Source organism: Hemitrygon akajei, chromosome 5 (assembly GCF_048418815.1).
Source record: "Hemitrygon akajei chromosome 5, sHemAka1.3, whole genome shotgun sequence".
Classification (NCBI taxonomy): domain Eukaryota; kingdom Metazoa; phylum Chordata; class Chondrichthyes; order Myliobatiformes; family Dasyatidae; genus Hemitrygon; species Hemitrygon akajei.
In genome coordinates, this window is record NC_133128.1 from 83,045,069 (window position 1) to 83,117,157 (window position 72,089).

Genomic DNA, 72,089 nt, shown 5'->3' on the forward strand with positions numbered 1-72,089 from the left:
TAGTAGGAAAGCCTGGCTAATCCAGACACAATGGGCCAGTCACCTTCTTCACATGCTGCATGCTGTATCTCTGAGCCTTTCCTCAATGAATGATAAGGGAGGTGATCTACACTGACCAATAGGTCTCTCCATGCATTATGATTGTTAGTGAATGGTGTGAGTAGCTTTATGGGGAAAAAACTCTCTTAGACCAAGGTCTGTTCTTTTATGCTTTTTGCCAAAGGAAACAAAGACCATTGGACATTGGTCCCCGAGTGTGTACATACTGGAGTGATTTTCATTCCAGACTGGAGTCAAAGGTTGAAAGGTTTGACCCCAGAGGGAAGCGTGGTGTTGTAAAGTATTGCAATTGTGATGAGGAGGCATAAAGGAGTGAGATAAATTGGCTGGTTGAGTTGTGTTGCAACAGCAACCTCAGCAAATTCAGTATGGACTTGAGGAAGGGGGAGTCATGAACACCAACTCATTATACCTTCCTCTTTGCACAATTTGTAATTTTATAGCATTTCCTATATTTTCTGAGTCCAGTCTGTACTGGGATTAGCTCAGCATTGATGAGGATTATTTATGGCTGTCATGGGTTGCAGAGGAAGGCCACAGGCTTTTAAGATTTTCAATCCCATAGGGATGCTACAGTTCTCCTCAAATGATCTGGTCAAGTCAGACGGTAGTGTCCTACCAGGTCAGACCGAGTCCTAGTGTGAGGTTCAGACAATTTAAACGCTGGCTTGTCCGTAGGCTTCTCTCTCCGTGACTCTTAGGCTGTGAGACTGCCATCGGCTGCTGTGCTTCATGTCTGCGAACTTTTACTGGATTTGCTCCACTGTTATGATGAACTGAATACCGAGGCTTTGCGCCTTCTCTGGGGATTTGGATCTAAGGACTCAATTTGGTTCGGAATACTGTTGCTAAGAACACAAGAAACAGGAGCAGGAGTCGGCCATCTGGCCCGTCGAGCCTGCTCTGCCCTTTAATAAGATCATGGCTGTTCTGACCATGGACTCATCTCCCCTTACCTGCCTTTTCCCCATAACTTTTGATCCCCCTAACTATGCAAACACCTATCCAACCTTGTCTTAAATATATTTACTGAGGCAGCCTCCACTGCTTCATTGGGCAGAGAATTCCACAGATTCACCACTCTGGGAAAAGCAGTTCCTCCTCATCTCCGTCCTAAATCTACTCCCCCAAATCTTGAGGCTATGTTTCCTAGTTCTAGTCTCACCTACCAGCGGAAGCAACTTTCCTGCTGCTATCTTATCTACCCCTTTCATAATTTTATATGTTTCTATAAGATCTCCTTTCATTCTTCTGAATTCCAGCGAGTACAGTCCCAGACGACCCAATCTCTCCTCATAGTCTAACTCCCTTATCTCTGGAATCAACCTGGCGAACCTCCTCTGCAGTAGCATGCCAACATGACTGTGCTGCTGTCGTGGTTTCTCGTGCCCCACAAACGACCAGGAGACGCAGAAGATTCTTCAAGAAGTATTAAACTTTAATTTGCAATCAAAGCTGAGACAGTCATTGAGCTAGTCGCTGATTGCCCACCGTTCCTTGTACATAGCATTTTTTATAGCAATCTCCTGGTTTAGTTGTATTAGCATATCCAATCGGTCTACAGTTGCGTATCACAAGTACATCCGTCACTATTGTTTCTACCCATTGACTTAATCATGTTCTAATCTACATCTCTTAGCTACCTCTCATTAACACACCACTGTCTTCTACATTCTTAAGATTTCATTCTCCTACTAAATTGGATATATGCATAGCAAATATCAAGCTCAAAGCTGACTACATAGTTTTGGTTACACAGCAAACAATACAACTTTTATATTCCAATATCCCCCCTTTGGTCTCACACAGAGAAAGAAGACTAAGAGTCTGGGCACAAAAGCCCCAATAAACTCAAGCACTTATTCCCAAATCTCGGGTTAAACTATAATTTTCTGCGCCAAGACCTCAAAGTATTCTCTCCCTGTTACCCTGGGCCGCTGAGCCAAAAACCTGTCCCATTGTACCTGAGACAGGGAAAAAGACTCAGAAGCCCTTACAATCTACTCCCACACTGTCGTTTTGCTCTTGTTCATCCTGCAGGTGTTGTCGGCTGTAACGATACATTTTCGGTGTTTCTTTCTCCACTAAGCTTGCTTCAGTAATTGCCACGAGCATTGGAAATTGTTTGGTTGCAGCACGCACTACAAGAGATTTGAGACAAGGAAGAAAACAGCACAGCACAAGCGCACAGCTCAACAATACAATACTGACAGTTATTGCCATTTTAGTCAGCCATGCTCCCCATCCTCCGAGTCTACTTTCTAACCAGTCAAATAACTGATGTCCGAACCCTGCATTCTGTGCGCATACCTCGCACTGTGACAAGACAAAGTCCACTGAAGCCTGTAAATAAGGTGACCAAAAACCATCCTTCTTTATTTTCTTTATCACTTCCCCCCTTGCACAATGGTCCATCCCATGCGCTTCTGAAATCAGAATCGTCAGTAGAGGGGTGGGCGCTACCAACAAACCGTCTTCCATGCTCCACAAGCCTTCCAAGTTCTGCTTGGCCCCCCTTCGTCTCCACATTGTCTGTTCTGCCAAAGTTGCCTTACCTTGTATTTCAATTAGGTCCTGTACCACAGGTTCTGGAGCTAGGCTTACCTGGGGGGCAATGACAGCTGATGTACATCCAGACGCTTTTCTGGCTGCCTCGTCCGCAGCTTGATTTCCCTTTGTTATTACACCATTTCCCTTTTTATGTGCCTGGCATTTTACTATAGCCAATGCTTTAGGTTTCATTATGGCTTTTATTAAGTCTAGAATTCACTGACAATATTGTATGGGATCTCCACTGCTTTTTTAAAAACCTCTCTGTTTCCACACTGCCCCGAACAAATGGCATACTCCATGAGTATATGCCGAATCAGTATAGATGTCTACTTTCTCACCTTCCATCATTTCACACGCAGCTGTCAGGGCTTTGATTTCTGCTAGTTGGGCGGAACACGGTTGGGGACAGGACTCCATCCTAATAATCTTATAGCTCAACTGATCCTGCTGCACTACTGAGAACCCTGCATGATTTCCATCATAATCCCTATAACAAGAGCCATCTACGAACAGAATCTTTTTATAGTTTAACCCGAGATTTGGGAATAAGTGCTTGAGTTTATTGGGGCTTTTGTGCGCGGACTCTTAGTCTTCTTTCTCTGTGTGAGACCAAAGGGGGGATATATTGGAGTATAAAAGTTGTATTGTTTGCTGTGTAACCAAAACTATGTAGTCAGCTTTGAGCTTGATATTTTCCTATGCATGTATCCAATTTAGTAGGAGAATGAAATGAATCTTAAGAATGTAGAAGACAATGGTGTGTTAATGAGAGGTAGCTAAGAGATGTAGATTAGAACATGATTAAGTCAATGGGTAGAAACAATAGTGGTGGATGTTCTTGTGATAAGCAACTGTAGACCGATTGGATATGCTAATACAACTAAACCAGGAGATTGCTATAACAAATGCTATGTACAAGGATCGGTGGGCAATCAGCAACTAGCTCAATGTCTCAGCTTTGATTTGCAAATTAAAGTTTAATACTTCTTGAAGAATCTTCTGCGTCTCCTGGTCGTTTGTGGGGCACGAGAAACCACGACAAAATTGCCCAGGAGACTGGTGACTGGGATAATTGTATCGAACTGATCCTGTCTCCCACTGGAGCAGGGTAACCTGGTGCCTGCTGCTCGTGCCCTCTCATTCACCATGGTGATAACAGGATGGCATCCTGGGTCCACAAGGTGGCTCAGATGTAAAACTCTTGCTCTGCATCGAGGGAAAGGGCTGACAGTTGGTTTTGAAGACACCCTTTGTTCTCAGCTGCACTGTTTGCTACTGGAGACGAGGGTTGCTTCGCCTTGTGGCAGAGCCAAGAAGTCACGATAGGGGCCCAGGGAGATGGAGTGCGAGGGCTTAGAACGGAGGGGGGAAAATCTTGCAAGTGAGGGGAGGAACTAGAGGGCCTCCTACAGAAGGGAGGAAGGGGTTTGCTGGCCAAAGAGAAGCAACTGAAGGCATCTGATGCTGGGTTCCTGCTGGTTTTCTGCAGGGGAGGATGGGCGGCCTTTAAGCCATGGCTGCGACTGCCCATCGTGGCCAGACGTGTGTCCACCCCCATCTCTGCTGCACTGTTCACGTCCAGGGCAGCGACTGCAGAGTCAACGCCCGTCGGCTGATGGCGCTCACCCAGCGGCAAGAAAGATGAAGGGGAAACGGACCCAGTGAAGGTTGGCAGGCAGAACAGGGACTTGCTGCGCCGGGCTGCCCGGGGATACCCAGAGGTGCTACGGGACTGTCTGTTGTCTCCGTGGTCACCACCCCAGAGATCTTCTTGGGACTTCCCCTGGAAGCGGCCGAGCCCCCTTGCCAGACGGGGCCTGCAGTTGATCGGCTGACGCTGTGAGCATCTCTCAGGTGCACAGCCCACACACTGAGAGAGGAGTGTGCAGGAAGGAGCAAAGCGGCCACTCTTTACCCTGGTGAGCGGAGGAACTCCCTGCCCTCTCCACAAGTTTCCAGACAAATCCTGCACCTGTACAGAGACAGAGAGAGAAAATAGTAGCAGGTGTTACTCACCATCTTGAACCATTGAGTTACTCTGTGGCATTAACACCGGATCAAAATATCCTAACCACTGAGTGACCATCAAGGAAGGCAGTAAATACACACATTCTACCTGAAGGGTAGCAGTTTTATGCCATGACCCTTATTTGAGGAACTTTTTAAGAGAAAAGTGGATGAGTTTGGAATGAGGACCCAAGATTCAACCTTCAGCAGTTTACCTCTTCCACCTATCACGTCCCAGTTTGCGTTCTGTGGTGAAGTGGGAGGACCAGAAACTTCAGGTGCTGGAATCTGCAGTAACACTTTTCTGGAGGAACTCAATCATTTACATAAACATCTTAATGCTCAGAAGATTGAAGGACTACCTTGAAGAAACGTATTGTACACAGGAGAGCAGGTCTGTGATGAGCTGCCAAACAGGTTGCTGACTACTGAGTGGAGCTTGACGTAAAACGGAAGCATTTTGGATAGCAGTATGTTACAGCTGAGAGCTGATCTCTTACAACAAGGCCTTGTGCGTGACTCCCTGAAATAGTTCCATGTGGAGTGTGAGGAAGGGATTAAAAAAAAGAATTGCCCCAAAAATGTGAAAAGGTATGGCTCCAAATTAGCTAAAATTGCTGAAATGATGAAACAGATTTTCAAAGACTTAAAAGTAAAAAACAGTTAATTTAGGCTTTTCTAATTGTTTTTTAAAAACTAATATTGATGTTTCCAGCAGCCACTTTCCTCCATTGCAGTTACCAGTGGAACATTCCAGAACTTGGGCTCCCTCAGCTAACTCCACAAATCCCCTAACAGAGTTCAAGGCAGAGCACCGACATGAAATGCTAAGGTAGGTAATGTGCAGAAAAGCTGTCATTAACCCATGGACCATTACGCAGGGAGCAGTGTGGCAGTGAGTGTGAGAGACCAGGTTGAGGAGAGGGTAGCAGAATTGACTCAGGAGGCAGATGAAGGGCAAGTCACTGACATGATGGGGGTGGGAGGCTGATGGGTGTTTGCAGAGCTGTAGAAAAAAAATATCAGTTTAACCTTTTGTGCTTCTATGCAACCCGGAAAACAAAAATCAGTCAACATATTGTGTCCAAATCAGAATACCATAAAGTGGCTACATATGTGAGAATATGGAACGGAGAAACTGAAGTTCTGCAGGTAGGAAGTGGGGATGCAGGGAGGAAGGGATTTGGTGGACTAAACTTTGTTGTACTTTTAACAGACTCACAGATGATTCATTTCCAGCTGGGATGGCTTTTATTTGGGAAATAACACTCCTGGTTTCAAGCCAAACTTGACTCCACCCTGGATGAGCCACTGATGACTATCTTCGTCGTGCTCATTACAGCTGAATGTATCCCTAGATGTTTCATCACATGATCCCTGCTGGGCCTGTTCAGCTCACTTTCAAAGCCAGTTTAAAAAAAACTCTTTTTAATGCCCGGTTATTTTAGAAGGAAAAGCCATGACAATACCCAAGGTTACAACCCCAAGCAGGAAGAGCTTAATCTCCGACGATTAACACCAAGTTAAAAAGTACTTGTGCAGACTGTGGGCGTCTCAGACAGAGGGAGACAGACACACACAGACAAGCTGCTGCCTCACAGCCTCAGCCAGCAACTCGAGTCCAATCCTGACCTCAGTTGCTATCTGTATAGCCTTTACATGTACTTTCCGTGGCCACCCGAGTTTCCTATGGGGGCTCCAGTTTCCTTGCACATTGAAAAAGGTTAGCTTAAATTGCCTCTGGTGGGGAAAATCTAGGGGGGAATTGATGTGAATGGGGGAGGGGGAAAGATTAAAATGGGATGAGAGCAGGATTAGTGTAACTGATGGAGAGGCCATCAAATCTGTTTAATTCATGTCGTTGAGGGATTGACAGCATTCGGGTCACCAAACTGAACCTTTGCCCATAAAATGAGCCCACCCTGATAGCCCAGTGATTGTGCGTGGCAGTGGGACAGTAACGTGGCAAATGCCTGCATTGAGAAAACAGCCCCTCTGAGCAGGAGCTGCCCCTCATGTCTATGACGCTGATCCAGAGATGAGACAGTTTAAAAGATATTGAAACAGTGGGTAGGGAAGGTTGAGGGGTACAGGCCAAATGCAGGTAATGGGGCTAGCTGAGATGACCATTGTGGTCAGTATGGATGAATCAGGCTAAAGGGCCTGTTTTCATGCTGTAAAACTATCACTCTCCCAGAACTGGAAGTTTCAGTAACCATTTTATAAACTTTGGCATCAGAAAGCAAGAGTGCCTTAAACAAAAGTCCCTTCCTTTGGGAAAAAGATACTAAAGCTTGAAAACACAAACCACCAGGCTCAAGAACAGCTTTTATCTTGTTTTCCTAAGACTGCTGGATAAACCTTGTGCTGAATTGAATTGAATTTAAAGCCTATATCCTTCATATTCACGAGTAGTAAAAATCTTTGTTACGTCTCCATCTACATTTGCAATTTGTAATAAACAGTATGTACAACAGGACAGTCGCTATAACATAGAAATATAATTGTATCAGTGTGAATTAAGCAGTCTGGTGGCCTGGTGGAAGAAGCTGTCCCGGATCCTGTTGGTTCTGGCTTTTATGCTGCCGTACCATTTCCAAGATGTTGCAGCTGGAACAGTTTGTGGTTGGGGTGACTCTGGTCCCCCAAGATCCTTTAGGTCCTTTGTACACACCTGCCTCTGTAAATATCCTGAATAGTGGGAAGTTCACATCTACAGATGGGCTGGGCTGTCCACACTACTCTCTGCAGAGTCCTGCAATTGAGGGAAGTACAGTTCCCATACCAGGCAGTGATGCAGCCAGTCAGGATGGTCTCAATTGTGCCCCTTTAGAAAGTTCTTAGGATTTGAGGGCCCACACCAAACTTCTTCAGCCATCTGAGGTGAAAGATGAGAGTTTAAAAGACATTGAAACAATGGTTGGGAAGGCAGTGGTAGGAATGAAATCTTGGTTTCACAATCTATGCTCAGTGGCCACTTCAGTGGTGAGTGGTTATTTGAGTTACTGTTGCCTTCCTGTCAGCTTGACCTCTCTCTGCCAACAGAATTACCACTCACTGGATGTTATTGTTTTTCCTCGCTGGTCTCTGTAAATTCTGGAGACTTTGTGTGAAAAATCCCAGATCAACAACAATTTGAGATACTCAAACCATCCCATCTGGCACCAATCATTCCATGATCAAAGTCACATTTCTTCCTCATTCTGATGCTTGGTCGGAACAACTGAACCTCTTGACCAAGTCTGTATAATATGCATTGGGTTGCTGCCGTATGATTGGCTGATTAATGCAAATATCTAACGAGGAGGGCAGGGGTACCTAATAAAGTGGCCACCTAGTGTTCTTTGTCGTGGCCCCTGCACTGTATTTAGTTACACTATTCTGGATCCTGCTCTTTACTATCTCAGATTGCTTGGCCCGAACCGTCAGCTGCCCATTTTTTTTTCCAGCTGCTGCCTGACCTGCCGAGTTCCTCCGGACTCTTTGTGTCTTGGCAATATTTCCAGCCAGTAATTCTCTCCTGTGGGACCTGAAACAACCTCTATGGATGTCTTGCAAAACTAAATTGGTACATGCGACAATAATAAACCAAATATCAATAGCTTCCTCGCACAAAGGGGAAACTTTACCTGTAACAGGAGCTTGTTTCCGTCATAGTCTTCAGTTTGCCAGCGTCTCTCACTGATTGGGCAGCAGGGGTTGGGCAGGAGGGGCACCAGGCTGCCTATGTCGTCAACTCTGAACTCCAGCACAGCCGACTGTCTGGAAACGGGGCACCGTCCCTTCGGCAGTCTCTTCAGCGACAGCTGGATCTCAACATCCGAGCTGGAATAGACGGTGAACAACGTAGCGTCCGTCCTGCACTTCGATACTTTGCGCCTCAAGATCAGCTGGTACATCCTGACTGTGTCGGCAAAGTTGTCGAAGCTGCAGTAAAGGGAGAGGCGGACGACTTCTTTCTCATAGTGCACCTGCCTGGTGGCCCAGAGGATGGGGTGGTCAGCCAGGGTGAAAAAGTCCTGGTTGCTGGGCATGCAAGGGAGGGTCCTGTCCTTGATGCGCTCCGTGTGATGGTACTTCCAGGGAGGGCTCAGGAAGCACTCGTGCAGCCGCCAGACTTGCTCTCCACGCTCCTCATGGACAAAGACGATCACAGCCAGTGCTGGTTGGTCCGTGCCAGTCCCGCCCCTTGGCGGCAGTGAGGAGCCACGCTCAGAGGCAACGAAGAGCTGCAGGCCAGGGTTAATCCACGTCACTAGACTGTCAACAGCACTCTGCAGGGCTGCTGCCCCGCCTGGGTCGGTGATGATATGCACAGTGACCAGGAAGGGATCCAGCATGTCTTCCAAGTACAACCTGCCTGCACGTGGGGAAAGACATTTGTGTCAATATTACCACAGGTTACAGAGTGCACTGCAATTCACTGGTCAAGCCCATGTTGGAACTTGGAAGCAACTACTGAGCCATATCCCAGTTATTTGGTCTTCCTCAACATTTCCTTTGTCCCAATCATGTTCTGTTTGGAAAGTCATTACTAAATCAATTTTCACTACCCTTTCAGCAAGTATGTTACACCAGACTGCGGAGAATTCTTATTTAAAGAAAACTTAAACCCCTTATTGAATTATGTGAAAAAGACGCTTTCTAAATGGTCTCCTCTTTCTTTATCCCTAATTGGCTGAATTAATTCGATTAAAATGAAGATTCTTCCTAAATTTTTATATCTTTTTCAGGCTTTACCTATTTTTATTCCTAAGACCTACTTTGATTCTTTAGGTTCAATTTTAACATCTTATATTTGGAATAATAAACAAGCTTGTTTAAGTAAAGTTTACCTACAAAAAAAAAGAGATGTGTGGATTAGCCTTACCCAATTTTAGGTTTTACTATTGGGCTGCCAATATAAGGAATATTACTTTTTGGTCCTATTATATTTATCATAAAGATTGCCCATCATCATGGGTCTCCTTAGAAGTTAATTCTGTAAAAAATTCCTCTATCGTCTCTCTTCTTGGATCATGCTCTTCTTTTTCAGCAAATAAAACAACAGATTGTGGCGACCCAATTACTAGCACACTCGAACCGGCTGACAATTAGCCAGAGTGCAGACACAAAGGAAGAAAGCATGAGGGGGTTTCAGTACGTGCCTCTCGAGGCATCCGGTGGGGGAGACAGGCTTTAAAGCAAGGCTGTGAAGTTGAAATAAACTTTATCTTTGACTGCAGTTTACCGACTCCGTGTCGTTATTTTAGCGCTGCGTGTAGCACACCGCTACAATTGGTGACCCCGACGGTCCAAACGTTTTTGGACCGGAAATGAACGACGCCGCATTTGTTCATGCGGTTTCCTTGAAACTGCCAAGCTTCTGGACGCTACAACCTCACCTATGGTTTCAGCAAGCAGAAACCCAATTCCACGTTCGGCAGATAACCTCAGAGGACACCCGCTACTACTACGTGGTGAGCTCCCTCGACCAGGACACAGCGGCCCAGGTGGCGGAGTTTGTACAGATAACATAATTGTTAAGCAAAGTTTAAGGATCTGGTCTCAATTTAGAAAATTTTTTGGTTTAGTGAATTTTTCATTATCATCTCCCATTCTCCTTAATTATTTTTTTATCCCTTCCATGACTGACAAAGTTTTTAAGGATTGGGATGAGACCAGGATTAATTTTTAAGGATTAATTATTAGTGTTTTTGGGACCTGTTTATCTCAGGATCTGTTGTTTCATTTGACCAATTGTCAACTAAATTTGCACTGCCAAAAACACATTTTTATAGATACCTTCAAATTAGAGATTTCTTACATTCCCAATTAACTACTTTTCCTATAGGTCCTGATAAAAATTTACTGGACGATCTTTTAAATTTAAAACCTTTTGTTAATGGTTCTATTACCGGTATCTATAACTTGTTGATTGATTCTAGACAAGACTTTTTAGATAAAATAAAAAAAGCTTGGGAGGATGACCTAAATTGTCAGATTTCTGATGATAGATGGAATAAAATTCTTAAACGGGTTAATAAATCATCTTTCTGTGCTCGTCATTCTCTTCTACAATTTAAAGTGGTTCATAGAGCTTACATTTCTAAACAGAAGCTGTCCAGTTTTTACCTGAATGTTTCTCCACTTTGTAATAAATGCAACTCTGCTGATGCCTCTTTAATTCATATGTTTTGGTTTTGCCCTACAATTGAAAAGTTTTGGTGGGAAGTATTCCATACCTTCTCTCAACTTTTTAGGATCCAACTTGACCCAATTCCCCTTACTGCCTTGTTTGGTATTACTGCAAATGAAGATATAACTTTAAACACTCCTAACCTACAGGTTTTAGTTTTTACCTCTCTTTTAGCAAGAAGAGCAATCTCGCTTAAATGGAAGGAGTCTACCCCTCCTACACATCTTCAATGGCTACGTGATATTATGTCTTATTTAAATTTAGAGAAGATCCGCTGCTCAGTCTTAAATTCGAAACAATCTTTTTATGATATCTGGGGACCTTTCCTAAATTACTTTTCCAATTTATAAAGTTTAACAGTGCACAGACTTTTATGTATATTTCTATCTTCTCTTCTTAAGTGAATATGTTTTTATTCTAATTATCCATTGTCATCCATCAGCTTTTTTTTTGGTAGTTGGTAGGGGGTTGACTTTTTTATATAAAAAATTTCTTTTATGATGTATGACTTATCTTTAAATTTTTGATTACAGAGTGGTATACCTTTATGTGTTATGCTATAACATTTTGATCAATTTTATTACAATATATGAATGTACACAAGTTATGTTGAGTTGTGTCTATGTGTTGTACTCTGTAAATCCTGTTTTTTCTTCTGAATAAAAATATTGTAAAAAGAAAGAAAGTATTCTCCTCCAGCCCCCCTGTTGTTGGTTGATTGCTGTTTGTTGTTAATTTAAGTTTAGGGGCTCAATTCCAATCAGATCTACAACTACTGAACTGGGCAAATGCCCAGTCTAGGCTCCTTAAGCAGACATGTTGTTCTGAGCTCTGTCACAGTAGGAGATTATCAGATGGACAGAGACAAAGATTCAAGATTGTGTTCAAACTCTAACAAAGAAGTGCAGCCTCTCCTGGAAACATCTGAGCCATGTGGAGGAACATAGATTCATTGAGCCTTTCAGCCCTTCTTGTATGCCAAACAAGATGTTCACGTTTGGCCAACATCACTTTAAACCTTTTCTAGTCATGTACCTGTTCAAATGTATAGGAGCAGTATAGGAGGAAGCTAGAACAAAAGCTGCAGAAAAAAAGCATGAAGGAGGTGTGGGATGGGATGAAGATCATCACCGGATGCGGTGCAAAGTGGGGGGCAAACATAAGTGGAGATGTGGAGAAAGCGAATCAGCTGAACAACTTCTTCAATAGGTTCGACAGCACAATCTCATCCTCACCGCAGAACTCCACACCAGGCTTACTTCCCTCACAGGAGACCTTGCCCACGCCCAGGATTATGGCTGTACAGGTGGAAGGTCAACTGAGGAAGATCTGTACCAGCAAGGCGGCTGGACCGGATGGAGTTTCCCCACGATTACTGAGGGCCTGTGCGACTGAGCTGGGAGAACCACTACAGCGCATCTTCAACATGAGCCTGGAGCAGAGAAGAGTACCCAGACAGTGGAAAACATCCTGTATTGTCCCGGTACCGAAGAAACCACAACCAAAGGAGTTGAATGACTTCAGACCTGTTGCCTTGACGTCGCACGTGATGAAGACCATGGAGCGGCTGATAATACAGAATCTGAGGCCACAAACCAGGCACGCCCGGGATCCGCTTCAGTTTGCGTATAAGGAGAAGGTGGGAGTGGAGGATGCTATCACGTATTTGCTGCACAAATCCCTCTCTCACCTAGATGGGGTCAGTGGTGCTGTGAGGATTACATTCCTGGACTTCTCTAGTGCCTTTAACACCATCCAGCCCAAGATCTTAAGGCACAAACTAACGGAGATGGGAGTAGACTCTCACATGGTGGATTGGATAGTGGACTACTTGACAGAGAGACCTCAGTATGTGCGGTTGGGAGACTGTAGGTCTGACACGGTGGTCAGCAGCACAGGAGCGCCGCAGGGGACCGTGCTCTCTCCGGTCCTGTTCACCCTGTACACATCAGACTTCCAATATAACTCAGAGTCCTGCCATGTGCAGAAGTTCGCTGATGACATGGCCATAGTGGGGTGTGTCAGGAATGGACAGGAGGAGGAGTATAGGAAACTGATACAGGACTTTGTGATATGGTGCAACTCAAACTACCTGCGTCTCAATATCACCAAGACCAAGGAGATGGTGGTGGACTTTAGGAGACCTAGGCCTCATATGGAGCCAGTGATCATTAATGGAGAATGTGTGGAGCAGGTTAAGACCTACAAGTATCTGGGAGTACAGTTAGACGAGAAGCTAGACTGGACTGCCAACACAGATGCCTTGTGCAGGAAGGCACAGAGTCGACTGTACTTCCTTAGAAGGTTGGCGTCATTCAATGTCTGTAGTGAGATCAGTTGTGGAGAGCGCCCTCTTCTTTGTGGTGGCGTGTTGGGGAGGCAGCATTAAGAAGAGGGGCGCCTCATGTCTTAATAAGCTGGTAAGGAAGGCGGGCTCTGTCGTGGGCAAAGTACTGGAGAGCATAACATCGGTAGCTGAGCGAAGGGCGCTGAGTAGGCTACGGTCAATTATGGAAAACCCTGAACATCCTCTACATAGCACCATCCAGAGACAGAGAAGCAGTTTCAGCGACAGGTTGCTATCGATGCAATGCTCCTCAGACAGGATGAAGAGATCAATACTCCCCAATGCCATTAGGCTTTACAATTCAACCGCCAGGAGTAAGATATGTTAAAGTGCCGGGGTTGATTGTATTTAATGTATCTAAGTAAACTACTTAAGAACTTTTTAAAAGCTATTATTAATGCTTTTTGAGAGAGTGATTTAGATGCATATCATATTTTTACTGAGTAATTTATGTAATTAGTTTTGCTAAAACAAGTGTATGGGACATTGGAAAAAATGTTGAATTTCCCCATGGGGATGAATAAAGTATCTATCTATCTATCTATCTATATGTCATTCAAACATTGTAATTGTATGTACCTCTACTGCTTCCTTTGCCAGCACTTTCACATATTACTTATCACCTCAGTGTGTGGGAAAAAAAACTTTCCCTGTCAGGTTCTCTACCACTTTAAACCTGTGCCCTCTAGTTTTAGATTCCCCTAACCTGGGGAAAAAAACTGGGACCATCTACTCTATGACTGTCTTAATACTACAAGTTTGGGAACCACGAATCCAGTATGCACAGAAGCCCTGACCAAGTGGCAGAAGGCACAGATTGCCAACTGCCTTAGCCACCTCTTACCCCTAAATCTGGAGTTCCCACAACAGTCTCATCAATCAGGACCTATAGAACCAGAGTGAAACCATTTCCCTCTCTGTCCTGAGGGACGGCTGAAGGAAAAGGAGATGGTGATAATGGTTTCAAAATCTAGAAGCACAGGTCTGTAACTCTGCTCCAAGTCATCACTAAACTTCAAATCAGCTGCTGGACAGCTGTACACGCCAACAAAAGCCAGTACAACCCTAACTTTTCCAGTGAGATGCCTGATCGAGAATTCATTCACTGGAAGACCCACTTAACGTCAAAGCAAGCAGTGACCTTCAGCTTATCTTCAAAAAAAGTTATCCAGTTAAGCCCTGCACTTTCCCAACAACCAATATTTCTAAATGGATGCAAGAATAACTCTGTTGAATCATTGCTGCCACTGTTTACAGGTCACAGCACTTCACTAAATGGGGAAAAAATGTCATGCCACCCCAGATCTGTGTACTCCAGGGTCATTGTACTTCTGTACAACAGAAGTAGGCCACAGGGCTCATCATGTCTATGCCAGCTGTCGACTACACATCTATCAATCCATCTAACGTATTCTTTTATACTTGCCCCTCTTTAAAAGTTCAAAGAAAAAAATTTATTAACAGGTACATAACGTCACCACATACAACCCTGAGATTCTGTGTCTGCGGGCATACTTAGCAAATCTATGGAACAGTAACTAAACAGTAAACACTAGAAACTGTTAACTGTAAACAAATTGTGCAAATGCAGATATAAATAAATAGCAATAAATAACGAGCATGAAATAACAATATAACAAAGTCCTCAAATGAGTGTAGTTATCCCTTTTTCTTCAAGGCCCTGATGGTTGAGGGGTAGTAACTGTTCTTGAACCTGGTGGTGGGATCCCTGAGGCCCCAGTACCTCCTACTCGATGGCAGCAGTGAGAAAAGATCATGGCCTGGGTGGTGAGGATCTCTGATGATGGATGCTGCTTTTCTACGGCAATGTTTCATGTAGATGCGCTCAATAGTCGGAAGGGTTTTACCTATGACGTACTGGGCTGAATCCACTACCTTTTGTAGGATTTTCCACTCAAAGGCATTGGTGCTCCCTTACCAGGCTGTAATGCAGCCAGTGAGCACACTTCCCACCACACATCCATAGAAGTTCACCAAGGTTTTCGCTAACATGCCATACCTCCGTAGACTCCTGAGGAAGTATTGGTGCTGTTGTGCCTTTTGACAATAATATTTATATGATGGATCCAGGACAGGTCCTCTGAGATAGCGACTCACAGGTGTTTGAAGTTAAGACCTTCTCCACTCTGATCCTCCTGGCTCGTGGACCTCTGGATTCCTCTCCTGAAGTCTGCAATCAATTCCTTGCTCTTACTGACATTGAGTCAGAGGGAGGTTGTTCTTACACCACTCAGCCAAGTTTTCAACCTCCCTCCTGTATGATAATTCATCAACCCCTTTGATACAGCCCACAACAGTGGTTTCATCAACAACCTTGTACATGATGTTGGAGCCACCCAGGCACAGGTGTAAAGCGAGTAGAGCAGGGGGCAAAAGAGACATCGCGGCAGTGCTCCTGGAGATCCTCCCCTCTGTCCACAATTCCCATTCACTCACACTAGGAACAATTTACAATGGCAGTTAACTGAACAACCAGTTCACTTTTACAACGCGAGACAAAACTGGAGAAATCCATGGGGTCACAAGGAAGACATGAAAACGCCACAAAGATAAATAATAGCAGTGGAAATCAGAATCGAACCTGGGGTGCTGGAGCGGTGAGGCTGTTGCACTACTTGCCCTTCAGAAACTTCTCTACGAGTCATCTGACAAAATATATCTCAGGCTCATGAGCAACAAATAGAAATACTGGAGATTCTTCTACCAGGAGAGTGACCACCTTCTCCAGGACAACAGCCTTATCAGCAAAATACAAGACCCATAAATGAACTGAAATCTCATATGGTTCTAGAGATTGGAAAGACTGCTAATGGGGTATTCACTCTTTAGACAGGGAAGATCAAGTAAATCTAGGAAAATCAACCAGCCCACTGCAGGAAAAAGATTCTGAGCAACAGAGTACCTGATCTAGAAAGGCTCAATTGAATTCAACACAATTGGCATGATTTGTTTTCTCCCTCCCTGGAGGTGAAAAGTAGGATTGATGCTGAAAGCATCGTCGACACGTGCTATATGGACTTTAGGTCTCACGTGACACTTGATTATAGAAATAGAAACAAATGTGATCCAAGGCAAAGAGGAAAGAAGGTCCAAAATTAGTTCACTGGTGAAGATGAGCAGAATAGTTCTATTGACAGGGGTCTGTGCGCTCTACCTGGCTCACTGCTACCTCCTTTTCTTAACATGGCATTTACCAATGATTTGGATAAATATTTCAGCAATCTGCTGCTGGCAACACCAAAATTGGCAGTCAGGTAACAGAGGAAGAAAGTGCAGGGTACAGGAACATATCAGTGGATGGGTTAGAGGTCCACAGAAACGGCAGCTGCAGTTTAACCTCAAGGGTGACATAATGCATTTGGGGAAAGGAAATAATGAAAGTGAAGGGTAATTGAAGTATCAATGTTGGGATGCATCATTGATATCCTAAAGATAACACAGTAAATATGAAGTCTAAAGCAGCACGTCCTGGTAGAATGGAAAAGCAGGGAGGTCGTGCTCGAACTATCATGGAGCTTAACAGCACAGAAACATCACACCACTGATCTTCTACTGATCTTGCACATCTACAGTCACCCCATTTGCCATTAGGAATGCAGCCTGCTTTACCTTGCCTATTTAAATGCCCGTAGATGTAGTAGAAAACACATTTCCTATTAGAAGGTAGTTCCAGATGGATTAAGAGTCCAGCTGCCAGCAATAGACCCTGTGGCCCACTAAATTCACAACGACCATCAAGCGGCTACTTACTCCAATCCAATTTTATTCTCCCAACGTCTCCATCATTCCTCCCCCCCCACCCCCCAAGACTCCAACACCCACTTTCACACTGTGGGCAATTCACATTAGCTGGATAAATGCCGATCTACGTCTTTGGAATGTGGGTGGAGGTAGAACATGCAAACTCCACACAGGACTGAACCCGAGCCACGGGGAGATTGAGGCAGCACTGTGTCACTGACTCGAGTACAGTGTCACTAGTCCCTACTCTCACTCCTGAAAAGCTCAGCCCTCATTTTCAAACCAAGTTTGGACATCAACATCATACAAAGTGCCAACCAATGGCAACTCTTTCTAATACTTTAGATTTAGATGACAATTGGGTCAAAGGATCTAGTTCCCCTTCACATCCCCCCAAGATATAAATGGGATCTGATAAGGTAGCAAGAAAAAAAGTTATTTCTACAGCTTGAAAAATTTAAGCTGTGTGACTTTGTAAACTAGATCTAATTTCAATGCACAAGTGTCTTGTATTATCAATTGTCCCCAGGAGTCTCAGATACAAACATCTTTGTGACTGCGATTTTGTTGGCAGGGCTTCTTTAAGAAGGACTAAGCACATCCATCCCCACCAGCCCTTGGACTGAAAAAACAAACAACGGAGTTTAAAGCTCAATGCACAATGCAACTGCTAAAGCCAAGATCTTCCATACATACTATGAAAAGCATCCTTTGTCCGAGGCGAAGGCGGAGGGAGCGACCAGCAGCCAGGGCCACAGCCCAGAAAAACCACTCAGTAATGTTACCAGTAGGACCAGGAATTAACACTCAACAGCCCAAGCCTTTCAGACAAATGAAACAAATGTTAAAATTTCCTGTTTGTACTGATAATAAGATTCCCAGCCCCCATTGTATCAGGTGCATGTTACAACATTAGAAAAAAACCTTTTCGTTTTCCAGTTGCTCCCACAGATTAAATTACAAATCTCTAATGATCTATAGCTCAGATTTAAAATGATGTCATTGTCTCTGAAGATAAAAATAAATCACTGACGAAAGCTGTCTTTGGTGCACAACTAGGCACTCTATCACCTCGAAATCCGTAACCAGGACTGTGTGCAAATAGCATCCATGGTTTCCACTAATGTGGGACATTTGCCTTGTGGGGAAGTTCAGGCAGACTTCAAACCAAAAGTTTGCAAGTCAGCAGCATTGCATAGGAGAAGATTATGTTTTCATACATTTGTTATATACCGTATTAGCACGATAACCTTTGTTTAATTAGCATTTATGCTCCAGTAGAACATCTCAAAGATGTGTATGAGCCCACGATTGGTCTGGAGTTACGGCAGGCATTGCGGCCAGCAGGAAGGGACATAGGTTTTCGATTTGTAAGGACGTCAAAGGTCACAGAAAAAAGGCAGGAGAACGGAGTTGAGAGGGATACTATATTGGGATGGCACCGTAGTGTAGTGGTGAGCCCAACACTTCACAGTACAAGTGACCCAGGTTTAATTCCTGCTGCTGCCTGTAAGGAATTTGTACATTCGCCCAGTGACTGTGTGGGTTTCCTCCCATATCCAAAGACGTAGTGGTTGGTAGGTTAAGTGGTCATAGAAAATTTCTGTGATTAGGCTAAGATTAAATTGCTAGACAGCGTGGCTCGGAGGGTCGGGTCTATTCCATGCTGTATATCAATAAAGTATCAGCCATTATGGAATGGTGGATCAGACTCGATGGGCCAAATAGCCCAATTCTACTCCTGTTTATTATGGTCCATGGCATCCAAACAAGAGTGAGGCAGGGACACGTAGGAAGACCAACATTTAGCATCCAGATAGACAAAATTTTCAGAAGGCATTTGATAAGGTCCCACATAGGAGATTGATGGGTAAAATCAAAGCTCATGGCATTGGGGGGAAGACATTGACATGGATAGAAAACTGGTTGGCAGATAGAAAGCAAAGGGTAGCGGTGAATGGGTGTTTCTCGGAATGGCAGGTGGTGACTAGTGGGGTGCCACAGGGCTCGGTATTGGGTCCACAGCTGTTTACAATTTACATCAACGATTTGGATGAAGGCATTGAAAATAACATCAGCAAGTTTGCTGATGATACTAAGCTGGGTGGCAGTGTGACATGTGATGAGGATGTTAGGAGAATTCAGGGTGACTTGGATAGGCTGGGTGAGTGGGCAGATACTTGGCAGATGACGTTTAATGTGAATAAGTGTGAGGTTATCCACTTTGGGAGTAAGAACAGGAAGGCAGATTATTATCCGAATGGTGTAGAGTTAGGTAAGGGAGAAATACAAAGAGATCTCGGAGTCCTTGTTCATCAGTCACTGAAGGTGAATGAGCAAGTGCAGCAGGCAGTGAAGAAGGCTAATGGAATATTGGCCTTTATTACAAAGGGAATTGAGTACAAGAGCAAGGAAATCCTCTTGCATTTGTACAGAGCCCTGGTGAGACCACACCTGGAGTATTGTGTACAGTTTTGGTCTCCAGGGTTAAGGAAGGACATCCTGGCTGTAGAGGAAGTGCAGCACAGATGCACGAGGTTAATTCCTGGGATGTCTGGACTGTCTTACGTAGAGAGGTTAGAGAGACTGGGCTTGTACACGCTGGAATTAAGGAGATTGAGAGGGGATCTGATTGAAACATATAAGATTATTAAGGGATTGGACAAGATAGAGGCAGGAAATATGTTCCAGATGCTGGGAGAGTCCAGTACCAGAGGGCATGGTTTTAGAATAAGGGGTAGGTCATTTAGGACAGAGTTAAGGAAAAACTTCTTCTCCCAGAGAGTTGTGGGGGTCTGGAATGCACTGCCTTGGAAGGCAGTGAAGGCCAATTCTCTGAATGCTTTCAAGAAGGAGCTAGATAGGTATCTTATGGATAGGGGAATCAAGGGATATGGGGACAAGGCAGGAACCGGGTATTGATAGTAGTTGATCAGCCATGATCTCAAAATGGCGGTGCAGGCTCGAAGGGCCGAATGGTCTACTTCTGTACCTATTGTCTAAAAGCTCAAACCAGGTCTGCTAAGGCAAGAGGAGTTGGGAATGCTGAGTTCACAGAGGGTCTGAGGGAGGAGGTGGTGGCAGAGGGTTCTGGGGCCAAGGCTGAGGACAGTGACAGAGGTCATGGAGCAAGTGAGGCCATTGAGGCGTAGGAACACGTGTGGGAAAATTTTACAGTCAAGTGCTAATGAAGCGCAAGCCAATGTTGGTGAATGAACAGGAGGGAAATGAATGTGTAAACCACAATGATTTCATATCCCTTGTACCTTTACATTCCCTGCATATCACCTGTTAAATTTCACATCTGTTGATAGAATATTAGCAGTGATGGAAAATTCTCTGGTGCGCTAGCTAATAAAGATCATAGATCTAAAATTTTAACAAATCTAAAATGTCCACATATACTGCCCGACTTGCTGAGTGTTTCCAGCATTTTCTGTTTATATTTCAGATTTCCAGCATCTGCAGTAGTTTGGATTTTCGTTTAGGAATTTGTTCATCAGACCTTTACTATAACTGTACCTGCAGGTGTCGCTGTCTTTAAAATATTTAACAGGTCTATTGAGACTGCTTGGCTGACACTTCAGTGTGTTTCTGAGGCAGTGCTTCAGAGGGAATATTACACTGCAGTTCTATCCTGCCAGCTCACAAGAACATAAAAGGTCACATGCTTCCATTCAAGAGGACAGGAAGTTCTCCAAGGTGTCCGTCACAGTGCCTACCTTGGCTACATAGCACAAAGAAGCCACCTGGTGTTTCTCACCTTGCTGTTTATGAGATCTTGATGTGCACCAGAAGTTTGTGGAATTTTCTAACACTATAAAATATGAACGTATAGTGAAAACAATTCAATTGGCTAAAGATCTTTGGAACATCCTGCAGGAATGAAAGGTTCAAGTTAATATATTAGGAATAAAATGGACAGGCTCTCTGCTTTAAGCCACATTGGAGGAGGAAGTGAGGGGAAGAGTAGAGTTACCACTATACTCAAATCCCTCCACTGTCTCTGCACTATGAATATGAGTAACACCTCAGAAATCGGTTTACATTCGGAATTGGAAGGGAGGAGAAAATCTGAGAATTTAGTGAATAGCAAGTGGAAAAGAGCAAAAGGTTTGAGTTGTGACCAATAATTCCCTGGATTCATCTGTTTGACATTTAGAAGTGGCCAGTGACATAGTTGAAAATAGAAAGACTACAGATTCCATGGTCATTACCCAAGAGCAGAAGGGAAACAGAGAGGCTCATGGGAAACTTTTTCCAAAGTAAGTGTGTTGAAAAGAATGAGGTAAAACAGTTGTTTGAACACAAAAGTAGATACTTACACTTATGTAAAATAATTGCAGATTAATCAATAGCAAAGATCCTCAGATTACATCATACAGTAAAAGTGACATATTTGAGGACATCATTTTTCATGAGTATATGCTTATCCTTAGCCTAATGTCCCCTTTTTACTACAGTCCATGCAACAAGAGGATCAATTGTCCACCTTCTTAGTACTCGCTGCTTGTTGATGACTTACAGCTGAAGTCTGATCTGAAATAGAAACAATGAATTTTTTAGTCCAGTCAGTCATCAGGAAGCTGTAGGTTACTGGTACAGCTCAACACATAATTGAAGGTGTAGGCTCCCTTTCTGATGAGCTAGTTACATTAGCGGTTTAACATACACGATGATGGAATTCAAATCAGTCCATTCAATCTGAGCACATGATGGACACAGACTGTGAAAGAAAAATGGGCTGGTCATTGAAAACCATTGGGCTTTGATAGTTGCTTTAAAATAGCTCTGACATGGCCTCATTTTACAAAATGATGAGTTGTATCATTTTCAAGTCATCTTTGTTTCGTAATACTTTTAAACATTTCTTGCTAATGGAGCAGGACTGGGAAGTTCCAGCAACATCATTCCTGCAGTCACTGAAGTTCCATCAAGGATTGCCAAGTGACAGCTTCATCAGAGGACCTGAAGTTTGGTTGAAAATATAGTTTATATGGGCCAATTTAGAGAGCAAGAGAGAATTCGAAATGGGAAGGATTAAGGTTGGAATTGCAGAGCGAGGGGGTTAAGGTTTCTGAAGACATCTCCAGCAATGATGGGGTGAGAAAACTGACAACACTCATGGGAACTTTCAGGAGGGTGACGAGCTGGAGGAAGTTACAGATTTAGGAAGGATGCAGCCATGGAGGGACCCGAAGACAAAGATGTGAACTTTCAAACATCTGAAATTAATTTGTTGAAGTGTCAACATTTTAAATTATGATTGATATGAGCTAATTGAAGATACTGTCATGCTTGTATTGTATATGCTTAATCAAGTAACTTGTTTTCTACAGATAGTTTGTATATCTGTACAAGATCTTGGAAGCCCTTGCAAACATATGGCCAGGAAAATAAGCATCTTGTTATATTGTGTTGGCCAGAAAGAACTGCAGTCTACAAATTAGTGAATTTGGATGAATCACAGACAATGGAAGCAGGCAGATCAATTGTCTTTGTTCTTGCCATGAGGGAGGAGATGGAGGCTGCCATTTTTTAAACTGTGTTCTCCATTTTGTGAGCTGAAGTTACTTGGCTTTATCAATGTTTTAGAGTAGACACAATGATGCCTCAGGTAACTTGCTGGACTAGAGATAATTTCCTAATAAGAAGTTATTTGTGAGGTTCTTTGGTTGGATAGAACATGTGACTGTTGGTGTCTGTATTTGCCATACGTAACTAAGTGAGTTGCTGATTGAGAACAAAGAACCATGATACTGGTTGTCACTTGCTGGGAAGATGGATGATGTTGGAAGATTTAATGGATGTTGGCCTGGAGCAGAGCCGATAAAAAGGTTAAAGGTCAGACACATGACCTACAGCCAAAGACACTGGAATGCAATATTTTAATTGGTAAGAAATGAATAGAAAAGCAGAGGTTTTCACATACAAAGCAGCGATGAATCAGTAGGTGGTCCAGCATCGTGGATGTGAGGTGCCCATGGACATTTGAAATGGGACCACAAGGAACATGTGGCCAGCAGCAAATACTCCTTCTTAGCTGATATATTTTTGTTCTTTGACTGTTCATGAAAGGCCAGGGAAATTTAGTAGGTGTTTGGTTGTGTAAGTTCACATGTTCTTCAGTTGAGATAATAAAGGTTCTCAGCGGCATTTACAGATTCTCTCTGTGCCTCCCTGATCATTATTACAAGGGGTGGTTCTTGTAGCTATTTAAATAATTCTACCCAATAGTCACTGAAATAAATAATATTTGTAATAACAATGAATTCAACTTGCTGCTGGGTTAATTACCTCTAACCTAGACAAGGGGAGAGTAGATCAGACGACATGTTCATTTTTCTATCCACCCTCTATACAGGACAGGTCACCTGGTTCAAGGCATGATCCATGGGCCAGGCAGGGGTAATGCTTAGCGGTCACCATGGGGAACGTGTCACTGAAACGTTCGGAAAAGGAGTTGGCGGTTCAACACCTTAAATTCTCTTCATTGAATCACAAAGATACAGCAAAGGAGAACCTTTTTGTCTATAATCCTGGAGTTCACACAGAAAAGAAGAAGGAAGTGATGCAGAGACCAAAGCTGCAGATTGTGAAGAAAAAAGTAAGAGTAGAGTGCATAAAAGTAAAAAGCAAAAATCACATAGGTAACTAGATTCTAAAAGGACAATGAGTATAAGGACACTTTATCTAAACGCCCTTAGTATTAGAAACAAGGTTAATGAACTTGTGGCACAGATCAGTACCAAGGCGTATGATTTAGTGGCCATTACAGAAACCTGGTTGCAAGGTGGAGAGGACTGGGAATTAAATATCCAAGGCCATCAGGTAATACAGAAAGATAGGCAGGAAGGCAGAGGAGGTGGGGTGGTGCTCTTGATTAGGGATGAGATCAGGGCGATTGTGAAAGACTATAGAAGATCTACAGAGCAGAATGTTGAGTCTATCCGGGTAGAGATTAAGAATAGTAAAGGGAAAAAAGTCACTGGTGGGAGTTGTCTATAGGCCACCTAATAAAAATATTGCAGTGGCAGAGGCGATTAACCAAGAAATAACTGAGGCTTGTAAGAACGGAACGGCAGTTGTCATGGGGGATTTTAACTTCCACATAGATTGGGTGAATCAGGTTGGTCAAGGAAGTCTTGAGGAGGATTTCATAGAATGCATCCATGATGGCTTTTTTGAGCAGCATGTTAGTGAACCTATGAGGGAACATGCTATCTTCGATCTAGTCCTGTGCAATGAGACAGGTAAGATTAATGATCTTGTAGTCAGGGATCCTCTTGGTATGATTGAATTTTGCATCCAGCTGGAGGATGAAATAGTTAGATCTAAAACTAGTGTATTATGCTTGAACAAGGGGGACTACAACGGGATGAGGGAGGAGTTGGCTGGATTGGGAGCATAGGCTATTTGGTGGGACAGTGGAGGAACAGTGGAATACTTTCAAAAAGATTTTTCACAGTGTTCCACAAAAGTATATTCCAGACAAAGGTAAGGACAGTAAGTGTGGGGAGAGCCAGCCTTGGATAACTAAGGAAATAAAATATAATATTACATTAAAAGCTCATGTGTATAAAGTCGCAAAGAGTAGGGGGAGACTGGAGGATTGGGAAAACAAAGAACAACTAAACAAGAAATAAGGAAGGGGCAGATAGAGTGTGAAAGTAAATTAGCACAAAATATAAAAACAGCTAGTAAATTTTTTTATAAATATATAAAGTGGAAGAGGGTGGCTAAAGTCAACGTAGATCCCTTGGAAGACAGTAAGGGGAAATTGATATTGGGTGATAAGGAAATGGCTGAGGCATTGAATGACTATTTTGTGTCAGTCTTCATGGTGGAGGACACGTCTAATATGCCAAAGAAGGATGTTATGGATGAAATGGGAGGCGAGGACCTCAATAAAATCACTGTCACTAAAGAGATAGTGATGAGTAAACTAGAGGGCCTGAAGGTAGATAAGTCCCCTGGTCCTGATGGGATGCATCCCAGGGTGCTGAAGGAATTACCAGAGGTTATAGTAGATGCATTGGTAATCATTTACCAAAACTCTCCAGACTCTGGGCAGGTCTTGGCAGATTGGAAGACAGCAAATGTCACAGCACTTTTTAAGAAAGGATGTAGGCAAAAGACAGGCAACTATAGGCCAGTTGGCTTAACATCTGTAGTCGGGAAAATGCTTGAAGCTGTCATTAAGGAAGAAATAGTGAAACATTTAGAAAGGAGTGGTTCCATTAGACAGACGCAGCATGGATTCAGAAAGGGCAGGTCCTGTTTGACAAACTTACTGGAGTTCTTTGAGGACATAATGAGTGCAGTGGAGAGAGGGGAACAGGTGGATGTTGTATACTTGAATTTCCAGAAGGCGTTCGATAAGGTGCCACACAAGAGACTTATAAATGAGATATGGATGCATGGAGTCGGAGGAAATGTATTGACATGGATAGTGGATTGGTTAACCAATAGAAGGCAGAGAGTTGGTGTAAATGGGTGTTTCTCCAGCTGGCAGTCAGTGGTGAGTGGGGTGCTGCTGGGGTTGGTGCTGTGCCTGCAGCTGTTTACCATTTACATTGATGATTTGGAAGAGAGGACTGAGTGTAGCATAGCAAAATTTGCTGATGTCACTAAACTGAGTGGAAAAGCAAATTGTACAGAGGATGTGGAGAGACTGCAGAGGGATATAGATAGGTTAAGTGAGTGGGCCAAGGTCTGGCAGATGGAATACAACGTTGATAAGTGCGAGATCATCCACTTTGGAAGGAATAATAGAAGAGTAGATTATTATTTAAATGGTGAAAGATTGCAGCCTGCTGTTGTGCAGAGGGACTTGGGAGTGTTTATTCATGAATCGCAAAAAGTTGGCTTGCAGGTACAACAGGTTATTAAGAAGGGAATCGGAATGTTGGCCTTCATTGCTAGAGGGATTGAATTCAAGAGCAGGGAGGTCATGCTGCAACTATACATGGTACTGGTGAGGCCGCACCTGGAGTACTGTGTGCAGTTCTGGTCTCCATACTTGAGGAAGGATATACTGGCTTTGGAGGCAGTGCAGAGGAGGTTCACCACGTTGATTCCAGGGATGAAGGGGTTAACCTATAGAACATAGAACAATACAGCACAGTACAGGCCCTTTGGCCCACAATGTTGTGCCGACCCTACAAGGGAAAATACTATCTTAGATCTAGTCCTGGAGAGATTGCGTCGCCTGGGACTATACTCTCTGGAATTCAGAAGAATGAGAGGGGATCTTATAGAAACATACAAAATTTTGAAAGGGATAGATAAGATAGAAGTAGGAAAGTTGTTTCCATTGGTAGGTGAGACTAGAACTAGGGGACATTGCCTTAAGATTCAGGGGAGAAGATTTAGGACGGAGATGAGGAGAAACTGTTTTTCCCAGAGAGTGGTGAATCTGTCGAATTCACTGCCCAGGGAAGCAGTTGAGGCTTCTTCACTAAATATATTTAAGATACAGTTAGATAGGTTTTTACATAGTAAGGGAATTAAGGGTTATGGGGAAAAGGCAGGTAGTTGGAGATGAGTTTATGGACAGATCAGCCATGATCTTACTGAATGGCGGGACAGGCTCGATGGGCCGGATGGCCTACTCCTGCTATTCCTATTTCTTATGTTCTTTCCATCTTCAGTATTCTACCCAACTCCTTGAAATTATTCTCAAGAACAGCTCCACCATTGTTTAGGATGAGACAAGTGAGGCCAGTTATTCCAAGTGAATATAATTATTTTTCATCTTTCCATTGAAATTTGTGATCTCTACTTGTTAACCAATGGGAAGAGCTTTTCCTCAACTTCCTCATGAAATCCACTCAGCCTCCTGAAAATTTTTAAAATCAGCCAACTAATATTACTGACTCAATGATGTAACTTCACCAAACATTCAAAGGACTCTAACGCTCTGCTGAATCTGCTTGGATGCCTTTTCATTTTTCCTTCTATTGGTTTGAGAATCCCCCATTATAATCCAGTCAATGTTTGTAGCATCTTTATTTTTATATTTGTTTTCTTCCCTTAATTTTCACTTATGGGTAAATTTGAACACCCTGTTTTGTTTAGTTTATTAGATTTTTCAAAATTTTATCCCTGTTGCTGCCTTTCCACAGTAGAGCAGCAGTTAGCACGACTCTATTATGGCTCAGGGGGTCGGAGTTCAATACCAACGTCATCAGTAAGGAGTTTGTTTGTCCTTTCCATGCTTGGCTTTTCCCCAGAGGCTCGGGCTTCCTCCTACAGTCCAAAGGTTCGGAGGTTAGTCAGTCATTGCAAATTGTTCCGTGTTTAGTCCATGGTTAAATCGGGGATTTCTTGGTGACACAGCTCGAAGGGCCAGAAAGGCCTATTCTGTGTTGTATCTCAATAAAAAAGGTTTCTAAAGTTTTTCCATAACGCTGCATTGAATTTCAGATTCCTACATCAGTTTAACTTGCTTTCCACCACTGCTGCTATCAGTGGCAGGGAATCAGTGGTTAAACCACACTGGGTGGCTTACGATGGTCCCCAGACTGACACCAGGCTACTGAGATAATCAAACAAGCCAGCACTAATTCTCAAGAAAGAGGAGAATACCCAGTGCTCCACCACCCCAGGCTGCCAGACCCAGCACATTGCTTGTTGCTCCTGATTTCTGCACCCTCAGTCTGTGTCTGCATCATTCCTCTTTCCCAAACTATTTGCCCACACCAGTTGAGCGGAAGTTAAAGAACATCCTCTGAGTGCCTCAAATCCACATCACATGCTGCTTCCTGGTTCCCCAACTCCTCCCTCCACCAATGACTGAAATGGAACCAACCAAACTGTATTTCCATGTTGTAGCCAGACAGGGATTTCAGACCACATTCTAGGGCTACCTTTACTGTTTTTTTATCCAGTGCTGACGTGCCTCAGCTCAGGTCCTGGCTTCCTGTGAACTCGGCAATCCAATTCCCCATGCCACTGGTGATGTTTCTTATTTGGGTGGTGTTTGCCATTCTGAGGACGTCCGAAATGTGGCCGACCATGTCCCAACTTGAACTAAGTTCCAGCCACCCATTTTCTGAAGCAATTCTTGAGGTCAAAAATGACTTGATCCTGGTGCAGTCCATGGGACCAGAGGTGACCCATGTGCCATGTGGCAGGCTCCAGCAAATAGGATAGGTGGAATTTGGGGCAGTAGTGGGTGGTCCCTTCTGCTGTCTCCCAGTCGCAATGTTCATATGCTTCTCCACCTGTTTGAGCAACAACTATTTCCCATGGAGCCTTCAGCAGATCCATTTCCTCCTCTTTTCTGGAAATATTACACTATGACTGAGGTCACTGCAGAAAGTCCACTTTGGGAGTCTTGTCTCAGGGATGTCAGTAATTCAGGGTGCCCTCTTGGAAATTGTTGAGTACAATGACCTCCATGCTGGCCTGGAAGGAACAATATTGACCCACCCATCACTGATCTGCAGGACTTTGCGCCAATAACCACTCCTGCACTTTGAGGCTCCTTCTTTAAGTTGTCCATGGTCTCCAGAGCATACATAACGGTAGGGATTACTGATACCAGAACTTCGTGGTTTAAGATCTTTCCCTCAGACTATTCTGGGAACTACAGTAAATTTTGCAAAAGTCTGTCAAGTCTGTCCTTGATTGCAGTGAGTTAAAGGAAAATGATCCACTTCCTCCAGCATCCTGTTGTATTCCTTGATCACCAGGGAACAGAGTAATGCACTGGGGGCAGATTGAAGGACTTAGCCTTCCATACAAGTAGTGCAAGGCCATCCACTCATTTTCTTCAGATGAATGAATCATCAATGGTTTGAAAATCATCCTTTGAATGTATACACGAGTTATGTGTACAACAACTCAATTACTGAGGTCAGAGTGGAAGCAATGAGTGAACGGTTTCCCACTCATCCTGCAGATTAGTTCAACTTAGGCAGGAAGCTCATTGGGGTTGGGGTAGGGAAGCATTACAGTGAGTCACACTAGTGCAATGATACAGCCTACTTGACCTCAGATGGTATTGAGATGTACAGTGAACATATTGGTGTGGGTTGGGGCTTCCTTGCCATTATGTAGAAGGAATCTTTGATTATAATCCTATTTTGTTGATGGATTCAATAGCTTTTGGGATGTCAAAGGGGACCACGTACAATAGTTGATGCTGCTCCCCCCCCCCACCCCTTCGATTGCCATTGCCGTGTAGTTCATTCAATTTGAATGGTGAGATTAGATGAATTTATTGTCACAACACCAGAGTGCAATGAAGCTCAGAGCAAACTGTATACTTAGTAATAATACAGCAATAACTAATTGAGTGCAAACAGCAGAATTGTGTAAAGATTGTACAGCAATCTGAAGTGGCACAAAAAAGCCCCTAAACTGATAATTGTCGAATAACCGAGAGGGACAGAGAGCTCAATAATGTGCAGCAACAGGGAAGAAATTGTTCTCAAGTTTGCACATCTGGGTTTTCAAGCTCCTGGAGCTGCTCCTAGAAAGCAGGAGAAAAAAGGGAATGGGCAGGGTAACGGGCAAACCTGCCTTCCTGTGAAGACCAATTGGATAGATGAAGTGATGAAATAACACAAGCTTTGCTGCCCATCCTAATCTAAATCAAACCACATTCACGATTTACCTCTCTGGTGGGACCGGAAATATCCCATTCATCCATCATCTCTATCGTCCTGCTCTTCCCCATTTCTGCATCCTCCCCCATCCGTTGCTATCTGGCCCCGTAAAAGTTCAGGTTACTCACCTGCAACGCCTCTGGCAGCCTAGTCACATGCTGCCAAGGTGACAGGATCTAGAATTCGTTCCCCAAGACTCACTTGAAGATGCTCCTTAAACGTCACCTTTCGGCGTTAGAGCAGCATTGAATTACAAGTTCAGAAACAAACTCAAAGGTCAGAGACAAATTCAAATCCAGCAATTGTGGCAGGTGAACTTAAACTGAATAAACTACTTAACTCCAGTGTGAGAAGACAATGGCAACAGTGAAAAAGGACAAGACTTGTAAATGGCCATCTGATTCAGCAACAACCTCTCCTGGAGGAAGAAAACCTACTCCACATGTGGTTGACATCATCTGGTAAAGCCCTCAGCTGATGGCAGAATAAGGACAGACAATGGATTACCAGATATTCCAAGTGCCACAACTATAGGGATAACAACAATCATCTACCTTATACTGTTTTTGCATGTGCGATTATTCACTGACACTTGTGTAGAACATCTTGAAACTTTTCCCAAGTTATGGTTACTGTTCATACTTCGTTGCAACACCTTAGAACATTTCTTTGTGTTCAGCAGCTTGTAGATGCTGGAGACCTTTGCCCCTTGCTGATTGTACTATACTGAGACAGCTGTGCCTCTCATTCTCATGTGAAATTCAACTCCCAAATTCGTCGTGGACCAGGTCGTTTCTCACATCACTTTTGAAGCTCAGCTTCAGACTGTTACATGTTCCTGCGATGACCCTGCCCGGGAGAGATCATTGCAATTCCTTCTCCCTATCCAACTTGCTGCAGCCTCCCCGGGCTGGAGAATCGATTTTGAGAGAGATTGAGGAAAATATTGTAAGAGAGAGCTAGAAAGCCCACAGACTTGTCACTATAGACTTCTTATTAATGGGGAATCTCTCTCCAATTGAAGTTTATACTCTGCACATTCCCAAGCGACTGGATATTTAAACGCATACCCGTTATTAGGGCTGAAAACGTCTCTTCAACTCACAGTGCCTCAATTCACACAAGTATGCAACTTTACATACATATTGATAGCATGCAACACAAATGCATTATGTCTCTCATACACACAGACACATAAACACTCACACTGCATACAGACACGCATACCTCTCCCGGACAGACTGAGAAACACAGACCGACCTACCCTCCGATTTCTGTTCCCCAGTGCCCCTCTCCATCGCCCACTCATGCCCCGCCGGCTCTCCGCTCGCTTCCCCTCAGCTAATGGGCAATGCTGCAAGTCTGGATTCCGCCTACTCGGGGCGGAACATGGGCGGGGAACAGACTCCTGGCGAGAGTGCTGCTGAAGCAGATGAGCCATGACACAAGGGCAGAGGAGGAGGGATCCCGAGCAGCACCCTCATCATCTGATCCTTTCACTAACTGGGAGTGACTGGAGCTACGGCTACTGGACTGTAGGGCGGAACGCGCGTCTCAGCAACTTTCCCTTCCCGTGTCCCGCAACTGAGTAGGGAGGGTACGGAGGGATTTGGAGGAGGGGGTAGGTGCTAATCAAAGAAGTAGGCTTTGAGGCCATCCCTGAACCTGGGCTGATTTCACTGCGAATGGGACAATAAGCAGCTAGCAAAGGGTCAAGCTCCATTTTAAAGGGAACGCACCCAGCTCCTCCTACACCACCCCAGCTCACTGTAACACACGCAAAATGCTGGTGGAACGCAGCATCTATAGGGAGAAGCGCTGTCGACGTTTCGGGCCGAGGCCCTTCGTCAGGACACGTTGCTTGAATTTCCAGCATTTGCAGATTTCTTCGTGTTTGCCCAGCTCACTGTGACCTTCAGCCACTCCAATTTACCATCACCCGTGCACTGTGACCTGGGCGAGGATGGTTAGGACCCAAGTGCTGGAGTATCCGAGATTAGAATCGAGACTGAGACGAGAACAGGGTTCCTGACTGCATACGAGAACCTGATGAGACCGGAATACTAAACTCAATCGTAGACTGAACTACAGTTGAACTGACGACTAAACCCCAAGCCTGATTTCAGAAGCTCTTCAAATATCCACTTCTTGGCGCTAAAAACATGGTCGCCAATTAGTGGAGCGGGCCAAATTCTTTAAAGGGACCGCGCCAGCTATCCACACTCCGGAGAATCGGAGTGTCTAAACCCCCAGAGCCCTGCGCAGTCGGGTGGGTGCCTACTGTAACACACACATCTTCCACTGACAGGGTCTCTGTAGCTGGGGGGTCAGACAGGGGATTCTGTGGACGCAGGAAAGAAACGCGGGGTGCCAGGGTCCGGAATGTTTCTGATCGCGTCCACCAGATCCTGAGTGGGAAGCCAGAGGTCATGGTACATATTGGTACCAACGACATAGGCAGGAAAAGGGAGGAGGTTCTGAAAACAGACTACAGGCAGTTAGGAAGGAAGTTGAGAAGCAGGTCCTCAGAGGTAGTAATCTCGGGATTACTGCCTGTGCCAAGCGACTGAGTATAGGAATAGAGTGAGGTGGAGGATAAATGCGTGGCTGAGGGATTGGAGCAGGGGGCAGGGACTCAGATTTCTGGATCATTGGGACCTCTTTTGGGGCAGGCATTACTTGTACAAGAAGGACGGGTTGCGCTTGAATCCGAAGGGGACCGATATCCTGGCAGGGAGGTTTGCTAAGGCTTTTCGGGAGAGCTTAAACTGGAACTGTTGGGGGAGGGAACCGAACTGTGGAGACGGAGGAAGGGGCTGTTGGCTCACAAAAAGAGAAAGCTTGGAGACAGTGTGAGAGGGAGGATAGGCAGATGATAGAGAAGGGACACGCTCAGACCGATGGTTTGAGATGTGTCTATTTTAATGCAAGCAGTGTTGTGAACAAAGCGAATGTGCTCAGAGTGTGGATCAGTACTTGGAGCTATGATGTTGGGGCCATTACAGAGACTTGGATGGCTCAGGGGCAGGAATGGTTACTTCGAGTGCCAGGCTTTAGAAGTTTCAGAAAGGACAGGGAGGGAGGCAAAAGAGGTGGGGGTGTGGCACTACTGATCAGAGATAGTGTCACGGCTGCAGAAAAGGAGGAAGTCATGGAGGGATTGTCTACGGAGTCTCTGGGTGGAAGTTAAAAACAGGGTCAATAACTATACTGGGTGTTTTTTTATAGACCACCCAGTAGTAACAGGGACATGGAGGAGCAGATAGGGAGACAGATACTGGAAAGATGCAATAACAACAGCGTTGACATGATGGGTGATTTTAATTTCCCCAATATTGATTGGCATCTCCCTAGAGCTCTGACACAATATGTAGATAAGCCTGCAAGAGGAGAGGCTGTACTTGATCTGGTATTGGGAAATGAACCTGGTCAGGTGTCAGGTCTCTCAGTGGGAGAGCATTTTGCTAAAGTCCGTGTAGACTTTCCTTCACCAACTTACCTGGTAACTTCCTCAAAAAACTCAGTTAGATATGTTAGACATGACCTGCCACATATGAAGCCAGGTTGACTATCCTAAGTGAGTCCATGTGGGTCCAAAATATATAGATCTCGTCACTTAAAATACCTTCCAGTAACTTTCCCTCTACTGATGTCAGGCTCACTGGTCTATAATTTCCTGTTTTAACTTTAGAGCTTTTTTTTAAACAGCAGAACAACATAGGCTCTCCTCTAATCCTCCGGCACCTCACCTGTCACTAAGGCTGTTTAAATATTTCTGCTAGGGCCACGGCAAGGTTTGCACTTGACTTCCGCAGACCCTGGGGATTTATCCATCCTAATTTGCCTGAAGACAGCAACCACCTCCTCCTCTGCAAAGTGAAAAGGATCCATGAAGTTGATGCTGTTTCCCCTTAATTCTATAGACTCTCCGCCTGTCTCCTGAGGAAATACAAATTCAAAAAATGCATTTAAGATCTCCCCATCTCTTGGATGGATTAACATTTTGATCTTCCAGAGGACCAATTTGTCTCTTGCAGTCCTTTTGCTCTTAACATATCTGTAGAATCCCTTAGGATTCTCCTTCACTTTGTCTGCTAAGGTGACCCCATGCCTTCTTTTAGCCCTCCTGATTTCTTTCTTAAGTGTTCTCTTGCATTTCCTATACTTCATTAGCGCCCAGTTTGTTCCTACCTGCCTAAAGCTGTTGTGCTCAATATCTCCTGAAAACTAAGGTTCCCTACACCTGCCATCTTGACCTTTTATTCTGACAGGCACATTCAAGCTTTGTACTCTCAAAATTTAACTTTTGAAGATGTCCCACTTACCAAGTACACCTATTCCAGAAAACAGCCTGTCCCAATCCATACTTGACAAATTTTATCTGATACCATCAAAATTGGCTTTTCTCCAACTTAGAATCTCAACCCATGAACCAGACCTATGTTTTTCCATATTTACTTTGAAACTAACGGCATTTCGACCACTAGATGCAAAGCGTTCACTTACACAAACTTCTGTCACCTGCCCTGTCTCATTCCCTAATAACAGATGAAGTACTGCATGCTCTCTCATTGGAATTTCTATGCACTGATTAAGAAAACCTTCCTAACCACATTTGACAAACTCTACCCCATCTAATCATTTTGCAGTATGGAAGTCCCAGTCAATACATGGAAAATTAAGATCACCTACTATAACATCCTCTCATTTCTTGCAACAGTCTGCAATCTCACTACAAATTTGGTCCCCTAAATTCTTTCAGCTATTGGGTGCTCTGTAATATAGCCCCAATAACATGGTCATACTTTCTTATACTCAGTTCTACCCATAGCGCCTCACTAAATGAGTTCTCCAGTCTGTCCTGGCTGAGCACTGCCATGACATTTTCCTTTGATTAGTAACGCCACCCCTCCTCATTTAATCCCTCCCATTCTGTTGCATCTACGCAATGGAACCCTGGAATATTGAGTTGCCAGTCCTGCCCCTCCCGGAACAAAGACTCACTAATGGCTCAGATATCATAATTCCAGATGTTGATCCATACCCTGAGCTCATCTGCCTTTCCTATGATATTGAATACACAGCTCAGGACACTAGTCACACTATGCTCAACATTTTGATACCTGACTTTGTCTAAGGTCTTAACAACATCTGTCTCCATAACCTTTCCATTATCCGTCCTGGTATTCTGGTTCCCATCACCCTGCAATTCTAATTTAACTTCCCCCCTTCACTCCATGCAGCCGTAGTAAACCTTCCCACTAAGATATCAGTCTCCTTCCAGTTAATGGCAAACTGTCTCTTCTGTACAGGTCTCACCTTCCCTGATCCAAAATTCTGACACCAACTCCTTAGCCACATGTTAAACAGTGTAATCTTCCCAAGTCTGGCCTCACTAGCACGTGGCACGGGTAGCAACCCTGAGATCACAAGCCTGGAGACCCTGCCCTTTAACGTAGCACCTAACTCCCTGAACTCACTTTGCAGAACCTCGTCACTCTTCCTACCCATGTCATTGGTACCTACACGACCTCTAGCTGTCCACCCTCCTACTTATGAATACTGAGGATCCGAGGTATCCTGGACTGGCACCCGGGAGGCAACATACCATCAGGGAATCTCATTCTCATCCACAAAACTTCTGTTCTGTTCCCCTAACTAATGAATCCCCTATCACCACAGCTCACCTCTTCTCCCCCTTTCCCTTCTGAGTCATGGAGCCAGACTCAGTGCCAGAGACCCGACCACTGTGACTTCCTCTGCTGGGCCATCCCTCCCCAACAACAGTATCCAAAGTGTTGAGGGGGAGGGCACAGCGGTACTTTGTACTGGCTATTTAACCCCTTCCCCCTTCCAGACTATCACCCCATTTCCTGTCTCCTACCTTTCTTTGGTATGTCCTGTCTCCTACCTTTCTGTATGTCCTATCTATCACCCCCTCAGCCTCTAGAATGATCTACAGTTCATCCAGTTCCAGCTTTAACTCCTTAACATGGAGTGTGAGAAGCACTTCTGACAGATGCAGTCATCAGGGACACTGCAGGTCTCCCTGCCATCCCACATCCTGGAAGAGGAACATTCCACTATCCTGTCTGGCATTCCTACTGTTCCTAACTGAGCAACTATGAAGAAGGAAAACAATAATTTGTGGGCGTGGGGGGGGGGGGGGGGGTGGAAAGTTGGGGGAGGGGAACTCTACCTACAGATTTTTTTGCCTTCTCTCACTGAAGTCTCTCTTTGCTGAAGACCCAAAGAGTTAGATCCTCAGAATCTCCACTCCATGGCCACTTGCTTGCCCCTGCCTTATTTAATTTGTTCTTATCGGTCGAACCCAAGGGCAGATTGGGAACTGCTCAAAGCTCCAATGCGGTGAGTCACTACCTTTTTGACTCAATTGGTGAAGCTGAATGAGCTATGTCTTCTCAGGCTTTGATCTCTTGGCCTGGCTGCTGCTCAAAGCAGGTGTACAGGTGTACACAATAAGGTGGCTACTGAGTGTATATGAAACAAGATGCCAGAGGAAGAGGCTGAGTCAGATATAATAACAACAGTTAAAAGACATGTATGGATAAGAGAGATTTTGAGGGATAGGGGCCAAACGTAGGCAAATAGGACTAGCTTAGATGAGTTTCTTGGTTGACATGGATGAGTTGGGTTGAAGAGCCTTTTTCTGTGCTGATGTACTCTACGACTCTATGAAGAGTCATGGCCAGAAATATTAACTGCCCAAATCGTTCCAGAGCTGCCTGACCCACTGAGTTCCTCCAGCATCTTGTTTGTTGCTTCAGATTCCTGCAGGCTCCAGCATGTCCAGAAGTTGTTTCAGGTTTGGAGATTCCTCTGCAGGACAGGCTTCACTTATCAAAACTCAGTCAGTACCAGTTGTGGTGGGAGAGAGCAGCTTTGGCCAGAAATGAGGACAGCAAATGGTCTTGGCCACAAAGACAGAGGATAGAGGTGGGGAGGTGTTTCTCTGACTACAGATCAGCAACAAGTGAGGTTCCAAGGGATCAGTCCTGAGACCTCTGTTGTATGTGATAGAATAATATGATCTGGATGAAAATGTACATGGTCTGATTAGTAAGATTACAGATGACATAAAAATTGTTGGATTTATACACGTTGTGCAAGGTTGTCAAAGGCTACAGCGGGGTATAGATCAGCTGGAAATTTTGTCAGAGAAGTATTAGATGGAGAAATGTTCAGATGAATGTAAGCTGTTGCATTTTGCGAGGTTTAATACAATGAAAAAAGTGTTGAGTAAATGGCAGGACTTTGGAGCATTGATATACAGAGGAATCTTGGGGTGCGAGTGCATAGCTCCCCGAAATTGGCAACACAGGTGGATAGATGGCAAAGAAAGAATTGGACAGACCCTTACCAGACAGAGCTTAGTCTGGGAAGTTATTTTGCAGCTATATAAAACTTTGCTTAGGCTCTTTTTGGAATATTGTGTGCAGTTCTGGTTGCCACATTATAGGAAGCATGTGGAGGCATCGGAGAGGCTGCAGAAGTTCACCAGGATGACATCTATACTGGACTATAGGGAGAGGTTGATATCTTAGGTTGTTTTTTCCGGAGATTTGGAGGCTGAAGGGCAACTAATAGAAGTATGAGAGGCATAGACTGGTTAGATAGAGTTTTTTTTCCCAGGGTGGAACTGTCAAATACTAGAGGGCACAGCTTTAAGGTGAGGGGGGAAAGTTTAAAGGAGATATGTGAGGCAAGTTTCTTTTTGCACTGACAGTGGTAGCTGCCTGGAATGTGCTGCCAGGACAGGTGGTGGAAACAGATAAGATAGCAATGTTTCAGACATTTAGACCGATGCGTGAACTGGCAGGAAATATTGATGGAGGGGGGGGGGGATGTCAGGGTTGGATTTTTTACGTAGAGAGTGGTGGGTTCATGGCACATACAGCCGGGGTGGTGGTGAAGGCAGATACATTAGGGGACATGTAAGAATCTTTAGATAGGCACATGGATGAAAGAAAAATGGAGAGCTATGTCGAACGGAGGAGTTGGATTGCGATTGACCCCCATTGTGGGGCAAAGGTCCGTACTGTGTTGTTATGTTTTATGTTCTAAACCAAGCGCAGGCAGATTCTCCGTAACTTCCGCCACCTCCTACGGGATCCCACCACCAGCCACATCTTCCCCTCCCCCCCCACTCTCAGCTTTCTGCAGGGATCGCTCCCTGTGCGACTCCCTTGTCCATTCATCCCCCCCATCCCTCCCACCGACCTCCCTCCAGGCACTCATCCCTGCAAACGGAAGAAGTGCTACGCCTGCCCCCACACTTCTTCCCTCACCACCATCCCAAGCCCCCAGACAGTCCTTTCAGGTGAGGCACCACTTCACCTGCGAGTCAACCAGGGTGATGTACTGTATCTGGTGCTCCCGATGTGGGCATTTATACATTGGGGAGACCTGCCGCAGACTGGGAGACCGTTTCGCCGAACACCGGCACTCAGTCCTCCAGCAGTGGCGGGATCTCCCTGTGACCACACACTTCAATTCCACAGACCACTCCCACTCCGATATGTCTGTCCATGGCCTCCTCTACCGTCAAGATGAGGCCACACGCAGGTCGATGGAGCAACACCTTATCTCCCACCTAGGTAGCCTCCTATCTGCCGGCATGAACATTCAACTCACAGACCTCCATTGATACCCCTGCCCCCCCTTACCCCATCCCTATCTATAATTTTAGTCTGGTTCTCTTTCTCTCTCTTTCCCCCCTCACAATAATCTCCCCCCAGCCCTACCTTTCTTTCTCTTTTATTTCCCATCATTCTCCACCTTCCCCCTAGCTCATTTCCCTCCAGCCTATCACTTTCCAGCTCTCTACTCCATCCCTCCCCCCACTTCTTATCCCCCCTCGACCATCCCATGTTACTTCACTCCTGATGAAGGGTTTCGGCCCGAAACGTCGTCACTACCTCCTCCCATAGACGCTGTCTGGCCTGCTGAGTTCTGCCAGCGTTTTGTGTTTTTATTCGATTAGTTAGATTGTATCATGATCAGTGCAGATATGATGGGCTGAAGAGACTATTCCTGTGCTGTAGTCTTCCATATGATGCAAAGCCTATGGGGCATCCACTTCCGCCTCTCATAACGTGACATGACTGCACCTACATCATAAGGCGAGGCGTCACAGGCAAGCTTCACTGGCTGATGTGGATCTGATGTCACATTTCCTTTGCCATCTGGAAAGCCACCTCACACTGCTTTGTCCATTGCCATTTCTTCCTGATCTGTGGTAATGAGTTCAAGGGATGGAGCACAGTAGCCAAGTTTGGCACAAACCTGTTATAGTAATTGACAAATCCCAAAAAGAACCTCAACAGGCCCTTTGGTGGACATCCACCAGAGCTTGAATTTTCTCAGCACACTTGTGTAAAGCTTGTGAATCGATGGTACGATCACACTAAGTGTGGTCATTTTCATTAAAAATTCACACTAGACACGTCATGGTCTGAGCCTATAATCTTCTAATCTTCTTAACACTGTCTTGAGATTTTGGAGATGTTTCTTGTCAGATGGAAGTGCCTGGGCAGCCTTACAAGACCCGATCTGTAACTTTCTGCCAGAGTGCAGGTGCAGATGCTACTCCAAAAATAAGCCTATTATAACAATAAAATCCTTTGTGAATGTTTATGGTAAGAAACACTTTGGACTCGTCTTCCATTGCCATCTATAGGTGGGCCTCAGCTGTCCACTTTGCTGAAGGTTTTTTCCTCAGGAAAGGTTTGTGAAGGAATCCTCCATCCAGGGCAGTGGGTATTGATTAACTTCCCATACCGGGTTGATGGTGACCTTAACATCACCACAAATCCTGACAGACCAATTCTTCTTGGCTTTTGGGACCACAGGTGTTGCCCATGGGCTCTGCTCAACCTTGGAAAGAATTCTTTCAGCCTCCACGTGATCTAGATCACTGGCTACCTTGTTACGGATGGCATAAGGAACTAGATGGGCTTTGTAAAACTTGGGTGTGGCATTGTAATTTAACGTTATTTAACCCTTGACATGTTTGAGTTTTCCAATGCCATCCTTGAACAACTTCTGTGGCATCATCCAGCACCTTTCTAAATTTATTTTATTTGACTTTTATTTGACTCTATTGTAGGGTACATTGCATGCTAATGGTGGACCTCCAATCAGGTTGTCTCTGTCTCAGCTAATCATGGTACCAAAATGCTGGACCTCCTGTTTTTTCCACATATACACCCAATACGGCTTGTTGGTTGTTGTATTTCACTGTTACAAACATAAGTTACCTTTTCTGCAGTATAAATCCTTGGATGAATATCTGTAGGCTTCAGTTCTTTATCTTTAAAATGCCGTTCAAACTCATTTTGTGGAACAGCTGAGTCAGTCTCTAATTCCATGTTAATTAATTTGCCTTTCACTTTTGGTGCAAGCCATATTGCTTGTCTATTGTTAGTTTTCACATTGTAAATCTCAAGGCTATCCAATCTTGTGTCACTCTCATCAGTATCAGATTTTCATCAACTGCATGCAGATTAGTGCTCTTTTTGAAACTGTAACTTGTCTTTTTTTTTCTCTTTCCAGTGCAGTCCATTTATTTTTGTCTGACCAACATGCTCTTTGTATGTGTCCTACTTTGTTGCATTTTCTGCAAGTTTTGCTTTTAAATCTGCATTGGTCTGGTGTATGTGAACCCTGCCTCAATGGTTTCAAAGGTACATTTAATGTCAGAGAAATGTGTGCAATATACATCCTGAAATTCTTTTTCTTCACAAACATCCACAAAAACAGAAGTGCCCCAAAGCTCCCCTTCCAAACCCCCCTTCCCACACACAAACAGCAGCGAGGCGATGACAACCCCCTCTCTCCCGCCCCCCCAGTTGTTCAGTTCAACCTGGCTGTTTTCTATTTAGACCTTGCAATTTTGTTCACGCTCACTTTCATTCCTGACTGCAACTCAATTGCGTCTCTGTCTGCAGCTTCCATTGATACAGCAATTTCAACTGCTCTTTTAAATATGAACTGTGCCTTCAGTTAGGAGCCTTGTTTTGAATGTTTTCTTGTAAGATTCCACAAACTAAATTATCTCTCAGTCTCCTGCATTCAACAATGGTTTTGGTTCTAAATAATCTTGCCACTCTCACGATATCAGCAAAGCTTATTTCAGCTGGTTTGGTTGAAGCAGTCAAACATCAAAGCAAACTGTATGCTTTTCCACTCATTACACTCAGCAACACCTGCACTCGTTTCTTAGTAGTTATTCCATTTGCTTTAAAATACTGCCATTCATTCCTATCATCATTCTTGTGGGCTGCCCCTTGACCTTTTCCAGTGCCGGCACATCTTTCTTTAGATACGAGGCCAAATTTGCTCACCATTGGATCATTTTCTTTACTTGGGGACCGTGAGATTCCATTGCATCCCTGGGTACACAGAATCTATCTCTGTGTAAACAACAGAAAACCTGCAAATGCTGGAAGTCCAAGCAATACACATAAACTGCTGGAGGAACTCAGCAGACCAGGCAGCATCTATGGAAAAGAGTACAGTTGACATTTTGGGCCGAAACCCTTCAGCGGGACCCACCCATTTCAATATAAACAGGTACTCAGTGAAATCTTTAACTAACCAAATGGACATCTTCTATGCACAGTAGCTGGAGTCGGTATAACCTCCCAATTCAACTTGTTACTATTCATAAATCAAAGCAGCTCTGAGTTTTATCAACCAATCAAAACTTGGCAGAGCTCCCATTCTATTCTAGGTAGCCTGGAATTACTCTCATTCAGACATCAACACTCATTCCACTTTGAATACAAGCTGACAATATAATTCCCCTTAAATTCCTAGCTGCCAATCATCCAGAAAGAGAGAGGGGGTGGAGGGGGAGAGGGAGAGGGGGACTAGTATACAAGTGCACCTACATCTGTTTGTATACCAGCAATTCTTGATTCAATCCGTTTTTAATAATACAACTGTTCTTGTTATCTCATCCTTTATAATAGGCTCCAACATGTTCCCTACAACTTAGGTTAAGCCAAGTGATTTCTGATTTCCTGTTTTCTCTCTCCTTCCTTTTTTAAATAATAGTTACATAGCCACTGTAGGAGTCATGCATCAGTTCTCTATCAGTGTTTTATTCTGTTTTCTGAGTTTATTATGGTGGGGGGAAGGTAAAAGTGAAGGGAATAAGTTACTTCTTCGTGCTTTGTTCATGGCAGATTGTAGCTCGGGGCCCACGGATGTTGTATGTTTTATTGAGCACTCAATTCTGCTCAACTTACATTTGGGTATGATTAAGATACATCACTTCAAGATTGTATGTTTGCTAATAAAGGATCAAATACATATTTTTGACTTTTAGAACAATCATTATTGGAGCTGAGGGCATGTCATACAAGTATAACAAATCTGTGGGGGTCACCAGCAGTAGCAGTTTGGTTCAGTTAGAGTTGGCCACCACACCACCTTCCCAATCTATGGCAATAGATTCTGGAAAACACTAGCCAACACTTTCACTGTTTGCCTCTGATGCCTCAGTTCTATTAATTTCTCCAGCTCTTTCTTCTTACTAGTACAATTTTCTTTTTGTTCTTCATCAGATTCTCAGTTCCATAACATTTCTGGAAAGTTTATTGTGTCCTCTCCTGTGAAGAGCAAAGTATCTGTTTAGTGCTTCTACTGTGTTTCTGTACATCATGGTAAACTCTCCTGTTGATGACTATAGGAGGAAACTTCAGTGCAAATTTCTTGCTTCCTCTGTCCCTGAAGCTACAAATCCACCATGTTCAAAGGAGTAATATTTCAACCTGCAGGTTTCAAAAGCTCAAATATAATTCCCAACAGCAGAAAGGGATTGAGAATATGTTGAACCACAGGAGTGGCCTGACTCTCTGGGGAGTTTGTGAAGCCTTTAAGGAGTAAAAGCTCTCACTCAGCTGCTGACACCCACTGAACTGTTTTGCATGAAGCCTCTTTTCAAAGGATGGGGAAGCTGACTTTTAAGAGTGTCAGGCAACAGCAGATGGAAGGCTTTGTGTTTGCAAAATAAGTTCATGCACTGGTTTTCCACTTGCAGCTCTGAACGAAAAACAATCCACATTCATCCACTTTTTAGTCTTCATTTTCTGTTATAATTATCAGCATGGCGCTTTGAATCATTATGGAAGTTGGCTGCACTATTTTGCTTCACCTTTCCTTCTGTCTGTGGCATGCTTGTGAGAAAAACGGTTGCTTTCCAAAGTCATTCTCCAGCTTGTTAGAGAAAGTCCATTTGCAAAACTGTCCACAGCATCGCCACATCCTGCCCTGTAAATCTAATTTATAAATCCAGTAGCTGCTCCCCACTGTCCCTCCCCCAACACCTCTTTCCTCCTAATCCAACTGGCCTCCTCCACCCTATCTCTTTCTGCTCCTGCACCCTCTCCAACTGCCAGTTACCCACACATTCCTCCCACTAGTAGTCCTCACCACCTCCGTCCCTTTACTCCATGTTCCACAGTCCACTCCTATCAGATTCCCTCTTCTTCAGCCCTTTGTTACAGTAATTCCACCCATCACTTCCCAGCATTTTACATCATTCAGCTCCTGTGTGTGATTCCATCTCTGCAGTCTCTCGAATCTCTGTAACTCCAATATTTCTATCATTATGTACCATTGCTTCACTGGAGCACAGGACTGAACAGTGTTGAAAGTGCTTTTATGGATGAGATTTTCAACTGAGGATCCATTTGACTTTAAAGATCCCCTGGTTCTTTGCAAAAAGAGTTGTCTGTATTCTTTCACATTTTCATATGGAGGCTATCTGGTCCATCAAGCCTATGCCAGTTCATAGAGCAATTTCATTCTATCACCAATTTCCCCTGTAACACATTTTCAGCAGCTAATTAATTCACTAATCTTCGATATGTGTGAGGAAACCGGAGAACCAGGAGGAAGCACGCCTGGCCACAGGGAGAATGTGAAAACTCTGCTTTGACAACACCAGAGGTGAGGATTGAACCAGAGTTACTGGATCTGTGAGGAAGCAGTGTATCTTCAGGCTACACCCCTCAGATAAGCTGATTGCCATTCATCCACTTGCAGTTTGTAGGACATGGCTACACATCGATCAGTCTCTGTATTTTTCCGCATGATAACAATAAATGTGTTTCAGAAGCTGAGCGACCAGTTCTACCAGGGTATCCCTTCCCTAGCTAAGAAAACAGTAAGTAACTCCCGGCCTTACTCAGTGCAGTGGAAACAAGCAGCTCTGCTTCTTGAAGTTTGGGAACAACCATTCCAATTGAATCATACCGTGCAGAAAGAGGCCCTTTGGCCCATCTCAACCATGCTGACCATGTTATGTGATCCCATGTGCAAGCATTATGCCCACATCCCCCTGCTCCTTTCCTATCGAGTACCTATCCATCCCATTTTTAACTGCTGTAATTGTGTTTTCCTCCACCAGCTTGATCGAGATACTCACCACCTTCTGTGTGAAAAATCGACTCCTCAGATCATCTTAAATTTCTCCCCTCTCACCTTCATCCTGTGCCCTCTAGTCCGACTCAATTGCCCTGGATAAAGGATACTGACTACCAATCGTATGCATGCTCCTCATAATATTATGGACCTTTATAAGGTCAACAAAAGTCAAGAAATTCATTTTGGCAATTACACTGATTTTTATTTATTTATTGAGATACAGCGCAGACTATTCCCTCCGCCCCATGAGCCACACCATCCAGCAATCCCCTGATTTAACCGGAGTCTAATCATGTGACAATTTAAAGTGAACAGCTAACTGACCAGCCAGTATCTCTTTGGACTGTGAGAGGAAACTGGAGCACGTGCAGAAAACCCACATCCTCTCAGGGAAAATGGACAGACTCCTTACAGGCAGCAGCAGGAACTGAACCTGGGTTACCTGTACTGTAAATCATCATGCTAACCTCTACACTACCATACCAGCCCACAGTGTAGAATGGTCTTTGCACACTCAAACACAATTACTAACAGTGGAATCAGTATGACTCTCACTTCAAGCACTTTAAAGCTTACCTGTCCAGTTCCGAGCTCTGCAACATCTTGTTTCACTCTTGCTCTGCAACCTTTAATCCCATTTTCATTGTATGTGTGAGCGTGAATGTGTATGCATGCAAATGTCTGTCGCTAAGTAGGTGTGATTGTACGTGTGCATGCATGTGTACATTTGAAGGCAGAAGATTACATACACTTAGGTTGAAGTCATTAAAACTTATTGTTTAACCACTCCACAGATTTCATATCAGCAAACTATAGTTTTGGCAAGATGTTGAGGACATCTACTTTGTGCATGACACGAGTAATTTTTCCAACAATTGTTTATAGACAGATTATTTCACTTTTAATTGACAATATCACAATTCCAGTGGGTCAGAAGTTTACAAACAGAATCAAAAGAAATCAGCCAAGACCTCAGAAAAAAAGAATTGTGGACCTCCACAAGTCTGGTTCATCCTTGGGGGCAATTTCCAAATGCCTGAAGGTACCACGTTCATCTGTACAAACAATAGTACGCATGTATAAACACTATGGGACCACGCAGCCGTCATACTGCTCAGGAAGGAAACATTTTGTCTCCTAGAGATGAACGTACTTTGGCGCGAAAAGTGCAAATCAATCCCAGAACAACAGCAAAGGACCTTGTGAAGATGCTGGAAGAAACAGGTAGACAAGTATCTATATCCACAGTAAAACGAGTCCTATATCGACATAACCTGAAAGGCTGCTCAGCAAGGAAGAAGCCACTGCTCCATAACCACCATAAAAAAGCCAGACTCCAGCTTACAAGTGCACATGGGGACAAAGATCTTATCTTTTGGAGAAATGTCCTCTGGTCTGATGAAACAAAAGTTGAACTGTTTGGCCATAATGACCATTGTTATGTTTGGAGGAAAAAGGGTGAGGCTTGCAAGCCGAAGAACACCATCCCAACCGTGAAGCATGGGGGTGGCAGCATCATGTTGTGGGGTGCTTTGCTGCAGGAGGGACTGGTGCACTTCACAAAATAGATGGCATCATGAGGAAGGAAAATTATGTGGATATATTGAAGCAACATCTCAAGACATCAGCCAGGAAGTTAAAGCTCGGTCGCAAATGGGTCTTCCAAATGGACAATGACCCCAAGCAGACCTCCAAAGTTGTGGCAAAATGCTCAAGGCCAACAAAGTCAAGGTATTGGAGTGGCCATCACAAAGCCCTGACCTCAATCCAATAGAAAATTTGTGGGCAGAACTGAAAAAGCGTGTGTGAGCAAGGAGGCCTACAAACCTGACTCAGTTACACCAGTTCTGTCTGGAGGAATGGAACAAAATTCCAGAAACTTATTGTGAGAAGCTTGTGGAAGGCTACCCAAAACGTTTGACCCAAATTAAACAATTTAAAGGCAATGCTACCAAGTACTAACAAAGTGTATGTAAACTTCTGACCTACTGGGAAAGTGATGAAATAAAAGCTGAAATAAATCATTCTCTCTACTATTGTTCTGACATTTCACATTCTTAAAATAGTGATCCTAACTGACTTAAGACAGGGAATGTTTTCTAGGATTAAATGTCAGGAATTGTGGAAAAACTGAGTTTAAATGTTTTTGGCTAAGGTTTATGTAAACTTCTGACTTCAACTGTGTATGCATATACTGTAGGTGTGTGTACACAGGTGAGGATGGTAGATGTGTGTGTCTGTCTGTGTGGGATGGTGGAAGTGTGTATACGAGTGTGCCAGTATGTACCTGTACATGAGTGGGTGTGTATGTGCACACTGCTGCTCTGGGGTTCATGGATCATTCCCGTCTGTGTGAAGACCTGGTAAATGTCAATGATCAGGTCTGTAGCTCTGCCATGTCGGTGCTATATATGAGTGAGGCTTAATGGACAACTGTGATAATATGCAATGTTCAGTACACGTTCTGCTTTCTTCTTATTTATTAATGAACAAGTGGAATTAGGAGACTGTCCATAGAATGCCCAGTTTTATTCAACATTCTTTCTTCCCTGCTTTAAGGAGGCATTTTGTAAACAGTCTTCAGGAATGGATGGTCTTCATTTATGAGACAGGAATTGCAAAGTGTTTGGCCAGGCCTAGTGGGGGCACTCTTGCCTTAGAGCCAAAATATCGAGGTTTAAACTTCCCCTGCCTGAGTAAAAATGCAGTCATGAGGGAGTGCCACACTGTTTGCAGAGAAGACAGTAGACCAAGTCTCCTCCCTTGGCATCAGAGGGGGAGGAAAGGGGTAAAAGGACCCATAATACTGCTTCAAAGAAGGATTGGATGGGAGGTGTGTGTGGTTAGTAGGGACATTAACATGCAGTAGTGCCCTAAACAGTACTTATGGGCAATGATCAATCACTAATATATTACTGTTTCAGTGAGCATGGTATGCACAAAATGGCTGCTCTGTTACAAAAGTGACTGCCCTTCAACAAATGTCTCACTGGTTGGAAATGCTTTGGAGAACACATGGCCGTGAAAGATTTTCTTTTCCCAAATATTTCTTGAGTCAGAAGGATACAGTATGTGTGGGTGAATCCATGTGTGCTGGACGGTGCTAAAAGAAATGGAATTTGTGAGAAGGGGAGCAGTTTCTCTGGCAGGGTGTAAAGCATCACATCAGTGCTGGATGACATTGAAACTGGTGGAAAATCACAGAAAATTTATGGCCCAAAAAGAAGCCATTTGGCCTGTCACCAGACATTTGTCAGAGTTCTGGAATGCAACAATTTAAATATAGTTAGCCTTCAAACATACACAGAGACTATCAGGTTTCAACTCTTAACCCCCACCACTGTGTAACCTTAACCCCTGCATAGGGCAGGACAGGGCCAAAGTCAGCTGCATGTCAGTGATGCCCCATGTTCTGAATCTTATTGTGTTGTCCCACTTTGAGCGAAATGGACGTTGTTTTAAATGAGTGGCTGTGCTGCATTCTGATCTGCAAGAGAGATCAAAAAGACATGCAGTCTGGACCATCAAAGCATTTCTCTTTATTTGTATTATCTTGCAATCATACAAATTCAGCAGAATTCAAAAACAATTCTCCAGATCTACGGTTACATTGTAGCTGACTGTGCGGTAAATAAGACACAAGACTTATCTGCAAGTCCAGTATTTTATCGCCACTTTTAAGAAGTTTGGAACCAGGTGTCAATTTCTGGAGTAACCAAGTGAAGTTCCAATGACATCATGAGATTGGGAAGCCCAGTTTCCCACTGTTTAACAAGTCTTAATGATGTAATACATGGCTGAACCTTCATCACTAGCTCACAGTTCTGGAACTCCTTGCGAAGCTATGCAGTGCCCAATACAGACCCATAGTTTTAAGAAGGTTCCAAGTAAATCACAGAAGTTGCCTGACCTGCTGTGCATTTCCACTATTTTCTGTTTTAGTTTTAGATTTCCAGCATCAGAAATTTTAGTTTAATTTTCACTTTTTTGTGAAGAAAGCTTTTGGCACATTGGCCTCCATAAATCAAAGTATTGAGTACAGGAGATGGGATGCTATGTTGAAGTTGTATAAGACATTGGTGAGGCCAAATCTGGAGTATTGTGTACAGTGTTGGTCACCTATCTACAGGAAAGATGTAAATATTGCTGGAAGAGTACAGAGAAAATTTACAAGGATGTTGCCAGGTCTGGAGGACCTGAGTTATAAGAAAATATCAAACAGGTTAGGACTTTATTCCTTGGAATGTAGAAGATTGAGAGGAGATTTGATAGAGGTATACAAAATTATGAGTATAGATAGGGTAAATGCAAGAAAGCTTTTTCCACCGAGGTTGGATGGAACTACAACCAGAGGTCATGGGTTAAGGGTGAAAGGTGAAAAGTTTGAGAGGCAAGTGAGGGGAAACGTCTTCAGTCAGTGAGTCATCAGAGTGTGGAATGAGCTGCCAGTGCAAGTAGTGCATGTGAATTCAATGTTTCAGAGTAGTTTGGATAGGTACATAGATGGTAGGGTTATGGAGGGCCATGGTCCCGATGCAGGTCAGCGGGAGTAGCCAGTTTCAATGGTTCGGCAAATATTAGATGGGCCAAAGGGCTTTTCTATGACTCGATGACTCTGAAGTCCAGGATTGGCTTCTCAAGGGCAACATGGATGGGAAATGTATCTCAGTTTTGGCATCAACACTCATGTCACAAGAATCAATAAAGAAAGCCTTCATTCTTGAAGAACATGTCCGGCCTGACACAAAAAGTGTCAACTTCATTTTTAGACTCTCAGCCTGGCTTTCTGCAGTACTTGCATGTCAAAACATACTTAGCAGATCTTAATCTGGGGCAGTACTGAGGAAGTACAATTTGCTGGGGGCTTCACTTTCCAGGTAAGATAATAAACAGAGTATGATGTTCAGCTTCTAACAAAGAACAAGAGGTTAGATTCTAATGTAGAGGAACGGTGATAGATACTACAATAGTGACAAATATTGTCATAGGAATGCGCTTCATTAGTACTTGAAGAAAATAAATAACAAAAATTAAATTGTTGAGAAGAAATTCTTTTATAGAGTAACAATAGCAAATTTTATTAATATGAGCAGGTTTTATCCAGATCAAGTCAGGGACAGATTTCATTTTAGAGCAATGTAAATCTATTCTAATTGGAGTAATACGGTCAATTTGATTACAGAGATCAAATTGTATCTTCCTAGTGAGGATAAAAAATGTCACAGAGCTGTTTTGAAAAAGAATGTTACTTCTACCTCCTAAGTACATCATCAAAGCTAGTCACAGTGTTCATCATATTCCAACTGTATGCTATTGGCGGGACCACACTTGGAATACTGTGTTGAGTTCTGGTCTCCTGACTCTGTGAAGGACGTCATGCAGTTGTAAAGGGCACAGGAAAGATTCAGGTGTTACATTTGAATGTATGCAGCATACAGAATAAGGTAAATGATCTTGTAGCACAGTTAGATATTGGCAGGTGTGACATTGTGGGCATCACTGAGTTGTGGCTGAGCCAGGAGTCTAACATCCAAGGATACAAATTGTATTGAAAGGACAGGCAGATAGGCAGAGGGAGTGGGATGGAGGTAAAGATACTCTTATGAGGCAGTGATCATAGTATGACAGAATTCACCCTGCAGTTTGTGAGGGCGAAGCTAAAGTCAAATGTCTCAGTACAACAGTGGTGGAAAGGGAATTACAGAGGCATGAGAGAGGAGCTGACCAAAGTTGATTGGAAGGGGTCACGAGCAGGAATGACAGTAGAGTAGCAACAACTGGAGTTTTTCCAGAGTGATTTGGAAGTCACAGGGTAGGTACATCCCAAAGAAGTACCCTGAAGGCAGGATAACTCAATCATGGCTGAGGGAAGTCAAAGCCAACATAAAACCAAAAAAAGAGGGAATAGAGCAAAATATAGTGTGATATTGAGAGGATTGGGAAGACATTTAAAAAAGCCATAGGAGGGAAAAGATGAAATATGAAGTTAAGCCAGCCAATAATATCTAAGAGGATACCAGAAGTTCTTCAGATATTTAAAGTGTGAAGGAGAGGTGAGAGTAGATATTGTAGCACTGGGAAATGACACTGGATAGGTAGTAATGGGAGACAAGGAAATGGTGGATGAACTGAATAAGTATTTTGCATCAGTTTCCACTGTGGAAGACACTAGCAGTGTGACAGAAATACAAGAGTGTCAGGGGACAGAAGTGAACGCAATTGCTATTACTAGGGAAAAGGTGCTTGGGAAGTGAAAGGTCTGAAGGTAGATAAGTTACCTGGACCAGATGGACTACACCCCAAGGTTCTGAAAGAGGTAGCTGAAGAGATTCTAGAGGCATTAGTAATGATCTTTCAAGAATCACTATTAACCCATTTTAACATGTTGAGTGTGGGTCTTCGGGCTCCTGTACCTCCTCCCTGATGGTAGAAACGTGACAAGGGCATGTTCCTCTAGAATTGAATCCAAATCTATTAACAGGATAGGAAACACAAACACACAAATTAAGAGCAGAAATAAGTGACTTGGCATCTGCAGCTTGCTCCAGTAAATAAGATCTGATTGCACCTCCCAGCACAGTACTTTCACCTGCTGCCTGTAACGTTTCACCTTTCAGTTAGCATGTATATAATCCATGTCTTCGGTGATATATTTAAAGACACCATCACTCTTTGAAGAGGAGAGCTCCAAAGAGCCATAATCCCCAGAGGAAAGAATTTCTGTCTTAATTAGAAGACCCTGTCTTTTCGGACAAATGACCCCAAGTTCTAGACTCTCCGAAAGGGGTAAATAACCTCCTACAACCATCCTGCCAAGGCCACTCAGGCTTTTCTCATGTTTCAACCAAGTCCTCTCTTGTTCCTCTAAACTCAAGTAGGTACAAGTGCTGCCTGCTCAACATTTCCTCCAAGGCAAACCGTATTCCATTGAGCTAGTGAAATCAGAAATGCTGGAAAAACTCAGCAGGCCAGACATTATTTTTGGAGAGGGAAACAGTTAACATTTCAGGTGAAGGATCCTTAATCAGAAATGGGAATGTAAAACAAGTTAGTTTCCAGTTTCAGAAACAATAAATAAGACAAAGTGTCATTAAAATAATTAAAACTAAAATAACTGAGCCCAGAACACACATACTCCTACAACTCAATTGTTCTTTTTATTTTACTTGTGTACAAGGAGAACAGCATGGCCCCTGTTCTGAAGCCAAGACAGAAAACAGAACTGACTCATCTGTTAGGGACATTGACCATTTGGTAAATTGTATATGTTGAATTCCTTGCTTGAACAATCAATTGCCATTCACAATAGAGATATTAAAGTCAATCAAAACTTCAAATGGACAGTCGATGACACTTTGAAGTTTGTAAAGACAATTGTCCCTGATTTGTTGGCTACCTTTCACATTATCCATTATTTTTATCTCGTCTGTCTCTGGCACTTTTATTGTGTAAAGGGATGCTATGCTTTAGGAAGATCTTCTTTCTGGACAAGTCTCACTACAAAGGCCTCACTTGTCTGGTTTGAGTACACACTGCTGAAGTCACCCCAACCCATCCTGTCTATTGTAATCAGAGGTGTCTCTGGCAGTCTCACTTGAATACAACTGCCCCAGGCTATTATCTCCTGGATGTTGTCTTTAACTCTTGTCTTACCACAACTTCCACAAAAGGAAAGTCCAGTAATCCTCTGAATAGCTTCTGACATTTTAACATCCTTTCTTAAAACAAGTAACTATTACAGATATTTCCATTTGCCAGATAGTTGCCTACTTATTCTATTTGTCACTTTGTAGCTTCCTATGTCCTCATCACATCTTACTTTCCTACCTGTCTTTGTGGTTCCTCTTCACACCTTGCGGCATATCGGGCGGCAACCTCGCCGTTTCTTTAGCATTTTTGTTTGACTTTTACAAGGCCGAGTTGCTAGCTCGACGCTCAACCCAGCATGGATGGAAAGTGTGCAAGGAGCCAGCCAAATTCGAACCCAGGACCACTCGCCTCAAGGTTCAGTGCCAATGTCACTACACCACAGGTGGGCTCCCGATCTTTATACTGTCAACAAGTTTAGTGACTGCAGCTTCAGTGCCTCATCAAAGCCAACTTCATTAATAGCTGAAAGCAGAGAACACAGCACTAATTCCTCTGACTCACCATTCATCACATCTTGCCAACCACAAGAAAAGTACAGTTTGTGTCAACTTCTCTTTAATTGAGCCAGACTTCTATCCCACATCTATATGTTGCCTCTTACACCATGATGCAAGCCTTTTTCTAAATGTCTTCTGAGAGCTAAGTCAGGCCACAGTTGGAGTATTGTATGTTGTCATGACAGGAAGGATGTGATAACAAATAAGAGATTCGCCAGGGTATGGCCTGGAATCAAACACAGTTGCTATAAGGAGATAGGCCAAGTTTATTCTCACGAGGGTGTAGGAGGCTCAGAGGTGACCTCAAAGGTTTATAAAATCACGATGGACATAGATTGGGTAGGACCATAAGACATAAAAGCAGAATTAGGCTATTCAGCCCATCGTGCCTGCTGTGCTATTCCATCATGGCTGATCCCGAATCCCACTCAACCCCATATTTTGCTTTCTTGCCAGATCGTTTGATGCCCTGACCGATCAGGAAATGATCAGCTTTTGCCTTGTATTTATCCATGGACTTGGCCTCCACTGCAGTCTGTGGCAGAGCAGATTCAATACGCTCTGGCTAAAAAAATTCCTCCTTACCTCTGTTTTAAAGGGTCATCCCTCAAATTTGAGGCTGTGCCCTCTAGTTCTGGATACCCCCACCATAGGAAGCATCCTCTCCACATCCACCCTGTCTAGTCCTTTCAACATTCAGGTGGTTTCATAGAACGTAGAAAATCTACAGCACATTACAGGCCCTTCGGCCCACAATGTTGTGCCGACCATGTAACCTACTCTAGAAACTGCCTCAAATTTCCCTACCGCATGGCCCTCTATTTTTTTTAAGTTCCATGTACCTATCTAAGAATCTCTTAAAAGACCCTATTGTATTTGCCTCTACCACTATCGCTGGCAGTGCATTCCACACCCCCCCACTCTCTGACACCCCCCATTGTACCTACTTCCAAGCACCCTTAAAACTATGCCCCCTCGTGTTCACCATTTCAGCCCTGGGAAAAAGTCTCTGGCTATCCACACCTCTCATCATCTCACCTCTATCAGGTCAGCTCTCATCCTCCGTCACTTCAATGAGAAAAGGCCAAGTTCACTCAACCTATTCTCATAAGGCATGCTCTCTAATCCAGGCAACATCCTCTGCACTCTCTTACAGTATCCATACTGTAGTAAGCTGACCAGAAAACACAGTATTCCAAGTGGGGTCTGACCAAGGTCTCATATAGCTGTAACATTACCTCATGGCTCTTGAACTCAATCCCACAGTTGATGAAGGCCAACACACCATACACCTTCTTAACAACACTGTCAACCTGTGCAGCAGCTTTGAGTGGCCTATGGACATGGACTCCAAGATCTCATTGATCCTTCACACTACCAAGAGTCTTACTATTAATATTATATTCGGTTTTCATATTTGACCTACTGAAATGAGCCACTTCATATCTATCTGGGTTGAACTCCATCTGCCACTTCTCAGCCCATTTCTGCATCCTATCGACGTCCCACTGTAACCTCTGACAACCCTCCAGACTATCCACAACACCCCCAACTTTTGTATCATCAGCAAATTTACTAACCCAGTCTTCTACTTCCTCATCCAGGCCATTTATAAAAATCACAAAGCGGAGGGGTCCCAGAACAGATCCCTGTGGAACACCACTGGTCACCATCCTCCATGCAGAACATGATCTGCATCCATCCACATCCACCCTTCGCCTTCTGTGGTCAAGCAAATTCTGGATCCACAAAGCAAGGTCTCCTTGAATCACATGCCTCATCACTTTCTGAATAAGCTTCGCATGGGGAGCCTTATCAAATGCCTTACTGAAATCCATATACACTACATCCACTGCTCTACCGTCATCAATGTGTTGTGTTACAGCCTCAAAGATTTCAGTCAGGTTTGTAAGGCATGACCTGCATTGACAGAGCCATGCTGACTATCCCTAATCAGATTATATCTCTCCAAATGCTCATAAATCCTGCCTCTCAGGATCTTCTCCAACAACTTGCCCACCACCATTGAAGTAAGACTCACAGGTCTATAATTTCCTGGGTTATCTCTACACTCTTTCTTGAACAAGGGAACAATGTTTGCAACCTTCCAATCCTCTGATACTTCTTCAATCCCTATTGATGACGCAAAGATCACCACCAGAGGCTCAGCAATCTCCTTCCTCGCTTCGCACAGTAACCTGGGGTATATCTCATCTGGTCTCGGTTTCAACGAGATCCCCATACATTCTTCTGAATTCCAGTGAGTACAGGCCCAAAGCTGCCAAACACTCCTCTTGTGTTAACCCCTTCATTCCTGGAATAATCCTCGTGAACCTCCTCTGGACTCTCTTCAATGACAACACAGAGTCTCTTTCCTTGGTTGGGGGAGTTTAAATCTACAAGGCACAGGTAATTATAGACCCGTGAGCCTTACGTCTGTGTTGGGAAAGCTGATGGAAAAGATTCTTAGAGATAGGATCTATGGGCATTTAGAGAATCATGGTCTGATCAGGGACAGTCAGCATGGCTTTGTGAAGGGCAGATCGTGTCTAACAAGCCTGATAGAGTTCTTTGAGGAGGTGACCAGGCATATAGATGAGGGTAGTGCAGTGGATGTGGTTTACATGGATTTGATAAGGCACTTGATAAGGTTCCACATGGTAGGCTTATTCAGAAAGTCAGAAGGCATGGGATCCAGGGAAGTTTGGCCAGGTGGATTCAGAATTGGCTTGCTTGCAGAAAGCAGAGGGTCGTGGTGGAGGGAGTACATTCAGATTGGAGGGTTGTGACTAGTGGTGTCCCACAAGAATCAGTTCTGGGACCCCTACTTTTCGTGATTTTTATTAATGACCTGTTGGTGGTGTTGTGGATAGTGTAGAGGATTGTCAAAGATTGCAGAGAGACATTGATAGGATGCAGGAGTGGACTGAGAAGTGGCAGACGGAGTTCAACCCAGAGGAGTGTGAGGTGGTACACTTTGGAAGGACAAACTCCAAGGCAGAGTACAAAGTAAATGGCAGGATACTTGGTAGTGTGGAGGAGCAGAGGGATCTGGGGGTACATATCCACAGATCCCTGAAAGTTGCCTCACGGGTTGATAGGGTAGTTAAGAAAGCTTATGGGGTGTTAGCTTTCATAAGTCGAGGGATAGAGTTTAAGAGTCGCGAGGTAATGATGCAGCTCTATAAAACTCTGGTTAGGCCACACTTGAAGTACTGTGTCCAGTTCTGGTCACCTCACTATAGGAAGGAAGTGGAAGCATTGGAAAGGGTACAGAGGAGATTTACCAGGATGCTGCCTGGTTTGGAGAGTATGCATTATGATCAGAGATTAAGGGAGCTAGGGCTTTACTCTTTGGAGAGAAGGAGGATGAGAGGAGACATGATAGAGGTGTACAAGATATTAAGAGGAATAGATAGAGTGGACAGCCAGCGCCTCTTCCCCAGGGCACCACTGCTCAATACAAGAGGACATGGCTTTAAGGCAGGGGTTCCCAACCTGGGGTGCCTGCACCCCCAGGGGGTGCAAGATAGAATTTCAGGGGGTGCGACAAACTCACTCCAGTCTCCCGTTGCCCGAGTCAGCGTTGAGGATTCTCATCACTGTTACCTGGGAGTTACACCTCAGAGTTGAGGAGTCTCATCAATTTACTGTTTACAATTTTTCCTGAATAAATTAGAATCTAATTGCTCAATTTATATTTGCATTTTATGCACTGAATTAAAAGCTTATTTTTTTTTAAAAGTTCAATTGGTTCACCTGCAGTATTGTATGTGGTTCAATAATTAGAAATTAGACTTCTTCATCTTCAAATGTGATATTACTTTTGTAGTGGGTGCAAACATTAATCAATCATTTCCTAGTGGTGTGGGGCATAGAAAAGGTTGGGAACCACTGCTTTAAGGTAAGGGGAGGGAAGTTCAAGGGGGGTATTAGAGGAAGGTTTTTTACTCAGAGAGTGGTTGGTGCGTGGAATGCACTGCCTGAGTCAGTGGTGGAGGCAGATACACTAGTGAAGTTTAAGAGACTACTAGACAGGTATATGGAGGAATTTAAGGTGGGGGGTTATATGGGAGGCAGGGTTTAAGTGTCGGCACAATGTTGTGGGCCGAAGGGCCTGTACTGTGCTGTACTATTCTATGTTCTATGTTGAAGTGAGAGGAGAGAAATTCAAATCTGAGGGGCAAATTTTTTCAGAGGGTGGTAGGTAGATGGAATGAGTTGCCAGACAAAATGGTAGAGGCAGATGTTAATACAACATTTAAAAGGCATCTGGACTGGCACTTGGAAAGGAAAGGAGTTGAGGGAAGTGAGCATAATATTTGCAGATGTGGGTAGTGCAAGCAGGCATCATGATTGGCAAGGATGAAATCAGCACTGTTCCTCACCACCATCTCTCAGAATGATTCACCCGATGACTCAGTGTGAAGAGGCTGCCTGGGAGGCCTGATGTTGGCTGAGCTGGGTTTAAGTGCCACAACTGCTCAACAGTGAGATATGGGGCTCAGGGTGTAACGAGTCCCCACTTACAGCACCTACCCCATGCGCTGATAGACAACCCAGTCTCTCATCACCACCCAATAGATATCATGCAAGATTCTGTCTGCTGGCTCTTCCAAGCTCACTCATCACCTCACACGCAGGCTCCCGCTGAGCTGCTGGGTTTGATGCAGGACTTCAACAGTAATAGCAGGAGTCCAACACACCTCTCCACATGTATTGCTATAATGGCCCCCTTTTGCACCATTCCTGGGAACTCTTCCTGAGTGCCAAATAACTTAGTCAGAGTCGGTGCACTCCACTAGAGGTGGTGTTGCGTGGCATCCAAGCTGGAGTCAGTGCTGCCACCCAGTGTTCACTTGGCAGAAGATAATCTGTATTGTGATTTCTGCAACATTCATACATTCAGAGACTTGGACTATATTCTTGTGTGACTGTATTTTACTGATATCTTAAGTGTGCTTTCTATTTTGTGTGTGCTCTGTGTGACTGTTGTTCTTTGTTTTCCACCTTGGCCCCAGAGTAACACTGTTTCGTCTGACTGTATTCAAGGGCATTCAAGTATGATTGAATGAATTAAACTTGAAATGTGATATATACTTTCTCTCTACATTTGATGCGATCTTAATAGTGAGTTTTCCCCTCAAAAGTGCTCTATCTCATTGAAATGCATCTATTGTGTGTTCCGAATGATCTTTTCCCATGACTACTGATTACAATGTGCCCCCACTCCACACTCAAAGGATCTTTCTCTATTATTCCAGATAAAAACTTTCCCTTATTACTCGGACAGAATCTAAATCTAATACTTTGAGAGAATATCCACACAACTCCAAGTTAGACTCCACTCACCTTACTCCAGATAAAATCTAGTTCCCTCCAGGTTTAAATCAGTTAATAGTACTCAAAGTTGGACTCTATCCAGAATACTTAAAATCAGAATATGTAACTATTCATAAGATTTGATTCTGAATCAGTAACAAATTCTCATTTGGAATGTACTTGCCTCCATTATTCCAGGTTGAAATCTGATTTCTAAGACAAATTATATCTCTAATAATCCAAGATGGATCACATCCATAATGTGGATCCGGCCAGCCCATTTATACAAAGGATGTGGAGGGTGCAGAAGAAATTTTACCAGCATTCTGCTTGGATTAGAGGCTAAAGAGAGGCTGGACAAACATGGACTGTTTTCTCGGGAGACCGTATAGAAGTTTATAAGAATATGAGAGGCTTAGACAGTAGAAAGCCAGTATTTCTCCTCAGGATTTAATGTCTGATATTTGAGGGCTTGCATTCAAAGGAGGTGTGTGGGGTAAGTTTTTTCACACAGAGTAGTGGGAGCCTGGAATAGGATGTCAGGAATACTGGTAGAGGCAGATGTGATAGAGGCATTTAGAGAGTTTTTAGACACGGTCAGTGTATGGATGTGAAGGATTAGATTAATGAGGAGTTGTTGGTTTAATTAGTTTGGCACCACATCGTGGAAAAAAAAGAGGCTGTTCCTGTGCTGTATGGCTTTCTGTTCTATTTTCTGTTATTCCAGGATGAAATCTCATGAGGTTTAAATGATCCAGTGTTCTCCAATAGTACTGTACATCTCTCCATTACTGTAGGACAGAATATTTTCCACTCACTGTAGGTTATTTCACTTCCACTACCCCAGGGTAGGAACTAACCTTTCTTTTCTCCAGTGAGATTCTTCCCTACTCATTCTACAGCAGGAAGTATCCCAACTTCCCCAGAAAGAATCTATCCTCACAACTCCCAGCTGGAATACATCACCAGTTATGATTTAGGAAAGATCCCCATTAGTTCAGGTTGGAATGTGTCTGAATTACTCCAGGCTTTGAACGTTCCAATAACTCCAGTTTAGAATCTATCCACTAGAACCTGAGAGAGGTTTATCCCCATGGCTCCTACTTTGCTTGTATCCTCAGTAACCCAGAATGGAACACTTGCCCTCTAACACTACAATTAAAACTATACTCAGTGTTTCTGGGACAAACTGTCTTCAGGTTAGAATCCCAATTATTCTAGGCTGGAATTTAATCTCTTTACTTCCAATGAGCTCATCCCTAATTAATCCTGGATAGAACACACAAGATTAGAAATTTTTCCCATTGTCTGAATTTAGAATTATCTAGTTTTGAGATCCTTTACTGAAAGTTAGAATTTGATGTCATCACCCCCAAGTAGTATCATGGCCAAGTTGTACATGTTTGGAAGTCGTCCAGTAACCATGGGTTTGAAAATCTCCCTGGTAGTCCAGGTCTGGCAGCCTTCCTGTTCAGACTGGCTGTAGTAGCCCCAGTGGCCTAATGGATAAGGCACTGGCCTCCTAAGCCAGGGATTGTGGGTTCAAGTCCCATCTGGGGTGAGGATTTCCTAACTATTGCATCAACAATAGCTACTTTTGAACTAACTGAATAGATTTTTTTGTCATGGTTTTTCCCATTATTCTAAGTTAGAAATTTTCCTATCATTCACGGTTTCAAGGTAGGTGGATGGTTGTTCTTGAACCTGGCAGCATGGGTACTCAGGCTTCTGTACCTCCTGCCTGGTGGTAGCTGCAAGAATATAGCAAGGGCTAGATGGCAGGGATGACAGATACTGCCATCTTGAGCTAACACGTCCTTGGCAGCTACCAGTGATGGAGAGGGATTATAACCTTCTTGTGCATTTGAATTGCTGTACCAGACAACAGGTCAGGACACTTTCAACACTTCAGTCTGTAGAAGTTTGTTACAGTGTTTAGTGACAAGCCAAATCTCTTAGCCCTCCAACAAAGTAATGTAAACTGATGCATGTTGGTCCTCCTTCCTCTTCTTAAAGTCAACAATCAGCCCGTTAGTTTAACTGATGCTGAGTGAGAGATTGTTGTTATGGTGTTCACTGAACCAAGTGTCCTACCTTGCTCTGTACTCTGATATATCAGCACTTGTGATTAATCCAACAGCAGTGGTGTTGTTGGAAAACTTTATTTGGAAATTGTATCTGGTTGAAGGCATTTGAATATTGTGGGGCTAAAGCTCTTGTGAATCCAGCTTCAGCTATCTCCCTATTTAGAAAAATTAGTGAGCAGCCCCAGTGGCCTAATGGACAAGGCACTGGCCTCCTAAGCCAGGGATTGTGGGTTCAAGTCCCATCTGGGGTGGTGATGTTTTCTGACTGGGTTACGTTACTGGAATATGGAGAGAGTCGCTTCTGATCTGCTGACTGGTCTCTGCCTTTGCTGTAAATTTGGCATGTTTCTCTCATTCAGTACTTCTGCTGAGAATCCAGTTACAACACAGAATACATCTGTCATTCCAAATTTGATTGCATCTACGATGGACCGTGTCCCCCATTGTACTAGGTACAGCCATACCCAACAGGACTTCTCCCCATTTCACAGGTTCAAATCTTTTTCAGTTGCTCCTGGTTTGATCCACTCTACATCAGAAACTATTCTTTTACCTCAGGGGAGATCCATATTTTTCAACCCCGTTAGGGTTACCCCCTGAACCATTCTCATTACTTGAAGCTAGAACTATCCCTAATACACAAATTTAGAGTCCATTGCTATTAGTGAAGTTAGAAAGCAGCTGAGATCACTCCAGAGTGGAATTTGGTCCCAGCATGGATAGCTGGATGTATTATTTTCTGCAAATCTCCCAGCGATTCAGCTTCAGTAACTCTTTACCGATGGATGCCAACTGGTGGTCTGAGCAGCCCCTATGGCTCAGTGGATATGGGATTGACCTCTGAAACCAGGGATTATGGGTTCAAGTCCCATCTGGGTCCTATAACTGTGCACGGAGAAGGTTGGATTGCTATTCTTGAACCAAGTGAATGCTTTCTTTCTCTGTTGTTTGTATATTTTCCATGTTTCTCTCAATCAAGGCGATAGGTCAGAATCCACTCCCATTAGGTTAGTTTTCCCTTTGCTCAAAGTTAGAATGTATACCCACTTCTAAGTTACACTCTCTTATTTTTCCAGGTTTATAAATATTCTCATTGATCTTGCCATTTTCAACCATTCATTTGTTGAACCAACTAGCATACCTCAATTACTGCAATTTGGCTGCACTATGATCTCTGACTTCCTTATGCGAAAATACTTTGTTTTCTTTGTTCTAATTGTTTCAAATTGTTTATTTTTCCCCTGTGAATGATACTGATATGATAGCACATGTCTGTGATACTGATGGAAGTTAGTTTTCATTGTAACTGTGCATACACGTTCTTGCATATATGACAATAATCTCAATTTTAATTTTGACACAATCCTTTCTCATGACCCCAGCTGAGAATTTATCACATTTACACATGGTTGGTGTTCCTATAGCCCACTATGGCAATTAGAACGCATTCCAGTTTAAATTCAACATTAGTCCAACAGAGGATGTACCCAGTGCACCAAGAAAAAAAAACTATGGCTATTGTACAAGATCAGGTCCCATCTCCTCTGGACCAGGTTAGAATAATTTCTGTTACTCCTACATAAATCTGTCTTTTAATAAAAGTCACAAATACTCACATCTGGATAGCATCTCTCTTCTTCAGGTTCAGTTCTACTCCAATACAGATAGGTCTTTATTATTCCATCTGCGATATTATAAATGAAGTCAGTCATTAGGTGTAAACTAATTCCAGTACTTCTTGATTTAACCTCACCCCCTTTTTTGCAGGATCAAATCTATTCCAGTTCAGAGTTTATCCTCTGTCATGGATACTGCCAGGGCCAGAGGACCATCTGTTTTTGTGAAGCTCACCTTTCTACACAGCAGCTCAGTTGTAGAGATCGAAGCATTGTTTTAAGTAAGTTAAACTTCCAACCAATATCCTTTGTTTGGCTTCTTGTCATAAACAGGGCCCGGCCTTCAGTTCTTAAAGTAAATTGCAAGCAGTAATCAGTTTGAAGTTAAAAGGACCGTTTTGCAAGCAACCTCAGTCTATATAGCAGACTTGCTGGCTCACAACACCTGGGCTTGTTGCTAAAGTGGTTCAGTGTAAGTCAATGGGTTATTTAATTTATTTTTTTCCAAAGTAGACAGTGCTGGCAAAGTTATCCTAGTTCCAGGAATCTTTCAGACCAGATTGATATTATCACTTAGCACATCAAACAGCTGATCCGCTAATATTTGGAAGGTTTGTATATTTAAAAGAATCTGCTTCACAGCATTAATTACGGGTACCTGGGAACTCTGTCTCCAGAAGCAGTCTAAAAGTCAGTTCTGTAAAAAGGAATCTGGAAAATTATGATGTGTGAAACCACTCAGGATGGCAGAGAAACAGTATAAATGTAGCGAGCAGTCCAGGCTTTTTAGGAATAACCCCAGAAACATCAAGAAGAATGACAGAAACACGGAATCTATTTTTCTGCCTTCAGTTCTGCAACAGACGAGTCTTTCATCTGCGGCTCAATAGTATGTCTTTTTAGCTTATAATCCTTTGCTTTAGAAATGGTTTCTAATTTGGAAATATTTAAAAGATTTAAGTCCACTGTGAGTTTAAAATGTGTTTCAAGAATGTTACTTGGATTTAAATGTGTATTACTAAAAATAAATGAACTGTATTAGCTTGAAGTATCTTCTCCTTGATGGGTGTGGGGGAGGACACTGCACAAATACTGGTTGTTGGCAGTTAAACTAACCACGGAGGAACAGATAAGTGAAGAAATCTTTCACGATTGGGTGGTTACAGTATAAGCTCCCTTTAGTGATAGCTACCTATCTTGGATAGGGCTTTGTTTGAGTTTAGAACTTCACAGACAACAAACCCAATACCCTCACACCACACACAATTAGAATTATTTCTCAGTACTCCAGCACATATATCTACCTTAACCCAGGATAGGAATTGCCCCATTACACAATATTAGAAATGATTCTCATTACTTTAACTGAGTCTATGTTCATTAACATGGTTCAGAGTCTAACTGCATTACAGAAGAATAAAATCTGATGACATCGTTCAACTGTAGAATTAGTTCCCAGTGTGCATGCTTTGAAGCTGTTTGACTATAATGAATTTCAAATCCATCCTGTGCATCCTGGCTCAGCAATCTCCGCATTAATCAAACCCCATGGTTTAATGGATAAGGCACTGGCCTCCTTAAGCCAGGGATTGTGGTTTCAAGTCCTGTCTGGGTTGAGGAATTCCTTAACTATTGCATCAAAAATAACTACTTTTGAACTAACTGAATAGTTTTTTTGTCATGGTTTTTACCATTATTCCAAGTTAGAAATTTTCCTATCATTCACGGTTTCAAGGTAGGTGGATGGTTGTTCTTGAACCTGGCAGCATGGGTACTCAGGCTTCTGTACCTCCTGCCTGGTGGTAGCTGCAAGAATATAGCAAGGGCTAGATGGCAGGGATGACAGATACTGCCATATTGAGATACCATGTCCTTGGCAGCTACCAGTGATGGAGAAGGATTATAACCTTCTTGTGCATTTGAATTGCTGTACCAGACAACAGGTCAGGACACTTTCAACACTTCAGTCTGTAGAAGTTTGTCACAGTGTTTAGTGACAAGCCAAATCTCTTAACCCTCCAATAAAGTAATGTAAACTGATGCATGTTGGTCCTCCTTCCTCTTCTTAAAGTCAACAATCAGCCCGTTAGTTTAACTGATGCTGAGTGAGAGATTGTTGTTACGGTGTTCACTGAACCAGGTGTCCTATCTTGCTCTGTACTCTGATATATCAGCACTTGTGATTAATCCAACAGCAGTGGTGTTGTTGGAAAACTTTATTTGGAAATTGTACCTGGCTGAAGGTGTTTGAATACTGTGGGGCTGAAGCTCTTGTGTATCCAGCTTCAGCTATCTCCCTATTTAGAAAAATTAGTGAGCAGCCCCAGTGGCCTAATGGATAAGGCACTGGCCTCCTAAGCCAGGGATTGTGGGTTCAAGTCCCATCTGGGGTGGTGATGTTTTCTGACTGGGTTACGTTACTGGAATATGGAGAGAGTCGCTTCTGATCTGCTGACTGGTCTCTGCCTTTGTTGTAAATTTGGCATGTTTCTCTCATTCAGTACTTCTGCTGAGAATCCAGTTACAACACAGAATACATCTGTCATTCCAAATTTGATTGCATCTACGATGGACCGTGTCCCCCATTGTACTAGGTACAGCCATACCCAATAGGACTTCTCCCCAGTTCACAGGTTCAAATCTTTTTCAGTTGCTCCTGGATTGATCCACTCCAGGTCAGAAACTATTCTTTTACCTCAGGGGAGATCCATATTTTTCAAGGTGAGAATCCCCATTAGGGTTACCCCCTGAACCATTCTCATTACTTGAAGCTAGAACTATCCCTAATACACAAATTTAGAGTCCATTGCTATTAGTGAAGTTAGAAAGCAGCTGAGATCACTCCAGAGTGGAATTTGGTCCCAGCATGGATAGCTGGATGTGTTATTTTCTGCAAATCTCCCAGCGATTCAGCTTCAGTAACTCTTTACCGATGGATGCCAACTGGTGGTCTGAGCAGCCCCTATGGTTCAGTGGATAAGGGATTGACCTCTGAAACCAGGGATTATGGGTTCAAGTCCCATCTGGGTCCTATAACTATGCACGGAGAAGGTTGGATTGCTATTCTTGAACCAAGTGAATGCTTTCTTTCTCTGTTGTTTGTATATTTTCCATGTTTCTCTCAATCAAGGCGATAGGTCAGAATCCACTCCCATTAGGTTAGTTTTCCCTTTGCTCAAAGTTAGAATGTATACCCACTTCTAAGTTACACTCTTATATTTCCAGGTTTCTAAATATTCTCTTTGATCTTGCTATTTTCAACCATTCATTTGTTGAACCAACTGGCATACCTCAATTACTGCAATATGATCTCTTTGACTTCTTTGTACGAAAAAACTGTTTTTTGTTCTAATTGTGTTTTCTTGTATCAAATTAGGTATATTTTATGTTTATTTTTCCCCTGTGAATGCCGCTTATATGATAGCACATGTCTGTGATACTGATGGAAGTAAGTTTTCATTGTACATGTGCGTACATGTTCTTGCATGTATGACAATAATCTCAATTTTGATTTTGACACAATCCTTTCTCATGAGCCCAGCTGAGAATTTATCACATTTACACATGGTTGGTGTTCCTATAGCCCACTATGGCAATTAGAACACATTCCAGTTTAAATTCAACATTAGTCCAACAGAGGATGTATCCAGTGCACCAAGAGAAAAAACTATGGCTATTGTACAAGATCAGGTCCCATCTCCTCTGGACCAGGTTAGAATAATTTCTGTTACTCCTACATAAATCTGTCTTTTAATAAAAGTCACAAATACTCACATCTGGATAGCATCTCTCTTCTTCAGGTTCAGTTCTACTCCAATACAGATAGGTCTTTATTATTCCAACTGAGATATCATAAATGAAGTCAGTCATTAGGTGTAAACTAATTCCAGTACTTCTTGATTTAACCTCACCCCCTTTTTTGCAGGATCAAATCTATTCCAGTTCAGAGTTTATCCTCTGTCATGGATACTGCCAGGGCCAGAGGACCATCTGTTTTCGTGAAGCTCACCTTTCTACACAGCAGCTCAGTTGTAGAGATCGAAGCATTGTTTTAAGTAAGTTAAACTTCCAACCAATATCCTTTGTTTGGCTTCTTGTCATAAACAGGGCCCGGCCTTCAGTTCTTAAAGTAAATTGCAAGCAGTAATCAGTTTGAAGTTAAAAGGACAGTTTTGCAAGCAACCTCAGTCTATATAGCAGACTTGCTGGCTCACAACACCTGGGCTTGTTGCTAAAGTGGTTCAGTGTAAGTCAATGGGTTATTTAATTTATTTTTTTCAAAGTAGACAGTGCTGGCTAAGTTATCTAGTTCAAGGAATCTTTCAGACCAGATTGATATTATCACTTAGCACATCAAACAGCTGATCCGCTAATATTTGGAAGGTTTGTATATTTAAAAGAATCTGCTTCACAGCATTAATTATGGGTATCTGGGTACTCCGTCTCCAGAAGTAGTCTATAACTCATTTTGTCATAATGGGGGGCATTGGGAGAGGGCCCAGAAGCAAGACACAGACACTGAACTACCAGGAACAGGACTAAGTGTGAGAAGGAAGCAAGGAAAGTGGGGAAGAAAAAATGCTGGACATGGCACAGGCCCCAAACGAGACAAGGATTCTGGACCTGGGCTAGGACTTGACAAGGATAGCGGAACCAGGACATGGAACTGGGAACTAGGAGCCTGGGCTTGGACTCCGAGCCAGAGACTGGACAAGGACCCAGAACCTGGGTCTTGACTCAGGCTCCGACTCCAGAACCAGGAGAGGACAAGATGTGGTTATAGGATGAGGAGAGGCACAAGACTGGATGAGAGTCTCATAGACAGGACGAGGGAATCCCAGCACCAGGCTGGGCAAGGCACATCGACAAGACAAGAATACAGAGCCTGGATCGAGGGAGAGACAGGAATGCAGAACACAGAGCCTGGGTTGAGGGAGAACAGGAACACAGAACACAGAGTCAAGGGAGAGACAGGAATATGGAACACCAAGCCAGGACCCCTCTTTAGGTACAGGACATAAGGCCAGGACTCATTACACAGAACACTGAACACAACAAGACAGTTCCCAACACTAGGTAGCAGCAAATTAGCCAGACCTACCTAGCAAAGGCGTGGACACAGACAGACAGTTGCAAACAGGGCAAGGCTCAAGGCAGAGGCAGAGGCAGGGCAAGGCTCCAGGCAGAGGCCCCAGGCATAGGTTGCAGGGCAGGGCTTCAGAGGGAAGGAAGGGAACAGTCTGGCCTCAGTGTAACAGCAATGTTACCCTGACTTACCCAACAGAGGCAAGGACCAGGAGGAAACAGACCCCACCATAGGATAACAGCAAGGACAGACTGACTTACCCCACAGAGGCAAGGCAAGGCAAGGCCAGGCTACCAACAGGATAAACCCACACAAGGACAGGATACTGACAAGACAAACAGACACCACCCTTGACCCCAGGGCCACTTATATTCCAGGCCCCAATACGAGAATCAGGTGCCTACGATTAAGCCCAAATGAGACAAGGGACAACCAGAAGACCAGGAATCTGGAGTCCACGGACTGAACCATGAGCCAGAATGCGGACTTCATGGACCGGACCATGACACGTTTCTGTAAAAAGGCATCTAGAAAATTATGACGTGTGAAGTCACTCAGGAAGGCAAAGAAACAGTATAAATGTAGCGAGCAGTCCAGGCTTTTTAGGAATAACGCCCAGAAACATCAAGAAGAATGACAGAAACACAGAATCTATTTTTCTGCCTTCAGTTCTGCAACAGACGAGTCTTTCATCTGCAGCTCATAGGTATGTCTTTTTAGCTTATAATCCTTTGTGTTTTAGAAATGGTTTCTAATTTGGAAATCTTTAAAAGATGTAAGTCCTCTGTGAGTTTAAAATGTGTTTTAAGAATGTTATTTGGATTTAAATGTGTATTATTAAAAATAAATGAACTGTATTAGCTTGAAGTATCTTCTCCTTGATGGGGTGGGGGAGGACACTGCACAAATACTGGTTGTTGGCAGTTAAACTAACCACGGAGGAACAGATAAGTGAAGAAATCTTTCATGATTGGGTGGTTACAGTATAACCTCCCTTTAGTGATAGCTACCTATCTTGGAAAGGGTTTCGTTTGAGTTTAGAACTTCACGGTCAACAAACCCAATACCTTCACACCACACACAATTAGAATTATCCATATAATATCCATATAACAATTACAGCACAGAAACAGGCCATCTCGACCCTTCTAGTCCATGCCAAACGCTTACTCTCACCTAGTCCCACTGGCTCGCACTCAGCCCATAGCCCTCCATTCATTTCCTGTCCATATACCCATCCAATTTTACTTTAAATGACAATACCAAACCTGCCTCTACCACTTCTACTGGAAGCTCGTTCCACACAGCTACCACTCTCTGAGTAAAGAAATTCCCCCTCGTGTTACCCTTAAACTTTTGTCCCCTAACTCTCAACTCATGTCCTCTTGTTTGAATCTCCCCTACTCTCAATGGAAAAAGCCTATCCACGTCAACACCATCTATCCCTCTCATAATTTTAAATACCTCTATCAAGTCCCCCCTCAACCTTCTACGCTCCAAATAATAAAGACCTAACTTGTTCAACCTTTCCCTGTAACTTAGGTGCTGAAACCCAGGTAACATTCTAGTAAATCTTCTCTGTACTCTCTCTATTTTGTTGCCATCTTTCCTATAATTTGGTGACCAGAACTGTACACAATACTCCAAATTCGGCCTTACCAATGCCTTGTACAATTTTAACATTACATCCCAACTCCTATACTCAATGCTCTGATTTATAAAGGCCAGCATACCAAAAGCTTTCTTCACCACCCTATCCACATGAGATTCCACCTTCAGGGAACTATGCACCATTATTCTTATATTACTCTGTTCTACTGCATTCTTCAATGCCCTACCATTTACCATGTATGTCCTATTTGGATTATTCCTACCAAAATGTAGCACCTCACACTTATCAGCATTAAACTCCATCTGCCATCTTTCAGCTCACTCTTCTAACTGGCCTAAATCTCTCTGCAAGCTTTGAAAACCTACTTCATTATCCACAACGCCACCTACCTTAGTATCATCTGCATACTTCCTAATCCAATTTACCACCCCATCATCCAGATCATTAATGTATATGACAAACAACATTGGATCCAGCACAGATCCCTGAGGCACACCACTAGTCACCGGCCTCCAACCTGACAGTTATCCACCACTACTCTCTGGTATCTCCCATCCAGCCACTGTTGAATCCATTTTACTACTTCAATATTAATACCTAACGATTGAACCTTCCTAACTAACCTTCTGTGCGGAACCTTGTCAAAGGCCTTACTGAAGTCCATATAGACAACATCAACTGCTTTATCCTCGTCAACTTTCCTCGTAACCTCTTCAAAAAATTCAATAAGATTTGTCAAACATGACCTTCCACGCACAAATCCACGCTGACTGTTCCTAATCGGACACTGTCTATCTATATAATTATATATACCATCTCTAAGAATACTTTCCATTAATTTACCCACCTCTGACATCAAACTGACAGGCCTATAATTGCTAGGTTTACTCTTAGAACCCTTTTTAAACAACGAAACCACATGAGCAATACACCAATGCTCTGGCACCATCCCTGTTTCTAATGACATTTGGAATATTTCTGTCAGAGCCCCTGCTATTTCTACACTAACTTCCCTCAAGGTCCTAGGGAATATCCTGTCAGGACCCAGAGATTTATCCACTTTTATATTCCTTAAAAGCGCCAGTACTTCCTCCTCTTTAATCGTCATAGTTTCCATAACTTCCCTACTTGTTTCCCTTACCTTACACAATTCAATATACTTCTCCTTAGTGAATACCGAAGAAAAGAAATTGTTCAAAATCTCCCCCATCTCTTTTGGCTCCACACATAGCTGTCCACTCTGATTCTCTAAGGGACCAATTTTATCCCTCACTATCCTTTTGCTATTAATATAACTGTAGAAACCCTTCGGATTTATTTTCACCTTACTTGCCAAAGCAACCTCGTATCTTCTTTTAGATTTTCTAATTTCTTTCTTAAGATTCTTCTTACATTCTTTATATTCCTCAAGCACCTCATTTACTTCATGCTGCCTATATTTATTGTAGATCTCTCTCTTTTTCCTAACCAAGTTTTCAATATCCCTTGAAAACCATGGCTCTCTCAAACTTTTAACCTTTCCTTTCAACCTAACAGGAACATAAAGATTCTGTACCCTCAAAATTTCAGCTTTAAATGACCTCCGTTTCTCTATTACATCCTTCCCATAAAATAAATAGTCCCAATCCACTCCTTCTAAATCCTTTCGCATCTCCTCAAAGTTCTTGCTCCCCATTAGGTGGTCTATAATACACCCCTATAAGTGTTATTACACTCTTGCCATTCTTCTATTCCACCCGAATAGTCTCCCTAGATGAGCCCTGTAATCTATCCTGCAAGAGCACCGCTGTAATATTTTCTCTGACAAGCAACGCAACACCTCCCCCCCTTGTCCCTCTGATTCTATCACACCTGAAGCAATGAAATCCAGGAATATTTATTTACCAATCACATCCCTCCTGCAACCATGTTTCACTAATAGCTACACATCATATTTGCAGGTATCAATCCACACTCTAAGCTCATCCACCTTTCTTACAATGCTCCTACCATTAAAATAAATGCATTTAAGAAATTCTCCACTCCTTCCTCTCTGTTTATCTCTAACGGTACAAAGAACTTTACTGTCTTCTTTTTCTTCCTTCTCCCATACATCTGTTCCTACACTCTGGCTTGTATACACTGGAATTTAGAAGGATGAGAGGGGATCTGATTGAAACATAAAAGATTATTAAGGGATTGGACACACTGGAGGCAGGAAGCATGTTCCCGCTGATGGGTGAGTCCAGAACTAGAGGCCACAGTTTAAGAATAAGGGGTAGGCCATTTAGAACAGAGATGCGGAAAAACTTTTTCACCCAGAGAGTGGTCGATATGTGGAATGCTCTGCCCCAGAAGGCAGTGGAAGCCAAGTCTCTGGATGGATTCAAGAGAGAGTTAGATAGAGCTCTTATAGATAGCGGGGTCAAGGGATATGGGGAGAGGGCAGGAACGGGGTACTGATTGTGTATGATCAGCCATGATCACAGTGAATGGCGGTGCTGGCTAGAAGGGCCAAATGGCCTACTCCTGCCTCTACTGTCTATTGTCTATTGGTTCCCCTCCCCCTTGTATCTAGTTTAAATCCACTGGAGCCTCTCTAGCAAACCTATGTGAAAGAATATTTGTCCCCCTCCAGTTCAGATGTAAACTGTCCCGCTGGAACAGGTCCCGCCTTTCCTGCAAAACTGCCCAATTATCTACAAATCTGAATCCCTCCGTCCTGCACCATGTCTTCAGCCACGTATTGATCTGCACTATCTTACTATTTCTAAACCCACCTGCACGTGGCACTGGTAGCAATCCTGAGATTGCTATCCTGGAGGAATTGTCCTTTAACTTGGCACCTAGCTCCCTATACTCACCTTTCAGGACCTCCTCACCCTTCCTACCCACGTCATTGGTCCCTACATGGACCATGACATCCGGTTGCTCACCCTCCCTCTTGAGAATACTGAGAACTCATTCCGAGATATCGCAGACCCTGGCACCAGGGAAGCAACAGACCATCCGGGATTCTCGATCTCTTCCACAAAACCTCCTATCTGTCCCCCAAACTATCGAATCCCCTATCACTACTGCTCTCCTCTTTACCCTCCTTCCCTTCTGAGCTGAGGGTCCAGTCTCGGTGCCAGAGACGCAACCACTGCAACTTGTCCCTGGTAGGTCATCCCCACCAACAGTATCCAAAACGGTATACTTATTGTTGATGAGAATGGCCATAGGGGTGCTCTGCTCTTCCTGTCTATTCCCCTTCCCTCTCCTGACAGTCACCCAACTACCTGTCCCCTGACCCCTAGGGGTGACTATCTCCCTGAAATTCCTGTCTATTTCTGCCTCTGCCTCCTGAATGATCTGAAGTTCATCCAGCTCCAGCTCCAGTTCCCTAACACAGTTTGTCAGGAGCTGCAGCTGGATGCACCTTTTGCAGGTGTAGTCATCAGGGACAACAGTGCTCGCCCTGACTTTCCACATACTGCAAACAGAGCACGCATCTGCCCTAACTGCTGCCTCCATTACCTACTCCTAATCTAATTAGATTAATTAAAGGAGCTTACCCGGCCTTACCTCACCTGGAGTGAAACTTGTACCCAGCCTTTGCTCGCTATTTAAAATCCCCCGTTGATCTTGGAGGCCGACTTTCACGTACTTGCGCAGTCGTGCCCCATTCAAACCTCGCCTCTGCCTGTTCTCGTCGAAGCCTGATTGAGCCAAAGCCTTCCCACTCTGCCTCAGTCCACTCTGACAATGGCCGCTACACTGATGGCTGCTGCATATGGCGGTCTTTCTTTTAAACCTTTGGTGCGCTACGTCATGCCAAAGGTTTATCCCAGTACTCCAGCAGGTATAACCACATTAACCCAGGATAGGAATTGCCCCATTACACAATATTAGAAATGATTCTCATTACTTTAACTGAGTCTATGTTCATTAACATGGTTCAGAGTCTAACTGCATTACAGAAGAATAAAATCTGATGACATCGTTCAACTGTAGAATTAGTTCCCAATGTGCATGCTTTGAAGCTGTTTGACTATAATGAATTTCAAATCCATCCTGTGCATCCTGGCTCAGCAATCTCCTCATTAATCAAAACCATCTACAGATGCTGGCAGCCCCATGGTTTGAGGCACTGGCCTCCTAAGCCAGGGATTGTGGGTTCAAGTCCTGTCTGGGGTGATGAATTCCTTAACTATTGCATCAACAATAGCTACTTTTGAACTAACTGAATAGGTTTTTTTGTCATAGTTTTTCCCATT

General features: G+C 43.5%; 1 protein-coding gene and 3 non-coding genes across 7 annotated transcripts; 3 read left to right on the forward strand and 1 right to left on the reverse strand.

The window, feature by feature from the left end:
* Positions 1-3,584: 3,584 nt before the first annotated feature.
* On the reverse strand, positions 3,585-30,899 carry LOC140727327 (protein FAM124A-like). 4 transcript variants are annotated; one of them, XM_073044591.1, is made up of 5 exons: positions 30,789-30,866; positions 21,233-21,446; positions 17,604-17,728; positions 8,250-8,980; positions 3,585-4,585 (listed from the first exon to the last, which is right to left on the reverse strand). In XM_073044591.1, exons 4-5 carry the CDS (start codon positions 8,958-8,960, stop codon positions 3,800-3,802), a joined length of 1,497 nt encoding a protein of 498 aa, XP_072900692.1. In that variant the 5' UTR covers positions 8,961-8,980; positions 17,604-17,728; positions 21,233-21,446; positions 30,789-30,866; the 3' UTR covers positions 3,585-3,799. The 4 variants fall into 4 exon arrangements, with proteins under 4 accessions (XP_072900692.1, XP_072900693.1, XP_072900694.1 ...); XM_073044592.1 differs by having other exon boundaries at positions 30,785-30,855; XM_073044593.1 differs by lacking the exon at positions 17,604-17,728.
* Positions 30,900-58,938: 28,039 nt separating this feature from the next.
* Positions 58,939-59,011, forward strand: trnar-ccu (transfer RNA arginine (anticodon CCU)). Its single transcript has one exon. It is a non-coding gene; the product is annotated as a tRNA-Arg (tRNA).
* A 704-nt stretch (positions 59,012-59,715) lies between these two features.
* trnar-ccu (transfer RNA arginine (anticodon CCU)) lies at positions 59,716-59,788 on the forward strand. The gene has a single exon. It is a non-coding gene; the product is annotated as a tRNA-Arg (tRNA).
* Positions 59,789-63,473: 3,685 nt separating this feature from the next.
* trnar-ccu (transfer RNA arginine (anticodon CCU)) lies at positions 63,474-63,546 on the forward strand. The gene has a single exon. It is a non-coding gene; the product is annotated as a tRNA-Arg (tRNA).
* The last annotated feature ends 8,543 nt before the right edge of the window (positions 63,547-72,089 follow it).

What these genes read in the sequence shown, in the direction of transcription:
- LOC140727327 (XM_073044590.1), bottom strand. Translation starts at nt 30,822, where the DNA reads ATGGAGAGGGGCACTGGGGAACAGAAATCGGAGG. An exon ending in TGGGGAACAGAAATCGGAGG is followed by an intron (nt 8,981 to 30,788) that starts GTAGGTCGGTCT and finishes CCCCACGTGCAG; the next exon opens with GCAGGTTGTACTTGGAAGAC. An exon ending in GAAACAAGCTCCTGTTACAG is followed by an intron (nt 4,586 to 8,249) that starts GTAAAGTTTCCC and finishes GTCTCTGTACAG; the next exon opens with GTGCAGGATTTGTCTGGAAA.